General features: G+C 36.3%; 6 protein-coding genes across 6 annotated transcripts in view; 2 read left to right on the top strand and 4 right to left on the bottom strand.

Moving 5' to 3' along the window:
• The window catches only part of Smp_198190 (engulfment and cell motility, putative), a gene marked incomplete at its 5' end in the record, with an annotated part of 9370 nt that extends 8664 nt beyond the window's left edge, over positions 1 to 706 (bottom strand). Inside the window, one exon of the mRNA XM_018791143.1 lies at positions 678 to 706. Coding sequence (XP_018645659.1) covers positions 678 to 706 — 29 coding nt within the window. The remainder of the gene's footprint in view (positions 1 to 677) is intronic.
• A 23078-nt stretch (positions 707 to 23784) lies between these two features.
• On the top strand, positions 23785 to 35060 carry Smp_198210 (aminopeptidase P1 (M24 family); the record flags this gene model as incomplete). The annotated part of the gene is made up of 5 exons (XM_018791141.1): positions 23785 to 24459; positions 27345 to 27959; positions 30284 to 30770; positions 30935 to 31143; positions 34818 to 35060. The coding sequence occupies exons 1-5, from the start codon at positions 24457 to 24459 to the stop codon at positions 35058 to 35060; spliced, it is 1557 nt and encodes a 518-aa protein (XP_018645658.1). The 5' UTR covers positions 23785 to 24456.
• Positions 35061 to 41156: 6096 nt separating this feature from the next.
• Positions 41157 to 41474, bottom strand: Smp_202740 (unnamed protein product; the record flags this gene model as incomplete). The annotated part of the gene is made up of 1 exon (XM_018791140.1): positions 41157 to 41474. One exon carries the CDS (start codon positions 41472 to 41474, stop codon positions 41157 to 41159), a length of 318 nt encoding a protein of 105 aa, XP_018645657.1.
• A 7716-nt stretch (positions 41475 to 49190) lies between these two features.
• Smp_050080 (NAD dehydrogenase, putative) lies at positions 49191 to 50780 on the bottom strand (the record flags this gene model as incomplete). The annotated part of the gene is made up of 1 exon (XM_018791139.1): positions 49191 to 50780. One exon carries the CDS (start codon positions 50778 to 50780, stop codon positions 49425 to 49427), a length of 1356 nt encoding a protein of 451 aa, XP_018645656.1. The 3' UTR covers positions 49191 to 49424.
• An 11953-nt stretch (positions 50781 to 62733) lies between these two features.
• Positions 62734 to 71382, top strand: Smp_050110 (gamma-secretase subunit aph-1, putative). The gene is made up of 6 exons (XM_018791138.1): positions 62734 to 62853; positions 65208 to 65358; positions 67202 to 67345; positions 68132 to 68547; positions 70166 to 70293; positions 70984 to 71382. The coding sequence occupies exons 2-6, from the start codon at positions 65246 to 65248 to the stop codon at positions 71143 to 71145; spliced, it is 963 nt and encodes a 320-aa protein (XP_018645655.1). The 5' UTR covers positions 62734 to 62853; positions 65208 to 65245; the 3' UTR covers positions 71146 to 71382.
• Positions 71383 to 71930: 548 nt separating this feature from the next.
• The window catches only part of Smp_148970 (Rnf25 protein, putative), a 4297-nt gene continuing 4138 nt past the window's right edge, over positions 71931 to 72089 (bottom strand). The window contains exon 7 of the mRNA XM_018791137.1: positions 71931 to 72089. This exon is cut by the window's right edge and continues 104 nt beyond it. Within this exon, the coding sequence (XP_018645654.1) occupies positions 72083 to 72089 (7 nt within the window). The 3' untranslated portion in view covers positions 71931 to 72082.

Below are 72089 nucleotides of genomic sequence, written 5' to 3'. Positions count from 1 at the left end.
TAAACCAAATGAAGAGTCGGCAAGTTTATGACCAGAATTTACAAACTATAAATTTTAGAGTGCATTTAAGGAAGATTACATTAAGTTTTAATTGACTAATACAACGCCACCGTAGTATAACACTACAAACTTCAACCCGTATACGAAAAACAATTATTTTACCACACTTGTACAAATTTGGTTTTACCAATTGTTTACTTCTGTCCTTTTAAACCTTGTAGTACAGGTTAAACAAAGCACAACCACTTATTATGAGGAGGAACGGAGGAAAAAACTCATTTACCCCATAGATGGAGATTACGAATGCTAGTCCTATGTTAATTAAGAGCTTCAACCTTAATAAGAAGTAACTATAAAGATTTATTCCATTATTATCAGCGACAAACCTGCCATATATTTGAAAGTGACTTTCTAATGCTGAATGCTTATTACTAATTTGTTAAATCTAATGTAGTCTACATAAGTGTAGACAGCATATAAAAATGAGGGATTAATCATGCTGAACGAAAAGAATGAAAACCGTCATAAGTTGATCTCCTTCACATATATCAGTTTCACATGAACAAACCAGCTACTTTACCCCAAGAACCTATGAACGTCATTAGGATGAGTTTTGACAAAATATAATCATTACATTTATGATGACCATTTTTGACCAACTACTTAGTACGACTTACACAAGATTTTCAAGAGATAGTATACCCATTCCGCGGAAATCTGTCTCGGGGTTCTCTGTTTGAAATCCAAGAAGAGTCCACTTTTCTCCATTATGGGATGACAGTTCATTTTGAGAATCCAGACAGATCCATAACTACAAGACTTCAAGTTACTTGTGAGAAAAACTACCCTTGAAAGTAATTCGGAGTGGTAATGATCATCAGAATTGAACGCAGTACATCTCGAGGCATCCAATTTGTCTATTAGTTCCCAATAAGAGTTGATTTGATTGATGCAGTACAAATAATCGGTAGGAAAACTGGCATAAGTTCGTGTATATGATAATACTTTGGTTGATCATTTAGATCGATATGCTTAGCACTAATGACAAGTCGCACATGTGACTTGGCATCTGTACATTTCCCCAAAAGCAATCCATTTTGAATAGATTTATTTTTCGAATTCCTCAGCGAGTTTTCTTTTATATCCAATCAACACAATACGAAAGTTAAACCAACCTATTCTGAGAGTCCTGGGTGCTCCTTTAGGATAACTGGCAATTATGCGACTTAGTTCACATCTCCCTGTTACTAATCGAGAAATATACTTTATCATAGGACGGAAAATTGAGTATATCACCTGAAACAAGTAGCAAAATATGTATATACATATGTTAACATATGTTAAGAATTTCATTTGTAGTAGTGCGATGGTAGTGATCTGTCCAGTGTTGTTTATACGTATCTGGTCAGCAAGTAGATTGGACGAACGTTTGACTTGCACTAGTCAATGGATGCCAGCACATATGACGAGATCCAGGATAAAACAAACGACCTTGGGGAGTACGGACGATAACTCTCAAACAGCTTAAACGGAATGGCCAGTATATCTAATATCGTTATGACGAAGTCATATAAACCGACTGACTTGTTTTCTTTTTAATCTTAAGATTAGCAATTGCTAATTCGATACGTATACAGGTTCTTATTTTTTTCCAATGGGCGGTCATAAGTTCTTGTTAGTGTATAGATTGGCATAAAAAACTTATTTTATAAATAGTTTTTGATATTATTTGCATTCATTTTGTTACTTTTTACAGTCTGTACATTCACCACAAAATGACTGTACATGTTATTTGAGTTTTTGTAGTGACCTAGGTGAAAGAAGCTACTTTCACGACGAGAACGCGATTGGTGTAATGGAAACAGTTATTATTATAACCGATTGTACCGGTGATTGTTTTACTGTACTTGTTTGTTTAACTGTACCAAAAGTATTTTTCGTTCTGTTGCCCACGCATGTCTTATCAAGAAGCTTGGACGATTGGGTATAAAACCGCCTTTGATTGATTGGCTCTCTTCATATTCAGAAAACCGACACTTTAAGGTCAGGGTTAACTTCACTCTCTCTCAGGCTATGGAATGTCCAGGGCTCAATACTAGGACCTCTTCTCTTCTTGATTTATATTAACGATCTTCCTCAACAAGTTTCATCTGACTTATTGCTTTTTGCTGATGATGGGAAACTTTGGAGAGAGATACTCAATCATAATGATATACTAGTTCTTCAGGAGGATCTGACCCGCCTTCAAAGTTGGGCAGACGACAACGGACTTACCTTAAACACTTCAAAGTGCAAGGTAGTCCATCTGAGACATGTTGCAGACTATAGTTATAACTTAGGTAACTCCCCTCTAGAAGTTTCCCAAGTTGAAAAAGATTTAGGAGTGTTGGTACCCTATGACCTGAAATCGTATGCGAACTGTGACAAAAGCGCCTCTCAAGCAAACCTTGCACTGGTAACATTGAAGCGCATTTTTGGCCAGTTTGACGGTAGAACCTTCCATATAATCTTCAACAGTTTTATTCGTCCCCATTTAGAGTACGGAAACATAGTATTTCCTCCCTCCCTCCAAAAGGATAAGGACACTCTGGACCGTATACAACGTCGAGCCACGAAATCAGTTCGGGGACTCAAATTCAAACCTTACGAAGAGCGCCTCAAATCACTTAACCTTTACCCATTAGAGTACAGGCGTCTTAGAGGTGATCTTATGACTTATAGTATCCTTAATACTTCCGGTCATCCCCTTAAACATCTTCTTAAGCTTAGTCATAACACTAACCTGAGAGGTAACACCCAGAAATTGGAGACCCTACATAGCAGAACAGACTGTAGACACAACTTCTACTCCGTTAGAGTTGTCAAGTGCTGTAATTCGCTGTCGACTGAGCTAGTCCAAGCTACCTCCCAGGAGTCCTTTAAGAGGAAACTTGACTTATTCTTGAGGACTAAGGATAACATATTATTATGATTTACCAAATTCTTTTTTTCCTCTATTATCGTTCATATACCTAGGTTCTTGCCTGGAGGTATTGGTGATCCACTGCTACCAGACACGGAAGCCCGTTAAGCGAAAGCTTCTTCTATTCCATCCTCAACCATTTGAACCGTTTTGAACCATCTTGCTTGTACGAACAAGCTTACGCTCCACTGTTTTGCCTGTAATCTTTGGCACGTATCGATATTCTTTCGATACCACGAGATCGCCAACAAACATATCTTTTCTGGACCATTAACAGCCTTCTGGTTCTTGACCTACCTAGGGATCCAAGTCGATATCTGGCACGTAATCTCATTGTAATTGTGATCATAGTCATTCGTGACTCGACACCCATCTACATCTGGTGAGCCAAATTTTCGAACACATTTCAACCTCTGGAAAACCTTCCAAAGAACATTACGGTGAGTCTATTATTTATCTACGCACTTTTGTTGCACGTATTCGTATTGATACTTCTCAACATTTACCATAAGAGATTCAAGCCTGTTTTGAATAGAGTGACTTTGTGAACTTTGAGTTGAAGTCTTGAGCACGTTTTGTTCGGTATGGGAAACTATTTTGTGCTGACTGCACCAAGATGTCTTCTCATAAAGTTAAGAGTTACTTTTGCTCCAACTGGTTGCTGTACCCAAATCACGCTGTAGGGAGACCACTGAGAGCGAATTTTAATGGAGAACGTTGATTGTTAGTCCACCATGTGGTTGAATGTTGGTAATATGCCATCGTGATAAACTAAAATTAAACTCATAGTTCTTTTTAAGATAATATTACCTTCTTATAAACATTCATTACTTGGTATTGTCATTATGTATATGAATCGACGGGCTTAATATATCTGAGGGGTCATTTATGAAGATCAAGAAGAAAAATGAACTTAAAATGCCTTCTTTTGCGACACCTAAATTTGAGACTTTCAAGCTTGTTGAAACTCTATATAACTTGATGTGAGACACTCGGTTCACTGCGTAATTTGCAATCCCAAGAAGATTAACCTCAGTATAATTCATCTTTTCAGTCTTTCCTAAGTAGAGTACGAGCGCAACTGCGTCGAACGCTGAAACGAGGTAGTAGAACACTACGCGCAACGGTGTTTTTTGTGACCAAAAGCTTGTCCAGCTCTCTCATGCTCTGAAGTGATTTCGGACTCTCAAAAATACTTTTTCCTCTAATCAGTGTTGAGCTTACTAAAAGGGGACACATTTGTCAGTTTGTTGCCGCATTCTGTCATTGATACGTTCATCCATTACTTGCGAAGATATTGGTAGCTTGGTGACTCACCTGCACCAGTCCGAGTCCTATATTTCTCCTACTTTGAAGATAGGGAATAGTCTCCTGAATCCAATTTTTAGAAAGTTCCTGTGAATAATGAACATCTGTACTTGTTACATACCGGTGTTCTGATAACTTACGTGCATTTTCTCGGGATTACAAAAAGACTTTGTCCTATCTCATTAACTTTCGCATGCTCGGGAACTTTAGTATTCTCATTCTCAAACTAGGAGTTAGATGACCATTTCTCGCGTCATCAACTACAAACACAAAAGGTATTCCGCGTCAATATGCTTCTGGCTTAATTGGTCGGTGGAGTTGACGTGGAAGATTTCTGCCATCTATAGGTTGGTAAGTTCTGAACCTTTAAACCCTTTAGGGGCACAGATCACTTGTTGAGTCATAAATCGATAGAGGTATTTTGAGTAAGTTTATATTTTATCTGGTAGTTTAATTTGGAAATGTTTCTTGTCGCCACGACCTGTGGTGTTGCATCCGTTCCTTCGTGCCAAGTAAGAAATACGGTCAGAATCTCCATGGAAGCTTCCATTCTGTGCCAAACCATCTTTTTGCCTGTGACAATCGTTTTGTACCTTACTTAAGCCAGAACGCTCTATTTCCAGATGTGTGTTTTGCTCGAGGTATGTTGTCCAGGATGGCGTCCTTAATAATATTTCTCTCTATCTAGTAGTGATCGTCCACGATAAGCCTCCACAGAGTGAACTGGTGTCTAAATATCATCTTGTGAAACTTCTTTACAGCGAAGATAATTGACAATGTGTCCTCGATCTGACTTTAGTTTTGTTCTGCTGCAGTTAACGATTTAGTCACATGTGATGTGGCTTTCTCAGGTCAATATGGCATGATGTGAAAAAAATTGATCCAGTGCCGTAGTTTGAGGCATCTGATGCTACTACAATAGGTAATGATGGATCTATGAGTGAAAAACAGACCTGGGACTAGTATTTTCCCGATTTCTTCAAAAGCAGCTTGACAGTTCGTAGACCGTTTCCATTTTACATTCTCCGCCAGACGGTTATTTAAAGGGGCACGTAGGTGGTGAAGGTCAGGAATAAAAGCTTCATAATTACTGGATAGCCCCAAAAAAGATAGTAGTGTGGGGAAATCTGTCGGCCTAGGCATAGTTTACACTGCCTGGGCATTCTCTGGATCCGATCTTTTGCGTCCTCATCGATTATAAACTTGATGTAGGGTACATTTTGCATACAAAATTCACATTTCTCTGCACGGAGCCGAAGTCCATATTCGGCTATTCGCGACAGCGCCTGTTCGAGCTTCTTTTCTAAGTCTATTCTATCTACTCCCATAATTCTAATGTCATCCCGATAAGCTGCAGCACCTAGAACATCCTGTAGTATAGTATCCATATGGATGGAACCGTCTTGATTCCGAAAGGTATTTGATTACACGGGAATAGACCCTTGAGTGTGTAGATGGTGAGCAGGGTTTCACACTCATCAGTAACATGAATTTGTAAATAAGCTTTGGATAAATGCATCTTCTCAAAAAGCTTACCCCATACACCTTAGCAAAAAGATCTTCAGAAGAGTTTCTAGGGCTTCATTTAGCCCGGTCGAGCAATCAGCACATAAACGGACGCTACAATTAGTCTTCTTTACTATCACCATTGCTGCAGTCTTCTGAGAAGTTCACCGGCTCAATGACACCCAATTTATGAAGTCGTTCTGGCTCTAGTTCAGTCGCTGGGAAGGCAGAATATAGTACAGGTCTTTCAGGTTAGAACACTGATTTTGATGCCTGTCGAAAGGTGAGAGCAGCTTCATATTTTGCAAATTATCTCAGACCCTCACCAAATACCATTTTATGTCGTTTTAATAATGTTTCCATTGAGTTTTTTTCCTCCATTTTCATCGTACTGAAATTGTTACAGATTGCGTTAATGGGACATTCTGTTAACTCCAGCCTCTTTATACATTCAAGTCCCGGTAAGTCTATTGATGGACGTATTGCCAAAAATATTACTTTCTTCTCCGCTATTTCCTTGATCGTGATATCACAGTGTATCTCACTAACTCTCCTTAACATTCTCCTGGATACACAATTAAATGATCAGTGAGTTGAATAGACTCGCGGTCTCCAAATTTTCACTCACATTCTTCTGCTTATAAGTGTCATATAGGAAATCTAGGTAGTCATCCCCTTATTGTTCCATCGCCAATGACTAAAATTCTCTAGTCATGAACACTGTCCATCCTGTTTTTCGCCCTCCTCTTCTTTTCTCTCTTTCTCAAAACCGAAAATATTTGTGGAAAATACGACTTTGTCCTGTGTTATCACATATACCTCCAGAATTTTACTGGGATCACTATCGAGAAGCAAAAACGAATACGTTCTCGTTCTTGATCGACTGTTCCGGACTTTAGTCTCATTCGTTTTTGACCACCGATCGCTTGTCACAACACAATCCCCACAAAGTGCTCACAATGGACATTGGAGTCGTATCAACATTGTTATTTTGATGTATAAAAATACCTATCTCTTGTTCATATTGCTTGTGTGCCCTATATCATGGCAACATAATTAAGTAACCTAATAAAGTGAAGCCTATAGCATTTGTAACAACTAGATTATGCCTGTAGACTGGCGTGCCTCACATAACACATCGTTATATAATAATATATTATTATCATTATTTTTAAATGGACAAAACCCATTGATATGCCGACTGACGCACAACAAGAATGAGGATGTTGGTTTGCCGCTGTCATTACGATGATTTCGCTCAACGGAACCTTGTGAGTTTTTTCTCTCGACTGGGTTGACGTAACGAAACCGACCACTGTTCTCCACCATTGAGGTATCATGTTTCACATTCACCAGTCTCTGGTATTCGCTGGTTCTTCCTGTGGAGTAATGTTGGGGAAATGTTCAAGTTTCTTGAGAGTCTTGTTCTGATATCAGCATTCTTGGTGAATACAGGTTACAGACAAATATAAGGCATTCAAACTGGTCTTCTGTCATGGAGGACAACTTGAACCTCTCGCATTCTTGGTTCATGATTTTTGTATGTTTCACCTAGTCATCTTCTGGTTCTTTCCTTATCTTCAAGAATTGGCAATATTTGTTAAAGAGAGATGATTATTCTACAAAGATTAATGAGTGGGTTTTAATTATTTCACTGAAATCAAAGTCCTGTTGGTTTTTTGGAAGAATAAAGTAACTATAGTGTTCATATTCTTTCGTTTCACGTTTTCTCTAAAGTATTCTGACTTTTGAAGTGTCATCCAGTCTACAGAGATCAATATGGAACAGATGCTCATACTTCGTGAACCACGAGTCAAAAGCAACCCCAACGACACCATCAAAGTTCATGGATGGCATCAAAGACAGGATCGTTGTGTTACTTGAAACACCAGAAGCAAGGTTTTGTCGGGACAGACATTTTTGCATCAATACTTCGATTATTCTTATTTCGGACTGTTCAAACTGTTTTTCTTGAAGTGCCACATAGGTTTCTAATTAGTATAAAGAAATTTTCGTTGTGCTTTTATCCATCGTCGCCAATAAGTCTTATGATTGAACTGCTGATTCGGTTTCCTAAGCTCTTTTATTAAAACTAGGCTAAATCTAAATAGCAACTTTAACACGAGAAAAAAACGTTAAGTGTGGAAAAAGCGCTTTACCCCAAGGTTCGTTTGTGTACAGAAAATCTTGCGTACTTATAGCATTTCACGTAGACTTGGGCTTCTGGAAGGCTTTGGAATGCTAGTAAACATGGTAACAGAATATGTGTAAGATCCATTTTGAAAGTTTCGTGTGTGAAAATCCCTCCATGCATACATTTGCAACTTGTTCTTAAAAGTTTCTTTAGTAGTACATTTTGTTAGTCTTTTTGATGCCGTTTGAGATTGTAATGTTTCATTTCATAACAGTTATGGCATTCTCTCTTTCGCTTTCACCGAGTTTCTATGTTTCTTTCTGAATTGTATCTTTGTTGTTTTAGTTGATATTTAATCCTGGCGGCAGCCATATTGATTGTTTCCTCTTTGATTGCTCGGTTTGACTGGGATCGTGCACTTTGATTGTGAATTGAAGCCCTTTCCCAGAATTGGAAACAATTTGTGTTATAAAGCAATCAACTATTATCTTTTGAACGGATTTTTTACTTGATCTATCCAGAAAGGATAGAATAACACTAAATTTTTAGTACGTTCGGTAATTTTTTTATATTTATTGTCAATTTGTCTATTTATTGTAGTTTAGATCGATTATTGTGGGAACAATTATTAGTTGAATAACTGGGTGGTAATATTTGTTTAGGCTAAATTGTACATTTGAATTTATGATAAAATTTAGAACCTTTGTTACCCCAATCACCTTGTTCTAATTTCGATTGAAATGCACGCGTATGTTCTCTCACCAGACAGTTATTCTTCAGCCAAACTTAGTTTGCATCTTACCACTGATAATCAGCCAAAAGAAAATTTGACACGTGACTTTTCACTTTCTAGATGTTTCTGGTAAACTTTTACCAAATACTGATCGGATAAGCAGTTTCTCAGAGCTTTGTTGTTATATAGAGAGGAAAATACGTGTTGTGACATCCAATTTTACGATGTGGTTTATTTATTCGAACAATCTAGTAGTTGTTATTTGGTAGGCCTTTTGCCATTGTGCTTCACGATTCGCTCCAATACGACTGATGGAATTTTGTGGCCATACTGACTACATGAGGTCCGTGAGGATTTTTAACCAGGTTGCTGTAAACATTCAGGATTTGTGCGAATTTTGTGACAAAAGACAAGATATGAAATAGTTGGTTAATTAAAAAGTTGGTCACCTTGACTATCTTTCGAAATCTTATGCAACTGATTGGGTGTATCTCACCCTTATTTCTGTGGTAGGAATTTCTGCAATTTGCAAGAATATTTTGAAGCCATTTATTAGATGGGGAGTGGTTGTATTCATATTTCTGCCTATTGCAATTACAGGTCATTTCACTCGGGTGAACTTCTTGAATCATTTTAGTTGGGTTGCGGTGTACAATTTAGTTGTCATCATAGTGGCAACAGTTGTATCAATTGCCGTATGTCTCTTGGAGTGCAGGCATGAAGGTCATTGCATTGATGAAGAAGATTTGTAGCTCAGGTGGATAATTTTGGTGGGATTTTGTTCTCTGAGCTTGATGATTTGATCTTGTGGTATTTGCGGATCCTGCAGTATGCGTTCGTTATGATTAGGTTTACTATCTTTCTCCCACATTGCCCATCTAGTCTCCATCCCAGTGGGCAGTTGATTGGAGGTCTGTATCCTACACTTGTTGGTAGAACACGCTGATGACCAAACCATCCAGCTCAGAGAACAAAACTCCATCCAAAAGATCATTGTATTCGAAAATGTCTTTGTGTTTCTACCAACGTAATTTCAAAGGTTTATCCCTTTGGGTTAGTTCTGTTCAAGGGGTGCGTTGAAATGTCAGTGTTGATTGGTTTGCTATAAGCAATAGATACAAAACAGAAACTTACCCTTCCTTATTACGGGTACATGGGTCACATTATTAGCCCTTGCACTCAGAGTGCCTCATACACAGGTAACCGGTTAATGAGAAAATTCAATTTTGAGTTAAATTTAAGTAAAAATAAAAGTCGTTTTAGCTGAATTCTGACTACAAACTTTGATAGCTTCTCTGTAGGTGTCCAAAAGTATTGGTGAATGTGTCGGCACCTGATTATTCACGGCGAGCTTTGTATGTACTAAGCATATCATTTTACCGTTTTACTAAGTTTTGTAAGCAACACATGAAGAAACAGTGATTGATGTGCTTCATATTTCATGTTGTCGAAAGTAAAAGAATCACTGAATATTGATCGTCAAAACTTACGATTATTTATTTCATCTGTCATTATAACAACATGTGTGTTATGGTACCAATGAAATATTGTGCACTGAAACTCTCATAGAATAATAATGTAAAAATGAACTATATGGTTTAATAAAGATTGGAGAATCGATTGTGGCATTTTTAGTCACTGATTGAACAAATATTTGTGACCGAATTCGTTTCTTTCATTTTGATTCAGGTCACTATTTGCAAATGTACATCCTTGGTGAACTGTCATAAAGTCACAAGCAAATTTAGCAAAATAAGGTCGTCTACAACATTGGGATCAATATTGTGTATGATGTGAACCGCAAAGCAAGAAGCCTTAACAAATTACGGAAGCTATTTTTGGGGACGTTAATTCATTTAATTCAAAGCTTGTAAAACTGTAACATTTACTTTCGTCCCTAGCCTATTCTACAGGTCACAAGCTTTCGTTAGATGTATGACTCATTGCCATAGCATTTTCTGTTCTAAAGCTATTGTCATTTAGCCGTAATCTTTTGTACCCTATTTTCTACTATAATCCCCCAGTTTTTTGTATTCGTTATTTGTAATTGTATTTTTCTGATTATTGTACGTTGTGGTCGGCCTATTCATCTATTTATTCATGTAACTTTTCACCCTAATCTGAATTGGGAATTTGAGTGCTAGATCGGGGTTGGAATAAAGTGATTAGTGTTCCAGTTGTCTTTGTTCTCTCTCTCGCGTGCTTGCCAGCCAATCAGGGATAGAATAGTTTTCGTCTCTCTACCCCCACTTCGAACTCACGCATATTAGCCTCAAGGTTAAGCCAGTCAGCCTACCGGTCAAGGTCTTAATCTACATTAGACAAGTCATACTCGGCACTAAAGTGGGTAGAAAGATTCAAGGACGTAACAGTGTATATTGGAAAAACGTTTCCAGGTAGTGGTCATAACATTGTCGTATGTAGCCTTAATATAAAAAACACGACCGGTAGACTTAAAACTCTATCACTTCGTAGAAACTGTCGCAAGGTTGATTGAAATAATTTCCACAATTACCTAAGGAGCACTGGCTGGGGAACTTTTTTTGCTGCAAACAATACTAAACATATTAACCAATATATTTTGTCACAGCATCAGAAGTGTCATCAACAAAATCGTACCTTTAAAATACTGGAGACCTGAGTTTTCTAAAGATCTGTATATACCGGTCGGTACACGAAGACTTCTGCAGAGACATTGTACTCGCTTCCACAACTCTAATGACTTATCTTCTTTAGTAACGATGACAGAAATACTTGTCCAGACAGACGCAATAAGTACACAAAAAGCAATCGGACAGGAAAAACGTGCTGTCGAACTTAGTAATAACTCCTCAGCACTCACCATACTCTTTCGAAATAAACTTAAACGTTCTGAATCGAGAGGGAACATATTTGTTGAAGACAAACAAGTATACGAATATCTTAAACTTGTCACGGAACTATTCAGAGAACACTTTCGTTCCTTATTAACTGATGAAAAACCACTAAATGATTCAGAACTGATCCCAGCACCTCCCTGTGAAACTACTAATGTAAACCTCAATGTACAAAATATCATCAAGGCAACTAGTACATTGAAGCACTCCCACACTGATGGACCAGATGGTATTCCGGCTAGCATGCTAAAACGTGGAGGTGATGATATGTATGCTTTACTACTCAAACTATTTGCGATATCACTCTCTACAGCGTGCTACCCTACTGCCTGGAAAACTACACATATTTGAAAAATTAAAAAAGGACCTGAAGCAAATTTTAAAAATGACCGACCCATAAATATAAATTCAGTGGTATCTAAATTGATGGAAAAGGTAGTCAAGCGGAGATAGTTCAACATCTAATTACTAATAATCTCATCTCGGTCTCCCAGCATGGATTTCTTAGGTCTCGATCATGTGATACATGCCTAATAGACTACGTGAATAATATAACTCTGAAACGAGACAACGGACTCCTTGTATCAGTCATATTTTCAGACTTTTCTTTCATTTTCTCTAATATGAATGCAACAGATAAGATAAGAGTAGAAGATGTTCAAATACGCTTCACACGTCGACGACTGGGAAGTGACTCCACTCTCGATTACCCATATGGATGTAAGCACCTCTCTTTAGAACCGTTATAGCACCGTACAATATTCCTTGAACCACCGCCCACCAATGAGATACTTTCTTACGGACCGCCTTATATCTAGACGGAACAAGAATGTAAGGAACCTCATTGTTAATAATTTGAACATAATCAATTTACAGAACACATGGTTTATCCTCTCCCACCATTCACTGATTATTAACCATGGCCATCTGCCCCTAACCCACACTCTCAGATTCCGAATCTCTCTATAGGTTAAAGATACATTATTATTCCCGAGTGTCATGTCTTTTTATTTTTTTCTATTGCAAATAGACTGATGACTCACTAATATTATGGATGCTGATCAACTAAGGTCGATCAAAAGAAGCTCAAAATGTCCTTAATTCTTGTGAGTTGCCTTGAGGATTTTACAATCTTCTACTCTTTCATGTACTTTGATTTCCTATTAGTGCTCACCATCTCTTAACCATATATAATCTGACCAGTCTCTTATAGCTCATACCATTACTTATCTTCCTAGCAATATGATATATTAAATGTCTAATCTATAATACAAATGCTCTAGCTATCTGATGTGCTTGTAACATGGAACTAGAAGAGACAGTTTATTCCAACTATGGGCTGTGATTAAAGCAATATTTAAACTGACCACAAACGTGAAAGAGTCTAACACCATAAAAGGAGGGAAAGCGGCGTTACTGACCAGCATAGATGATGGTGGGAGAATAACTTCAATCCACCCGTGTTTGTGGAGCAGAATATTATGTTAAACTACGGATCCTTATGGTCTGATGGGATGTCAAGAATCAGCAGTATTGATGCTGATTTATCTATGCAAAATACCTTTTGAAATTGTGTTTAAAACAATGAATCGGTTTCACTTCCTACCGAGTAATCCTATTACAAACAAACTAGACAATTCGCTAAAAACGAAGCTTGCTCGATACCCTATAAATTCTAAAGTAAAATGGGCTCTAACAGCTTCGACAAGAAAGGGAGACAGCCATTTATGTTTCAGAACACTGTTTCCAGCACTATATTTTATAACTACACATAATCTCATACTTTCAAGCTTCTTTCTGAACCACCTTTATTTATATAGTTCCTTATCCACTCATACCTTGTTTACTCTTGTTTTCTTTAACACATTAGAATGCTCGTGCTTAATAATTACCTTAATAACAGAGTAGACTATTCCTCCATGAGCATTGTTTGCTCCGCTTCTCATCCCTTCTTTTTCTTACACCCCCTTCAGCCTCCTTGACATACCTCACCGAAAACAGATAAGGAACAAGTGACTTTGTCCTGCACCATTATTAAAGCTCCAGATATTACAGAGGTATATGGGGCTGAAGCTTCTTATGGCCCGAAACGTCGCATGGATCTATCTCCAACAATCAGTTGCATGTTGCGACGCAACCTTCATAAAGTGCGCCAATAATGATATTGACAATACGTTTCTTACTAAAACTATCTACGTTCATATCTTATAAAATATCAACCCAGCTGAGTAACTTACTGTGAGGAAAATTGTAACTTCTGTAAGAATTTGATCTTGCCTGTGAACTGGCATTCCTCATGTAACAAACTGTCATTTGAGAATAAATTATTATTATTAGGAAAGCACGTTTCGTCGGATTTGAGACTAGATGCACTCGCAAAAACAATTGCGAATTTGTCTTACTCAAAGCAAAAAAAATGACTATGGTTAAGTTTTGATCGTTTTAAAAAAAACAAATTGTCATCAGGATATATTAAAGATCGTCACTGTTAGTTCCATCTGTATTCAGAATATAATTATTTTCGAGATATAAGGTATATTACTGAACTTCTTCGGTTCATACGTTTTACTCAGTTAAAAAATTGCGTAAAATTAAATTGTCGGAAGGAATGAACTGGAAGTTTAATATAATCGTGCCATATTAAATATAATTGAAGTTATGTAACTTGTGAATTTTTCACAAATATTTTAACTGACATTCTTCAAAAACATGGCACTTAGGTTTTAAAACCCTTGCTTGAAACCTCTTAACGTAATCTTTGATATGATTATTGTGGATGCTGTTAGTCGCATCGCTGTATATTATCTAGATTTGTTCTGCTTACGATTTCATTTGACCCGGAACTTAATCCAATTATGTACTTCAAATGTATCATTTTAACGAGCAAAACATGGGAATAAACACCATCTTCACCAATCAACAAAATAATTAATTTACAAAATCTTTGAAATCATGTGACAAATAAGTTGATGTGATCTGAACAAAATATTTATATGGTTTTTATTCCTCTTAAAAGTTGCCTTTAATAATGGCAGACAGGATTGTGAGACATCAATTAATTGAGATTAACCTTTGAAACGACTGTTGTAGACTACGAATAGCTTATTTTCATTGACATCTAAGTTAGACCACCTTTGAATAGTTCAATCGAGACTGAGAAACGTACTTACATTATTAATTTCCGCCGATTTAATTGGATACATTTTGTTGGGTGTAATTGACCAGCCCAGAAATGAATATAAGGCTACCAAATACCCTAGACGTTTGAAACAAAACCCAATGTGCATTTAACTTGAATTCATAAACAAGCTAAGAAAGCGAAACCTGAAACAATAACCAATCAAAAACAGAGTCGCCATAACAAAATAATTTAACGCTTGTCGATTAACTGTGAAGCTCAGTTGTTCTCTGAGTAATCCCTAATGACATTGTCTAGAATAACAGTAAAAGCTTCACAATTAAATCATATACTTCAGAAAAATAAAACATCGTCTAAATGAAAAAAATACTACGGTGAATCTAAATGAGTATTGATTTTGCGTATCCAGCATTGAGTATCATAGATACCTAGCTGGCGGTAACGATTTTAAGTCAGATATGAGGCGATTAGCTCCGCTGATAAATGCACAACCTCCAAAAATACATAATTGACTATATGGAAGTTATTTTGTGAATTATGCATCAAACTTATTAATGTAGTTGTGTCCTGAAGGCTTATGAAGAAGGACATCCACCATGTAAGACAACTGCGAATAAAAACTAAACACTGCCCATGTCCAAATCATGGCACGATTTTATGTCACTTGAACTAATTTTCAGTGGATCTCAGTGAAACCGTGCCTGATCTCATTGACATCACTAACTATAGGTCCTCAGCTTGATTCTCGGTCTTAAAGTAGTGGATGTGCTCTATTGAGAAGTCTTATACTGTGTTAAAAAGGCCATCCTTCGCTTCAGAAATTTAGTGGTTGCTGAACCTAGGTTCACGAATACAGCGACTTCTACCATTGACTTACATCGATTACAGAACTGCTAGATGTATATTTTATTGTATAAAACATGTTTCACTTCAGTTTGCTACACATCACAGTTATGTGGCTCTAAATCTGGCTGTTTTTTTTGGATTGCATGAATGATTGTCATCAAAGTACACATTTCGGCTATACTCGAATATAATTATCGGCATAATACACGTTATTGTATAACGGAATTAAATAAACCAAATACGGGAATGGATTTTGAATCTGTATATTTTATGCACTTATCGATTTGAACAGGCAATCGGAGAGACGGAACGAAGAGAGAAGAGCGATACAGATTGAAGAAGGCAAGTGAGCCAACTCGATATAATCAAACGTGACTCAACATTTATAGCCAAACAAAAATAAGTTACAGACACGTAATGAATAGGGTAAGCAACTAACACACACACGATCACATGGAAGCTGTTGTGGTTAATAAGTCAATAAGTGACAAGGTCAAAATGTGGCATGAGAGGAATGAATAAATTGGTCTGTTTAGAAACTAGGATAGTCTATGTATGCAGTGGTGTATTTGTGAGCGATATTCAATGAGTAATGTTATGTATGTTCACAAACCGGATTGGAAGTTCAACGTTTATGTTTTTCGAACAACAACGTAATAGGCATTAATGGTGATTGTACAAATCCTAGGAGTTGATGAAAAATGCAAGTTTTATCTAGGCTTATTACAAAAAAATCTAGTTTAACTATCCACCACAGAGCTACTTAGACTAAATTTGTTGCTTTATCCCAGGAAATATTTAGTGTGTATATTTGAATAAGTTCGAAGAAAGACGAAATAGCTCTCTGCGCTTTTAAGCATCCACTGAGTGGTGTCAGTTTGTATTTACTGAAACCAAATAGATGTAAATTAAATTTAGTGATCGTAGGTGAATAAATGTGTTCAGCAGTACGACCTCTAAATAAAAATGGATGACTACTAAGTGATCAATCAATCGTAAACTTACGTAGTAAACAAATATATATGTCAATCCTAATCTTTTGAGGTGTTTTACACAGCTAACGAGTGGTTTTGTAGACCATAATAATTCTAAAAATGAGGTTCTTAAACATATTCACAAGTCCTAAAATACTTTATAAACTTGAAAAGAAATTGTAAACATGGAGTAATGAATTATTTTACATCTTGCAACAGATATGACTCATTCAACAATTCGCCAATCCTTTTCTTCATATTTCTATACTACTGAAAAGTAGCATGACGTGAAACAGATTATTAGGGGGAAGGAAAAATGCGGACGGTGAGAATTATTCTACATTCTTTATATATAGTCATAGCACAACCTTGTCTTTTTATATGTTATTTGAAATGAATCTCTAAACATTACCCTGCTTGGTTAATTAAAGACTGTAAAATTCGGTTTGGGGTTCAATCTTGAGACATCTAGTTGCTTTTGACCGCTTCGCCCGAATCCTTCCTCAAAATCACGTCGCGGCTAGGATAATCTGCTCAAAAAGGATGGAAATTAAAAACTTATGTATATCCAACAACTTGAGCTTAATCATTGTGTACAAATATAGCGTGTCGACAGCTTATTCTGCTATGTTCTCAACCTTACCTTTTATCTGCTGTAATCTTTTTTTCCGCTCATCCCTAATTATATTTTAAGATTAGCAACTAATTATTTCGTTCAACATTTAATTATGGAACTCTTGTTATGTTCGCTGTCTTTAGAATCGATGACTGAGGATAAAGGAATCAAGTAGGAACTAGAGTTCAAATGTTCTCATTGTGTGCTTCAATAACTGAATTCACCATCACATACACTATTAATAAACAACTGAATTATGATTACATTGAATGGACACAAACGGAATGAAATTGTGGGAGTATTGGATGAACACCAGAATCAGACTTCTTTGTAATCGAATTGGATAATGCAATTGATACTTAGGATCACCAGAAATTTTTCCGCTTCTATAAATATATCAAAAACTAGTGTGAGATATGAAAATTAATCAAAGTCAAGAATAATACAGTAATGAAGACAGGTCACAAATGTCTTGATGATATCCCTATCAATGCAGTATCCACGGATCATATTTCAAAACTTATGCATAATTTTATAACGTATGAATGTGTGCGTGCCCTGTTTGATATATGAATGCTCAATTGGAGAGGAGTGGATTTATAGATCGGATCAATAATACACAAAAGTCGTATGAGCAGTCTTGAGTACTTGTCAGTCCTGCTTTCTGCCTAGCCCAGCCAGTAAAGTCCAGAACACCAAAAACAGCCTCTGCAATATGAATCATTATTCACAAACATAGTGGATTCATATTACCAACACAAACTGACCATATCGTACCATAAAATAGAAAATAACATTTGTACAAGATTTGGCCAAATGCAGTTGTGAATAGGGGGAACAGTAATCAATAGACTGGGTATAACTCAGGAATGGTAAATCGTGAAGTAGTAGTCTATGGGTCAAAATAAAGCTCATAATGAAGGGAACATTAATATGAATAATTAAGTCACTTAACAATTATACAATAGGAAACATACATATCACATCGGTCCATAAAAAGCCCTCGGAGTTATCATTCATAATTCTCCACAGGATATAACATATAAAACTCGCCGATCATACGTCGTAGGTTTTTCCGGAGACTGAGATACCAGAAAAAACACATGTATCACTGGGGGCCACCAAGGAAGAAAAAAGTAACAATACGTAGGCTATATTTTAAATCCTCAATGACAATATTTCCACAGATGATAGTCTCACATATTATTCCACACATTCAGTCCGAGTAGAGTTCTTTTTTTTTAAGTATACACTTTCCGTTTCTTTGGAGTGAAAGGAGCATATTTGGATTAATATAATTAAATACAATATTTTTTGTATTACTGTCAACCACATGACTAGTCATCTTAAAAAGGAAAAGCTCACTAAATATTCACAAGGTATTAAATTGTCAAATAGAGGACGTAACTAAGAATGTCAGTATGAAACTATTAAGGGTTATGGAAAAAATTAGCAGATCTTTATTTGGTTGAGATGCTCTTTTGTATGAGGGATCGTGTTTGTGCTCAGGATTATAATACGCCTTTACAAATTAAATTGACTAATAGCGGAACTTGTGAAAAAGTCATTTTTATCAGTAGGTTCCTGCTATTTGTGTGAACTATTGATTCTTCTGTACTTGATGACTGCCTGATTCCGAATTCTAAATTGGATAAGTTCATTTGTGCTCATCGAGTTCTACTTGCTGCAAATTACACTATTTCGGGAATTCCTAGTTCGTAAAAATTCGAATAATTCTGATCATCCCAATTTCAATTGTTTTTGCCACGCTGGAACCAGGATCTAAGATCATATTTAACGCTTTTACGAGGTATTTGGACTTCTAAAGTTCCTTTTCACATGTTTTTGCACCAGCTTACACTAGTTGAAGCGTTTTATACTTGTGTGTATCTGTGCATTCATATTCACCGTTTTCTAGAGCTGAGTCCACTTATCTTTTTGACGTAAGGTTCCTATGATGATAAGATTTATTGAGCTAACTAAGAATATCCGAACTAGTTCGATTCACGACAAGTAGAGTTAGATGAGTACAAGTAAATGTATTATATTCGGAGTTCGTATTCAGAGGGCAGCCAAATACAAAGGGATCATTAGTTTGTACATTAACCACCACTAGTAAATATCGTTTTATCAAAAAGTTTGTAGTAACGTTTTTCTATTAGCGCAGCGTGATTGCTGTAAGAGATAGTTGCGTAAGATGGGTGACCTGTCACTGGTCACGAGTAAACATTGCTTCTGTAGGTTAGCGACATGTACTGTGATGAACTTTCGGGCGTTGCACACTTGAATTGCTTATATGCGTCAACGGCGACTGAGAACATTCTAATAATTTATTTAATTATTAGTTTCCTTGTGTGAGGCATTCAAATTCATTTGATTTAATTCCGAAACATAATTTCTAATGAAATCACGTTCCGGGCATTTATCATCGCCAACCGATACAATTCGTTTATTGCTATTTGACTGAATTAATATGTGACATTGATAATTATTTTATCACATTGTAAAATGGGAACGCATGAGGCTGAAACTTGATATTCCAATCCAGCTTCGCATTGATTTGTAGGGAATGATGTCTGGCTGAAGCGATCCTGATAGAAAGCATGTACACAATCTACTGATGATAAAATTCACTGTCAGGAATGCACAAGCATTAGAGACTTCAGGAGTACACAATACAAGGGCGATAGGTATCGGCAAGAGTGTTGAAGGAAGGACCAAACAGTGTTTCGAAGTTGGTATATAGAAGTAACGAGGAAAGAAGTGATATCGTAAATAACGCGTACGAAATCCGCAACTCCAGTGTTCGTGTCCGGCTAGATTGGCCACTCGAAGACCAAAATGAGTGGAAGAATGTTCCCACTATGTTGAAAACTCGGAAGAAAATTGGAGAAACAAAACTTAGCATTCAAGTTCTTAAAGAGCAGAGCTTGGAAGCCAATGCCTCCAAAACCTGTATGGTTAGAACAAATGATTCTCAAAACTTCATAAGCATGTGCTCTGCAAATACTCATAGTCTCGGAGACAAAGCGATTGTGATGAAGTTACATTCTCATATAATTATCGTCGCGGAAACAGGACTCATCGAAGATGTGAAATGTTCTCTAATTACTTCAGGATACATCTATATAAGATGCGATAGTTATAAACCGCAAGATAAAAGGAATAATATTGACCTCTCGAGATCAATTCCTGTACAACCAAGTAGATTGGAGGTGCACGATCGTCACATATATGGGGTGGCTTGTTGTATGATTGAACACAGAAACTAGTCAGCGACAAAAGGAAAAATATGCTGTTGTCCACATTCTTATGCTGACTACTTTGTACTAAGTCATCAGTGCATGTGTATTAACGCACATTGTTGTCTACAAGTGCAGGATTTTAACACCCTACACGACAGTTGAGTAGAGTTAAAAAATCAGGTGGGTGTTCTAATGTCAGCCTGTCGTCAACCATTATTCAGCGAACAACCGTAGAATGTATCGCAAAATCGACACTTGTTGACTCCTTCGAGCACCAGACGAAAACAAAACATTGTGAAAAATACAATATTTGAAAACACTAATTGGATTGTGGTACACGGATAACTCACTGTTATGTCGATCTGATTCAGTCTTAAAATGCCTTGCCATTGTTTTTTAGCAACGTCTCGAAAAAGCGACTGGGTGTGTGAAGGTCATTTTGAAGCCTGAAATATTCAAAAAGCAACGGTGTAACGGTTAAAAATCTTTACAGGCAACATTAATAATGTGAGTTTGTATTTCTCATTGCAGGGCAACAAAGAGTAAATGCACTGGAAGAAGAAGAACAAGCCCTACGCGGTCTGAACCTGCAGAATAACGAGTAAAACTATTTTGTAATAACTTTCCCCTTTTGTACTAAAAACCGCGTTTTTGAATTTCAAATATATCTGTTGCACCAGCACACCGTGTTCTCACTTCAGAAGCACTTGTCTGTCCTGACTGTTGTGTTGCTGTTTCAGGTCGCTCCTGCTCCTAAGTAAACGTCGAAATACAACGTGCTACAACGGTATATCTCATTTGAAAAATTGTCAACTTCAAATTATGGGTTAGTGAGTTGAGTTACGTTTATCATATCTCACAGTTTTGGCCAATATTATTTTCACCAACATGGCTTTTCAATTAAAATGTTCTTATCATTTTAGCTTATCAATTTGTTTGCTCTCTAACTCTACAAACGTTTGTAGAGTTAGTACTAAAACACCATGGATTATATTTTTGTATCAAAAAACTAATTCCTCATAGACAGTGGTTAAATATCTGATTTCCTGCATTTAGAAAGGATTAATGGACGGTCTTTATCTTCACCAACATATATATTTATTAGTTTGATGGAGTCTAACTGAGCAACTAGGTACAGGGTTAGTGTTCATGTACTTGTTTTTGAGCTGAACTGATTGTCAGAGCTATTGAATACAGCCCACCTATACTAAACAAAAATTAAACGAGCCTTGTGCTTCTATGTGACTTAGTACCTATTAGTTGTGGAGTTATACGGGCAAGTTATAGCTCTGCTATTTGTTGAAGTATCGAATGCATTTCAAGTGGTCTTTACCGGAGTATTTTAACACTAATTTATAATATAAAATCACTGGTTTCCTATTGAATTTTTCTGCTTTCGAAATTCACGATGCAATAGGTAAGATTCTTCCAAAGGATTCTGTTAATTTCAATGAAATCTACAACAATGATTTTTCAGGCTAACAGAAATACTTTACTGATATTCAAAAATGTGTGTCCTAACCAATTTTATGTTTTTTGTTTCTAGGTTAATAGTTATAACGGCTTCATGGATCAGTGTAAATCAAATGAAGTAGATTTACAGGAATTCCCCTTTTTCCATTCTTATATCAGTGACGAGGAATCAGCTGATACCGTCTCAAATCCTGAATCTCACATAAGTTTCAATATGTTTGGAACGTGTTCTTTAAAAAATGTTCGGCGTATTATACGCCAGAGTCGGCGTCTTAAACCATTAAGAGTTCACTTACTAAAATCTGTATTAGATTTATGCAGAGCTGCTGACTTGGAACCATTTGTTTATGGTGGTACAGCTTTGTCAGTATTCCGTGAACATGGAAAATTCATACCGCATGATACAGATATTGACTTGGGTATTTTAGAATTTGATTCTGAAGGAAACAGTTCATACACTAAACTGATTCACTGCTGTCTAAAAAATGGCATAAGTGTTTTCGGTGTGGAAAATATGGATGATTCTCTACTTACCAATGTCAATTCTGATCTATATATCGATTTTTCGGCCAGTATCCGTAAAAGCGTTTGGCTTAAAGCACAAAAATTCAATATGCCTGAAACCATTGAAGATTTACCATACAATGGATGTGATTGCAAACGCATTAAGTTCTTTTTCAGCACTAATGGCTTACTTAAGGCCTGCGAATTATATCATGTAAACTCAAAAATTGCAAGTCATATACTATCGGATCTATCATTAGTACATGTTGACTTGTTCACTCTATCTACCTATTCAGATTCCTCCGATGAGTTAAAACCTTTACTTGTAAATTGGAATTTACCTGGTGTATATGACCGCAGAAAGAAATTATTCCCATATAACTCTTTCTTTCCTTTAGTTCCATGTACCTTTGAAGGTATAAACTTGCTAGCTCCACATGACTTAAAAACTTATCTAACTATCGAATACGGTTACTTGGGACGAGATGCTGTTTATGACCGTAAAAAGCAATTGTATGTAAAAATTCCTTCAAAGTTTTCTGCACAATTACCATCGTACTTTAAATAATGCCTAATGTTCTAGTATATCATTGAATTACACTTTTACGCAAAGCAACGTATGGTGTAATAAACATTTGTTATTTCCAGAACCTTGGTATTGTCCTACCACCTCATTTTCCGTAACACTTTTTGTACATAGATTATCTTTTACGAGTAAAAATATATCGTTTTGAATAAATAAACCCATTTTTATGTGAGCTTATAAGGACTTATTAATCCTCGATAGTTTGAAAATAGTGTTTATTATTTCCGATATGTCCGTCTTTACGAGTTATTCGACGAGAAATACATCACTGGTTGGTATAAGTGGTTCTTACATTTGAATAGATGTCAACAGGATGTTGTTTCTATTTGGAGATAATACTTAGGTTATAAGTTTCCCTGCTATACTCTATAGTTTTCCAACTTTATAAAAAATATAAATGGTTAGGCTTATAAGTTATATCTTCTCTTTTAGCTTGATGGTCATCTTCGTTAGAGAATGCCGAATTTGATGTCCAAATCACCATTCGTATTAAAAACTAAGTACAAGACACCTTTTCCTTATACACAGGGACGAGACATTCTCAGTTTAGACCATGATTATAAATAGGGACAAAATGCATTTGTTGTTTTCAGTGAATAGTCTCTTGAACAAACCATTTGCTAAAAACTTTTTATCCTGAATATTGTGGGTCTGAATTTTTCGATATATATATATATATATATATATATATATATATACTCATTGTGGACATATTTGTAATTGGCTAAGCATTTATTCATAACCGTGGTCCAAAAGTAGTGATATATTCACATGGAACCTGAAGGTTTCTGACTCGTCTTAATTATTGTTTTATGGAAACAACTTTGGAGTTTAAAAGTTGAAACTTGTACTTGGTATTGACTGTTTTGCATTCACCTATCAGAAAAATTGTGCTGCCTAACTATTTATTCCGTATTAAATTACGGCTGTCAAATGTGGTGTTTTAATGTAAAGGACTTGGTTTGAGGTTTGGTTAAAGTGCTGTTAGCTTCGTGATTTAAACTGTGTTGATATTTGAAACGTATGCCTATATGTATCAGAAAAGTGTATTATTATTATTATTACTATTATTCCACACACTTTTCCACTTTTTTTCAGTTCCTAATCCAGTAAGATTGTATCTGAAAACGAGTAATAAAAATTCATCTTAACTTATGTAATATCTTGTAGGTATAAAATGAAGAAAGTATTTAGCTCGGGACGTCTGACACGTCTTCGCAATTTATTGAAAGATAGAAATTTACAAGGATATATACTACCAACAGAAGATGAACATTTTAATGAGTATGTGGGCACTTCAGATAGGCGTTGTGCATTCATTTCTGGATTTACAGGTTCTTCCTGCTCTATTGTTATCACTTTAGATCAAGCTGCTTTATGGATTGATGGTCGATATCAGCTACAGGTGGTTTTCTCCTAGAAAAACAAATATTTTAATCACAATTTCGAAACTGTGCAACTGCATCAACATTTTTGTAGTTATTTAGTAATTATCTTCAAGTAAGATCAGAATTCGTTAGGAAATCCAATGGCTGGCGGTGATTAATCTAAAAGATGGTAATCTTTCTTGATTTCCTCATATTTCAGTCCTAATTTTTAATAAAATGGCTTCAAAAGGTAGGATTATGGCTCTTATGCAAGAAGTTGAAAGCCTATAGCTTTTTTCTATTAACCATTGTTATCCGATTTCTTCACTTAGGTAGTTTATGATGTCATTATTTTTAGCATCTAGTAGTCTCCGGTCGTATCCTGAGTTGCAGAAATTCGTATTGAATAATCAGCTAGATATAGTTTGTTTCCAGATCTCATTGTACCGTATAAATACAGTTTGCTACTACGCAAACCGTTTCACAGTTAAAATTTCCAAACGAACAGAAGTTATTTGAATAGTTACTTCTGCTCCGACACTTGATGCTTTTAAAAACATTTACCTACGAGTCTTTCAAAAATATGTCTCATTAGCCATGCAAATGGTTTTAGGGATCAGTTTGCGTGCCCTCAAATTATTTTAGGTGATAACCACAATCACCAAATTTTGTTAGACTAGTATTTAATTCTTCGCGATGTACAAACATCAATTCTCAAGTAGAAAATATTGGTTTTGCCTCCGATGTTTTCCTTATCTTATTTTTGTCTCACTCATAACTCAAAGTTTCAAAACTTAGGTATGTGTCATTATTTCCCAGTTATCTTGATCATTTAGAGAATAACTTTTTTTCATCTGAAACTGGATATCCAATACTTCAGAAGGCTAATAACCCAATCAACACTGGAATCCTTAGGTATTTTATGTCAGTCAGTCAGTCAGTCTGTCTGTGAAAAGCAACATAGAACACACGTCGACTCTATTTACCATACCTACTCCTCATAGATTGATGAAATTTTCAAGACTTATACCAAAGTAGTAGTGGAATTTGCTGGGAAGAAGCCTAGGCATAGACAGTATGATCCCAGTAGGAAAAAATAATCCGTGAAATATGGTATAAAAAGTAATTTTGATCTAGGAGTAAACAAAGTGCGTTTGAGCTATTGTAACCGATTGTCAGCCACGTTACCTGACATCTTCAGCAATTGGTTACGATAACCGCACGGATTATATTTACGTAGCTTGCATCCACCAGTTAGGCTCACACCAAAATCGAATGACCAGTCAAACTGAGGTCTTTTTTTGGTTCAGTCGCATGTAGCTTTTCTTCAACATATGACACCAGCTGACATCGCGTCATAGTAGGTGGTTTCGAGTACATGTAATCCATTTCCCCACTGTTTCAGTTGATACAGATACTTTGACTCGCCAACCGCTTTATCGTCATTACTCCGTACACTGCAACTAACCTTAGCACTGCTCATTAGCTGCTCTTAACACACGACCGGTGACTCGACAACACCTTTGATCAACTCAGCCGTTGCGGCTACCTTAACGTGGTGGTCGGGCTATACTTGCTGGAGAAGTCGTCTCTCAAAGTCCTACCATGCCAGACAGGTCGTTTTAAGAGCAGTAAGACTAAAAGAAACAAACGCAAGGTCCGAGAGCGAATTTTTACTACGGAATGTACAGAAGTGTGACAGAAGTAAGATGTTTCCCTCAGACAATCTGCGTAGCAGCGATGCTGCCTTCTCAAAAGGGAAGAGTGTGGTTACAAAAGGTCTACCCTAAAAATAAACACCTGGCCTTATCTCACGGATTTCTGTCTCCTTCAAAAAGTACGGAGCTAACACAAAAATTGCCTACATAAAAGTCGTATATGACCGTTTTCAAGTAGTTGTCCCTTGGGCACTGTGGTCACGATCTCAGGTCACTAGGACCACCTCTAACGCGATTTGCTTTTCAGGTAGCACTAGAAGGACTCTTCTTTGGTGTGGGAAACCGGGGAGTTACAACCGCCCTCATACCTCTAACAGCACTCAAGACCACTGACCTACGATCAAATACTAGTAGTCGATGGATGTTCTCTGCCTTCAGAACCCAAGATACACAGCCATAGAGTAGAACAGAGTGGAGTGCTATTCAGTATACTCATCTTTTTGTCTGGTAGAGATTGATATCTTATTTACGCCGCCGGTGACGCAAATTAATAGAGTCAAGTGGGTCTTTTGAGTTGTTACTGAGATCTTATCAGGGGTTAACTCAACAAAATTCGATGAGACGTTTTAGATAAATGAGCTAGCGCTGCATACTCCCGTTAAAATGATACTATTCTCACGGAGATGTTGCAGGTAAAGTCATTAATAGGCTCACATGCATACTTATTTTGATCAAATTTCTATTAAATAAGGACTAAGTATACTAAAAATTAATTACCGATCTGAACTTGTGGTCACATGGTTGAAACGTCTATAGATTGCTGCAACTTGAACCGATGCATATATGTACCTGGTCCTACGTTGTAGCTGATTAACTGACTGAGATTGCTTCATTTCCGTCCGGATAATCTTTAAGACTATTCAGATTTACTTCGTGGATATTTAGTTATTGATGAATCTGATAATGTTCATATCTTTACAAATAAAGTTATTAATACAATTAGTACACTATTTTTCGGGTTGAAGTAATGACGTAACATGAGTTTTTATGTAAGCTCAAGAACACTAATAATTGTCAATTCTTTAATCACGAATTGATTTCCTTCACTATGAGTGTAACTGTTTACTAAGTAAGGTATTGGCTCAGTAGTTGGAGAATTTAACCTTCAATAACAGTGTTGCAAACTAGGACTGTCCTACCCATTGCGTTTTTGAGCAGCCGGGTAACATAATGAGTCCTCATACAAATGCAGATAAATTTACACTTAGTAAATTAATGCCCAAGTTATAAAATCAACTCAGCTCTCATGAAGTGAATTATTGGAGTATATATCCAATCCATAAGATACTATTGCTGGTAAGAAATAATATTATCTAACGTTGTCCAATAAATCTCAACTGCTTTTTCATTTATATAGGCTTCCAGTGAACTAGATGAAAATTGGTCATTATTTAGAAATGACTTAACTGAAGCTCCTACAAGAGTCCAATGGATTGTTTCGTCAACTTCACCTGGTTCTCTTATTGGATATGATGGCAGACAAATACCTTATACAGGAATTGAAACATTAAAAAAAGAATTAGCTGGTGTTGAAGCTGAATTAGGTATTCTACCAAATTGTAACGGGATTCAAAATCCTCTTAGTCGACAATTAGTTAATATACCAAACACAAATTTAATTGATCTGGTTTGGGATTCTATGTCTAAATTACAAATTGAAAATGTTTCTCGTCCTATTCGTTCATCAAATCCACTGCTATTTATCCCAGTCTCATTTTCTGGTTCAAGTTGGCAGCAAAAAATTGATCGTGTTAGAAATATGATGAAAGCAAAAGGGGCTGAATTACTGGTTTTATATGCATTAGATGAGATTGCTTGGTTATTCAATTTACGTGGAAATGATATACTTTACAATCCAGTGTTTTATGCATATGCTATTGTAAGCTTAAATAAAATAGACTTATTTTTGAATTCGAAAACTGTTGATCAAACATCTAGACTTGAAGATTACTTGAGCGACAAACAGTACTCAGTAAGTTACGATTATTATTATTGATTACTACTATTAGTTATTAAGTAATAACCACCTTAAGGGCTTGAAAAATGATTTTATTTGCAGATACTTATCATCATAAATCAATATCAACCGGAGCATCGGTATTACAATGCGGCTCACTCATCAGGTACTAGTTTGTGTACTTGGCTTTCAGTTACACTTTAGGTAAGAATAAAATAAATAGAGTGGGGGGTTGAACTTGTGACATATCAATTGATATCTCTCTTTATCTCCTAAACAGTTTCCAAAATATGAACTGAAAAAACCTATTTTGAAACTGGATTAGTTGTATAGACTGTAGACTTTCTGACTTGTCTCAGTTGTAATTTAAGAAAAATTTGGAACGGTAACCCAATATTTTTAAGGTCGACCAACGGTACAACACCTAAAATCTCAATAAAACCAGTATTTCATATATATATATATGTTCATCCTGTGCGAATCGCCTCGATTTTGCCAGTGGACAACAAGCATTTTAAGCATAGATGAAAAGTGGCTGGTGGGTACATCCTGCTGATGTGTGCCAGATAGGACGAAATTCCCCTTCTTAGATTCCGATCCTAGCCATTATCCATCTCTGTTCAAAATCAGTACTTATTTTTAATTCCTTATTTTGGTAAACGTAAAATCTGGTGAAGCGCCACTGAAAGTGTATGCGCAACACAAATAGAGCGATAACAGTGTGAATAACTAAAGAAGGGAAGAGGATTACTATTGTTAGAAAAATATTGAAAACATAAGTGGCTTTGATATAGAAATACCAGGGAGACTACTCTGAACTTGGTGGTCTCCGTATAATGCACTAAACTAGTTAAAAACTAGCTTCTGCCCCCAAATGCCCTGGTACGGCCGAGAGTGGCGAGAGTCCGCTCTCCCTCTCCAAATGCTCTCACATGGCCACGCGTATATAGCCTCTGCCAGGGAGGTCCTACTCACTGTCTTCTCGTGGCGAGGGTGTTGTTCACAAAATTGAGAGGACGAAAAGCGAATGTCCGGCGCCTTAACCGGGTTGGTGGACACGGCGAGTCCACCTAGGGGAGTTGGAAAACCCTGATTCCAAACCAATGGTGCACATAGGCTAGCTCCAGTATCCTAAGGGAACAAATAGCGTATGAATCAATTGTTGGTCACCGGCTATCATGCGATTGCATCTCCTCACGATGCTCCACTGCCTTGTGGATCAGACCTTCACGTCAAAGGCTCCGGGTGTGGGCCACTAAGAAAATTACCTGCTTCAGTTTGTGCACCTGGGCAGTATCATAGCCCTCACGCAAATCGAATGAGATTTGTGCGGCGCATATATATCTGGTGCTTCTTTGTACCAATATTTATATGTTTAAATAAATAATAATAAATAAAATAAACATCACATTATACAATGAAAAGTTACAATCATACATTAACAAGCCAAACGTGGCTGTGGATAGGGGAAACTGTAAGTAATGGACTGTCAACAAATTAAGATTGGTTCATCGTACAATATTAGTTAATTAGTCAACTGAAAGGTTATGACAAAACGAATACACAAATAATGGTAATTTGGAAAACTAGTTTCAACTTCTACAATATACGTTCCGTTTAAACAGGATTAATTTCTATAAATACATAATGTTATGAATTCAGTAAAATGATGTAAATCTCAGTATTATGTGTGTAGTATCCTTGGTCGATAAGAATATCAAATCAACCTCTCACGCTTTGAAGTAAGCATAAGAAATTATTTTAAAAGTAAAGAAAAGAGAACACAAACCTGGACTAAACAAGTAAATATAAAAAGAAAACAGAAAACATTATGAAGTGGCAAGTCACAAAGTGTTGAGGAAGCTACTGCCAAGGAAGTCCTACTCGCTGTCTTCTCGTGGCGAGGGTGTTGTTTGCGAAATTGAGAGGACGAAAAACGGATGTTCGGCGCTTTGACGGGGTTGGTAGATATGGAGTATCCATCTAGGGGAGTTGGAAAACACTGATTCTAAACCAATGGTGCACATAGGTTTCAGAATCCTGAAAGGTTATGACAAAACGAATACATAGACTATGGTAATCTAGTCACTCAGTAACTATACAACTAAATTATCAGTAAGAATAATTTAAACAACTAGTTCCAACTTCTGCAATTCTTGTTCGGTCACAGCAGACTTCCATAATTTTTGTTGTATTATACTACTTTAGTTATTAGTTTATATCAATTTCATTTTGGTATTTACTACTTCACGGAAAAAGTCTTGTTTGTTGGAAGAATTTACTCTTTAACAAACAAAGTGTTCCTACCCTTTCCTGCATATGTATATATTTATCATTAGGTAGAAATTCATTCATACTCTGAATTTTTCAACTATTTGGAAACGGCTGTTCATAATTCACCAGAAAAACATTCACCACAACAACCTTCACGTGTATGGCTCGATTTATCTGCTAGTTATGCAATTGTTTCAAAAATTCCAGAAAATCAACGTCTATTTCACATCTCACCTGTCGCTGAAATGAAATCAATCAAATCTCTATCAGAATTAAATGGAATCCGTGAAATTCACATCACTGATTCATTAGTACTATGTGATTTTTTGGCTTGGTTAGAAGGTGAAGCTAATCAAATTAATGACAACAGCTGTTGTAAGCAGTCGCATGACTACAAACCAATAAAACCAAATACAGAAAACGGTGCAGGCCTACCGGTAATCAAACCACCACTTGTTTTAACTGAAGCATCAACTGCTCAGTATTTGGATGCGTTACGGTCACAAGCTAAAGATTTTTTCAGCTTAAGCTTCAGCACGATATCTTGCGCTGGTAAGTTACGAAATATAAATATATATGGTTTATTTAAGGATGATTGATAAGTTGCTTGATATGTGAACGAAATTTGTTTTGTATTGGGTTACCATAGTTATTATGTACTTCATGTTATCATCTTATTTCTTCTCCTTATTGTTTCGATTGTGTAATTTTTCTAGATGCAAATGGAGCTATTATACACTATCATCCTGTTGAAGGTCAAGATGCACCTATTACTAATACAAGTATATACCTTGTTGATTCTGGTGGTCAATACATGACGGGCACAACGGATGTAACGCGTACAATCCATTTAGGTGAATCAACATTAGAACAAAAGAATTGTTATACATCTGTTTTAAAAGCCCATATTGCACTTGCTATGCAAGTAAGGAGAAATCTTTAAATATTTCTTTCTTAAATTTAAAAATTGAATCATATTTCTTAAGGTCTTCAAGCTAAGCTGTTATGATTTACCAAGGTATATTTGCAGTGGAAATTCTTTTAATAGTATTCCCTAATTTATCAAGTGGTAACTTCCTGAAGTTTATCAGATTAAATTTGTCTTTCAAAAAAGATCCATATAATCAGTCCTTTATTCCATTTCAGACTTAAATGGCCAGTAAATTGAGAATAATCCAAGATCGATTGAATCAAGATATGTATAAAAAATCTTTGAAAATAACTGTTACCTCGACTAATAATAGTAGTTGATGTGTGGGTGAGAATGATGATGATTGGTTGTTTTGCTGAGTCAGACATGTGGATAGTGTGACAGGTGTTAAATGTTTTATATATCTCCCTATCCTGACTGTCATTGATTGACTGTTTCCTGTTGTTGGATTGTGTCAGATTTTAAAGTGGAAATATATTGACGTTATAGTCAGGCTAATCTCGTGTTCTTGATCTGAGTTGCGTTGATGTCCTGTAGAATAGACACTAGATGGGAATCTAGTGTCTATTCGTCTAAGGTAAATTAACGTCCCACATACGTGTAAAAAGTGAAAGGACTATTATAACAAGAAACCCCAACATTATAACAAATATCCTACCTTTATAGCAAAAATAATAATAATAAAGGTCATAATCTTTGTAATATGTTCGTTCATTGAGCTAATTATTCTCTACTTCTATCCTCTTCTTCCCTGCTTACTACCAATTAGAGTAAAAAGTTCACAATTGTATAAATGCTTTCCTTGATAATGACCCCAGAAGAATTAAATTACATTCAAGTTTATTCTATTATATATCAATTAGTTCAATAATTATGAATTACATAATTTTATCAAACTACGCCCTTATCACTCAATGCAAAATCACAGTGAATAATCAATCAATAATTACAAGGAGAAATACATTGCAGACTACCTGGTTGGGGTCCGCGTGACTATCGTAACCAATTGTTGGAGACTCTAGGTGACATGGCTCAGAATCGATCACAATGGCGTAGGTGTATACACTCTTTATCTTCCCTTAAACCTTGAGATTAAAATTGCTTCATAACGTTCTTCATTCCTATACTATATCCTTATATACAACTTATCTTTTATATACTACCACCACTAAATTAACTACTTCTATGAATCCAGTGTTGATCTTGTTGTGCTAACGAGGTATGGCAACTTGGACCGATGCGTAAATGTGCCTGGTCCTACGTTGTAGCTGACTGACTGACATTGAAGATCACATAACTTACAGGATACTAAATAAGTTATTACAATGGAAAATTCAGTAAGAGTCAATGAACGAAATTCCTTCGTAATTAATGAATACAACAAAAATGAATTAAAAGTTCACTGAATAAAGAATCACTGAGAACTCGATATGCAAATTTTAGATTTGATTTTCTTTCTCTTCAGTTTTTATTTTGAGATTTATTTATTTGAACATAAACATTGGTACGAGGGGGCACCAAATATATATGTGCCACACAATAAAAATGAAGCCATTAGTACCTATCATTGATTTGTGTGAGGGCTGTGATACTGCCCGGGTGCCCAAACCGAAGCAGGTGGTTTTCTTATGGGACCAAACCTAGAGGCTTTGACACGAAGTTTTAATCCACAAGGCAGTGGAGCAACGCTAGGAGATACAGTCCTATTATGGTAGCCGGTGACCAATAATTGGTTCATACGCCCATTTGTTTCTTCAGGATTCTGAAACCTATGTGCACCATTGGTTTTGAATCAGGGTTTCCCAACTCCCCTATATGGATACTCCGTATCCACCAATCCAGTCTAAGCGCCGGACATCCTTTTTCCGTCCTCCCAAATCTCGCAAACAACACCCCTACCACGAAAAGGCGGATTTCCCTGACAATAACTTCCTCAACACTTTGTGACTTGCGACTTCATAATGTTTTCTGTTTTCTTTTTATATTTACTTGTTTATTCCAGGTTTGTGTCCTCTTTTCTGTTTTAAAAATAATTTCTTATGCTTACTTCAAAGTGTGAGAGGTTGATTTGATATTTTTGTTGATCAAGGATACTACACACATAATACTGAGATTTACATCATTTTACTGAATTCATAACATTATGTATTTATAGAAATTAATCCTGTTTAAACGGAACGTATATTGTAGAAGTTGAAACTAGTTTTCCAAATTACCATTATTTGTGTATTCGTTTTGTCATAACCTTTCAGTTGACTAATTAACTAATATTGTACGATGAACCAATCTTAATTTGTTGACAGTCCATTACTTACAGTTTCCCCTATCCACAGGCACTTTTGGCTTGTTAATGTATGATTGTAACTTTTCATTGTATGATGTGATGTGGTTTGGTATTTCTATATGAAAACCACGTCTATTTTAAATATAGATATAGTAGAGACTGGTTGCTGACTTTTAGGTTTAAGACAGGGCATAGAGGCGCGCTCGTGTATAATGTACGAACGGGATTTTAGCTTTCAGCGTTAGGTAGATGGTGCTCGTCATGCATGTTATTGGTCAATTTTGGGACACTAGGCTGTTATAGAAATAGGCAAAGCTAGAGTCAGGGTTCTGAATGGAGGCTTGGCATATGATATTGATCCTCAGGGTTTCGATTCATAAAAAATATCCACACAGGCAATTGGTTACTCTTGTTTGGTTTTACATAATATATCAATAAATACACACTCCCAATGACCGCAGTAATGTTTTAAACGATCTCAAGATATTGAAACGAATTAGAGCACAGGTGATATTAGCAAAAATAATTTACTACGTTGAAAGCATAAGTAGTGGATTGTGGATAGCAGTGGAATCCAGGACGCACGTTTCGTCCCATTTGGGACTCGGCAGCTGGATGTACCGGTATCTCGGAGTTGATGTTCGCTCTGGGACTCGAACCTAGTACCGTTCGCCCCAAACACCTCGTTATCCACTTAATTACTGAATCCTGATACAAGTAAACAACACCAAATGAATATAAATACTTTATGATTAGAATTAGGAGTTTGGGCTAGGTTTTAGTGTTAGTGTTAGAAGTGTGTAATTGATAGTTTGGTATAGGAATGAAGTTGGAGGATGCTTTACAACCATATAGATGAGTACTTAGGCATTATCGTGACCCTTCTATCTACGTCTAGAAATTCACAAATTCTGCCAAAGTTTTACCTGTTTATTATTTTCTGCATGAAAAATTGGTCACTCATCGTCATTTTAAAAACCGTTCAACTTCATCAATATTCTTTTTTCTTTCTATGTTTTCCAATTTTAAGTATCGTAGTTGGCAGATATTGTTAAGTCTCACTTGTTTCTCACTTCACTCTTACCAAGATACAAGCCCTTTGTCATTGAGTTTTTGATTTCGTACGAGAACAATCATGGATTTGATTGGTTCATCAATATAGTATACTCTTTCAAAAGTTTTATTATTGAGATGCGAATAGATACCGTATTGAAGGGTCAATTAAAAAAGCCTATATACTAACCTAGTGTTATAAATTAACACTGGAGTGCAAAAGGGCATGCAATATTACAACACAGATAATTGATTAGTTTCTACCCAAACTTTTTGTTTAACTAATGTTGTGAAATCGAAATATTTTCTGATTATTTATTCATTTAAACAGATTTTTCCATCGAATACTCCGGGTTCACGACTTGATGTTATATCTCGTCGAATAATGTGGCAATTTCATGGTAATTATGCTCATGGAACAGGACATGGTGTTGGTGCATTTCTTAATGTACATGAAGGTCCTATTGGGTTATCTGGTAGTCGAATTAACGCATACACTCGTATGGGTATAGTAGAACCAGGCTTACAAGAGAATATGGTAATAAAAAAATGTGTTTCTTCCTTTTTTTGGTAAATTTTCAACTGTTTTTTGACATTTTCGTTTGACAGTTTAATGCCAGAATTCTATTTATTTGGTTTCGTTTTAAGTGACAATTGCAGTGATTTTATTTATTATTGGTACAAGAAAGCACCAGATACATATGCGCCGCACAAATCTTATTTGATTTGTGTGAAGGCTGTGATACTGCCCGGCTGCCCAAACTGATGCAGGTGGTTTTCTTAGGGGACCACACCCGGAGCCTTTGATGTGAAGGTCTGATCCACAAGGCAGTGGAGCATCGTGAGGAGATGCAATCGCATGATAGCCGGTGACCAACAATTGATTCATACGCTATTTGTTCCCTTAGGATACTAGAGCTAGCCCATGTGTACCATTGGTTTGGATTCAGGGTTTTCCAACTCCCCTAGGTGGACTCACAGTGTCCACCAACTCGGTTAAAGTGCCGGACATTCGCTTTTCGTCCTCTCAATTTTGTGAACAACAGCCCTGCCACGAGAAGGCAGTGAGTAGGACTTCCTTGTCAGAGGCTATATACGCGTGGCCATGTGAGAGTATTTCGAGAGGGAGAGCGGACTCTTCTCACTATCGGCCGTACCAGGGCATTTGGGTTTTTTTATAGTTTTGAAAAATATTAGAAATTTGTATTAATCGGGAGATCATTTAAAAACACATTTCTGATTATACCACTTAATCTGCACTCATGTTAGGTAGTTGGAATAAGTCGACTGGGAACCTTGTACATGAGCCAATAATTTTATCAGTAAGGTTATAATTTACGAATAACCTTTGAACAACGTTAATGTGACCTTGAGAACGTTTACCTGATTCTTAGTACCAAAAGTGTGTTATAAATTATTGTGAGGAATTAAGATTAGGATTTGGAGTTATAAGTTAGGGTTAAGAATTAGAATGATGAGGGTATTGATTAAGAACTAATATCAGCTTTAATGTCAACATTCTGTTTAACTCTACGGATAAATAAATTTCGTGTCAAAATCCAAGACTTCCTATCTTTAATATCATTGGTTCGTCCATAAATTATAGTTCGATCATACGCCTTGCTGTATGAAATCTAGATCAAACATGATTTCTTGTCAATCATCTTCAACCATCTAATAAATTTATATACTGCGCACGAGAATATTAAGTCACTTAGACTAGTAGTTACATTGCAATTTTACTATAAATACGAATACTGTGCTTACTATTTATTCACTTTGAGTTTCATTTACCGAATTTTCAATAAGTAGCTATAACCTAATAAACGAATTAAATTTTCAAATTCATTTAGTATTGTTTGTTTGAATCTTCCCATCGATGTGTTAGGACTACCACTAGTCAGTCTCTAATTGGCATATGTGCATACTGTGCGTATTGCCTCGATATAGCCTTAATTCACAAGCATGGTAAGCAAAGATGGATAGTGGCTAGCAGTGGAATCCAGTTTGACGCACGTTTCGTTCTATTTGGGACTCGTCAGCTGGATGTACCTGTATCTCAGAGTTGATGTTCACTCTAGGATTCGAACCGAGTACCTTTCGTTTCAAACTCCATCGCGTTAAATTTTCTGTTAGGTAAATAATTCATTCACGATATTGAGTGCTTTTATGATTCTGTATCTTGAGTTTACTGATGTCAAGTATGTGAGGCACTGAATTTTAATGCGATAGTTTATATGTGTCACTTTCAACCTTAGATCTAAACGGATTCAGTTTTGTGTGAAAATTCTTGGCTAGGTGTCTCAAAATCAGACAAAACAGCTTTCCAAATTGTCCTTGTTTTTTGTTTTTGTAAAATTATTTAGTTGATGCTATTTCATAGTGAAAACCTTGCAGTTTATTTGAATACTGAATGTTCTCTTTAGTTGCTATTTTATTTCACCGGTTTAAAGTGCTATTAACGACTCGAAATGCATCCTACGACGGCGCACAAATTATCACAACCTTCAATCAGAAGAATGAAATCAATTCTTCGCTGTAACAGCTCATGCTTTGCTTATTGGTATTTGAAAGGAAAGAAGGAAGTTCAGTGGCGATTTAAGTTACTTGTATTTTCTTTGCTGAATTGCATTTTTTCCTTGTCAATGAAACAATGGGTCTCCTTCGTTATTGATATTTCATGAATTGCCAGGATATAAGACTCTGTGGGTAGCGCTCATATTTGCTATTGACGAATACAGTCTTGATGTTGTAAGCCTAAAGTTGACAAGTGAGGAATTTTTTACCTTAGCTGCTTGCTAATTGATACTCATCAGCTTTTGTAACTCAATTCACTCATTTCAAACTACGTATTTTCATATTTGATGGGTTCCGTGTAAAAGAAAGACTTACTTTTTTCCCTTTCTTTTCAAATACAGGTTGTTACCATTGAACCTGGTTACTATTGGAGTGATCACTTTGGAATACGATTAGAAAATGTAGTATTTGTTGTACCTGTGGAAACAAAAAATTTTCTCAATAGTGACAGTAATAGTTGTACTACATCAACTTCCACTAGTCACCGATCTTTTCAATTTTCACCAGACACTGATAATACTAAATGGCTTAGTTTTGAACCAGTCACTTTAGTTCCATTTCAACGTAAATTTATCAACTCTGATATGTTAACTGCAGATGAATTGAATTGGTTAGATAATTATCATAAAACAATTCGTCAAGTTTTATGCAATCGTATTTATCAAGAAGTGAATATTCAATTGTCAATTAATGATGATAGTGATGACCAGGAAATCATGTTATCAAATATGTCAATGTTATCGTCTAGTCGTAAACGTTGTTTACAATGGATATTAAGGCAAACAGAATCATTTTTGTAATTTTATGATTTAGACTCTTCAAATCTTTGGTGTATTATCGGTCAAATTTTTTAGTTTAAAAATGTAATCTGTTTCTTTACTTTGTTTAAGTTGTTGTTTTGTGGATATCTGTTGTGTTAAACATGCGTTTTTCGTTTCATAATGACACTTGATGCATAATATAACACTGAAACATTTGTGTATCAGGTTTAGCAAGGAGTGTAAAAGGTGATAGTTTGTGTAACATATATTCGATTTATTGATCAAATGTATAATGTCAGCTGAAATAGTTGTATTAGTAAATAATGACGAAGGTAAATCGCCAATTATTTTTGTGGAAACATTCTTTTTCTTTTGAATCTCCTTAACAAAACTGTAAATTAACAGCAATTGGCTGAACTATTTAATTATCAGTATAGGGTTGTGGAGATTATTGAGTTCTTGATTGAGATCATGAATCGATTGATGTTAGACCACCATTGAAAACCTGGAAGCACTGGACAGCCCTTTCGACCCATTGTGGGACTCCCCAGCAGTGCTCATCCCCGATCCCGTTTCGTGAGGGAATTCTTGGAGTTCTAGTGAGAATTCGTGACCAGTATAGCTAATCCATGTCACGTAGAGACTGGTATCTACTTCATTACAATGGAAGATGGTCGCGCAGTTTCGTAGATTGGTTTAGGTTAGTTATTAACACCATTGGATACCGGTCCAGTGGTCCATATGTTAATCGTTCGGGCACGAGATCGAAGGTCCTGGGTTCGAGTTCAGCAAGCGGTATCATGGATGCGCACCGCTTAAGAGTCTCACAATGGGTCGAAAGGGCTTTCCGGTGCTTCCAGATTTTCAATGGTGGTCTAACACCAATCGATTCATGATCTCAATCATGAACAATTTTATGTTGTTTTAATAATCACTCAATTTATCAAAATTTATTTGTCGTTTGAGTAAATTCCTTATCAATGACTTTTAATAGATTGAAATCAATATATTTTATTTGTGTTTTCAAGTAGTTTTTCTCTGTCTCTGAATGTCCCATTGAGTTATTGTCCATTACTCATTAATCTGTAGCACTAAGTTGTTTTGCTAAAAATGGGGTGGTAATGAAATACGTAATTATCCATCGTCGAGTTTCTCATCGGTTACTTGTCTGTACATAGTTTGTACTCATCTAACAGTAGTCTTTTAGAGCTTATTTCGATATGAATTTACTTTAGTTGCCAACATTGTGCTCTAGAACAGCCTATAACCTGCATAAACCGACTTTTCAATGAATAATATCTATACACTCATCAAAATGAGATATAAGCAAAATAATTACAAATAGATCCTCCCCAACTCTTTATATCTATCCATGGAAAATCCTGTTACTTTAAGTAGACTTAAAGATTCTTGTTTCCAATACTTTTAGCAAGCTACTTCTCGTCTCCCGGTTGCTTTCATTAATTATCAGTTAACTGCATAGTAATTTATTGAGGATAATCAATATGAATAAATTTTTTTCATTGAAGTTAGTTCTATGTTAATTTACATTGATCAATAGTAAAGTTTCTCAGTATAGGGGCTTTATGCAGCTCACTAATTATTATGACGAATCGACTTAAGTTTTCCTACTGCTGTAAACCAGGAAACACTCGGCAAACGTCTCTTCTTCTAGTGGGGCTCTTCCGAAAAACGTGACCACATCGCTACCGGGACTTGAACTTTAGACCATTAGTAAGTATCATTACCAAGTTTTGATTTGATAATTTTGAATAAATTGAGCACTGGGTAGATTGTTATAAATAAATAATATATTTGTAATTTCCCAATGAGTAGAAAAATTAGATTTTGTAACGTTTCGTGACTCAGTGTAAGCCACTTCGTCAGAAAATAAATAACCGAATTAACATTGATCCAAGTTTAAATAGTACAACGGAACAACACGAATATTAGGTGCGATCAATCAAAAAACAGGTCTGAATAAATCAATGTCATACCATTACGGTCATGGTGATTCATAAGCGACATATATGTAAATTTGTGTGTGTGCGGTGTTAAGGACGAAAATGTGTGACCTCTGATGTGTTTGCTATCTAAGTTTACAGATCACAGTGATATTCTTATTATATGCTTTATAGTGATATAAATCTCGAGCATTGCAATGTTCGAGATGTATATACATACGCATGTGTTTGGAATTATTAACTACAAACGATTGTAGATTGCTAGACAAAAAAACTCAAACACGTCAATTCCTGACAATTTAGGTAATGTTATTTGAGTTTTTGTTGTGTGTAGATTATAATCTATCTATCTTCCTATCTATCTATTTAAGTATAGTGGAAAAACAAAGAAAACATTTAGAGATAACCCAATCTCCCTATTTCGGGTAAATGGCACAAAACCTCTCAAAATTTCGGAGATTTTCTTCATATTTCTGCAGAATCTCATAAAGTTGGGGAAATCTATCTATATTTATAGAAGAAATCCTTAAAGTTTCTTCAGTTTTGTGGAGAATTCTCCAAAATGTCGCGTTTTTCCCCAATATTCCCCAGAATTTTCGACAACTTTGAGGAAACCCATTTACTTTCTGTGATCCAACTCCATTACTATATCTCTTTTTGGGGATACTCGGCACGTTTTACGGCTATTCCAAATACTGCATTCGGAAAACCCCAAAATTATCGATAGCACAGATAATCCTGGTGATTTAATAATACATACCCAAAAGTTTCTGCGCACATTTACCATTTTTTTCAGTCAAATTCGCAAAGTGAACGCAGTTCCAAATCAATTGAACCATAGTTGGTGGCGAGAACTGGTCTGTCGCGATAGATCAGAATTGCCGTAATTAAAAGACTGGTGTTATAAATGAAAATGTTCATTGAAGTTTAATAATGCACAAATTATCCATTGATGCATAACTTCCTCCGATTCCCAACAATTGCTAACGCGTTTTAGATAAGTACACCAGATTGATATTGAACTTTCACAATGTTCTACAAACAAGTTACTCTTCAGCATTACAAACACTGTCTTAAAATAGCCAAACTGCTTATAGTCAACAAACAAATGTCATAGCACTCATCCAACGTATGAATCCATAATGCCATGTGAAATGCTGATTACGTACCAATGGTATAACAATAATGTTTTCTGAATAAAAAAACTTATAGTTAGATCTGTTAACACTTGCGAAACCAGCTGAAAATAAGATAGATAAGAAATAATTATTTTAGTATAAATGTTTATCATAAACTAACAGAAATCAGTATTTAATTACTGATCTAAAGTGCATCTAACTCACCCTTTGTTTAGATTGCCATCCACGCTTATTTACTATATCTCTTGTATCGTGTAAGAAAGTCTGGCTCGCAACATTCATGCCATGTGTTATTTGGTTCTCTCGTCACGTTGCACTTAGGAGCCGTAAACACAGAACACCTATAAACATATTTAGTCTGTGATACGAACTTACGTTGAATCGTCTTGTAGAATCTGTAATTAATGATACCCATTTTACTTTTAGTCGCTCGTAAGGTATGTGTAATTGCCAGTTCCGGCATTAGCACGTAAGCTAGACATGCTTTGGTTGGTTTCCGAAGATCATTACATACGATCTCAAACAATCTAGTCACCTGAAATTTCATAGACAACTTGTTAAGAAGGAAACTTGAACTATAACGTTTGCTGCACTCGGTGCATAATGGACGTAACTACATGAGGCAGTTATTTATTTATTTAAACACATAAATATTGGTACAAGGATGCACCAGATACATATGCACCATACAAATCTCATTCGATTTGCTTGAGGGCTGTGATACTGCCCAGGTGCCCGAACTGAAGCAGGTGGTTTTCTTAGGGGCCCACACTCGGAGCCTTTGACCGAAAGATCTGATCCACAAGGCAGTGGAGCATCGTGAGGAGATGTAGTCCCATGGTAGCCGGTGATCAACGATTGATTCGTACTCCATTTGTTCCCTCAGGATACTGGAGCCCATGTGCACCATTGGTTTGGAATCAGGGTTTTCCAACTCCCCTAGGTGGACTCGCCTTGTCCACCAACCCGGTTAAAGCGCCGGACATTCGCTTTTCGTCCTCTCAATTTCGTAAACAACAGTAATGTCGCGAGAAGGCAGTGAGTAGGACTTCCCTGGCAGAGGCTATATATTCGCGTGGTCATGTGAGAGCATTTCGAGAGGGAGAGCGGACTCTCCCCACTCTCGGCCGTACCAGGGCATTTGGGGGCACATGAGGCAGTAGCCGATTCTGGGACAATACTGCCGCACTGCTCTGTAGCTACAGTGTGACCTACTTCCTTTATAACTGAACTTTAGTTTTTATTGTCAGTGCCCATGAAAGCCGTGGTAAAGCCGAAGGAGGTGAGAGCCAGCTCTCCTTCTCGAAATGCTCCCACATAACCACGCGTTTACAGCCACTAACAGGGAGGTCCTACTCACTGCATTCTCATGAAGGGGGTGTTGTTTGCCAAATTGAGAGGACGAAAAGCATGTATCTGGAGCTTTGACCGGGTTGATGAACTCGAAAAGTTCATCTACGGGAGATGAAAAACCCTGACTCTAAACCAATGGTGCACATGGGCTCCAGTATTTTGAGGGAACAAATGGCGTATGAACCAATCGTTAGTCACCGGCTACTATGGGACTGCATCTCCTAACGTTGTTCCACTGCCTTATGAATCAGACCTTTAGGTGGAGGGCTGAGGGTGTGACCCCCTGAAAAACCACCTGCTTTGGTTCTTGTACCCGGGCAGTATCATAGCCCGCACACAAATCAAGTGAATTATGGCGCATATGTATTCAGTGTCTCTTTGTGCCTATAATTATGTGTTTAAATAAAAAAACAAAATTTCACTGTCTGTTAACGAGTACTTTTTTTCTCAAAATGGGATCTTAACTTCCTCAACCTCTTGCAAAAGATCGATCGAGGGTAGCCCATCAAGTTTGAAACTGTTGTCTGTAACCCGTCTTTTATCCCTCCCATTACGTTGTACATTATTAGTTCAAAAGAAACAACTAGCTTTAGTCAGGTTGAACAGAAGCACTAATCGAAGTTGTGGACAGTACAAACAATTCACCTGCATAGCACCAGATTTTTTAAATAGTGGCTCGAAACCGACGCTTCTTTGTCTCATGTCTACTTGACATACTAAAACAAAGCCTAAACGTCAGTAGTGTAGTTCTAACTGAAGTTCGTGACCATACTAAAATTTATTAACACTAATTGTAATTTTGTTTTAAAAGGTTTTAAAAATGTACTGGTTATCAACTGTTTGTCCGGAAAACTGCTCAACATGGATTTTGGGGTTTGTCCTCAAGCTTTGGGGAAGACCATTGAACTCTTGGAATTTCCAAAACATAGGGAGATTTGGAAAATATTAGGAAATGATTGTATCCTTCCAAACTATTTCTTTCGCACACTCTTTACTATTATGGATTAATATCAAGTGAGAAACTGATAAACACCAAAGATTATCAAATAGAAAATTTTCTCATAATGGAGCATACTTCTGAGGTGACACTGTACTCCAAAATGTACATAAAATACAAATCTAAAAGTCAACACTGATTGTAATTCTAAAAAAGAACAGTAATCGTTCAGCTAGTATTGATATACCAGTTTATTATTTATTTATTTAAACACATAAATATTGGTACAAGGAAGAACCAGATACATATGCACCACACAAATCTCATTTGATTTGTGTGAGGGCTGTGATACTGCCCAGGTGCCCAAACTGAAACAGGTGGTTTCCTTAGGGGACCACACCTGGAGCCTTTGACCTGAAAGGCTAATCCACATGGCAGTGGAGCATCGTAAGGAGATGTAGTCCCATGGTAGCCGGTGACCAACGATTGGTTTTTTGTCCTCTCAATTTCGTAAACAACAGTAATGTCGCGAGAAGGCAGTGAGTAGGACTTCCCTGGCAGAGGCTATATATTCGCGTGGTCATGTGAGAGCATTTCGAGGGGGGAAGCGGAATCTCCCCACTTTTGGCTGTACCAGGGCATTTAGGGGCTGATATACTAGTTAGTGGATGTCTTATTTCGAAAACTTTATTATTTTTAAAAATAAGTGATAGATTTGGTAGTTAACTGTTTGCAAATAGTTACTTTTTCAAGAGTACAAAATAAACAAGGAATCCAAATAACGTTTAAAAAAATAGCCAATAACTGAAACTAGATATTGAAATAAATGAATTACTACTAACAGTGGAAGTCATAACTCGTCAGCTGAACTTACTTGAATCTCAGTGTTGATGTTCACATTAGAACGAGTACTAGATAGGACTAAACAAGCGCCCTAAATACTACTGACAACCACAAACGAACTATTATGTTAAACATATGACAAATTGGCTGCATCTTAACAATCTACATAGGAAGAAGACAAATCGACAAAGATTAGTCAAAATTTAGTGCTGAATAGTTTAAACCTCTATTAATAATTATATAAAAGTGAATATTAATTTCTGTGCTAATCAATAACCATTTTAAGTTATTTCCAAGGATAGTTATGAGTAACCTATGAAATCAAATCATGTCGGTTAAGAGGATGTGATCAACCGGTGACACCGAAGTTCGCCACTTGAAATATTGGATTCCAATGGTATTGTCCTCGCAATAAGGTCCTATTGTGGTGTGTGCTACTGATGTCCACAGATATAAATGGTGTCGTCAATCGGAAGTGAAATGTCTGACGGCAGAAGGTTAAAAAGACTGAAGGAAATACTACAACAGAAAATGACTGGTGTGGAGACGAAAGAACAATGTAGTCTGAAACGACTAACTGATATTTGCAAAAGGAACAGTCAAGTTTGAGACAAATGATTGATATTTTGCAAATGAATTTTCAACGTATGGTTCTCTTATTTTACTAAGATGTTCTGTAATTTTGTGTTCAAGTACATGTGGTTGTCCCCACTGGTGTTCTCGTTCACTAAACTATAAGTGAAATTGTGAATGTGGTTTTTTGGGAATTCTAAACTAGAACAAAAGAGCTGTTCATGAGTTCCAGAGTTGTAATGATTTTCCAAGGGACACCACCTCTGTGTATATAAGAAAATCACGTTTGCATTATTGGATACGTTAACACAATTCAACGGTAAATAACATAGTCCGACAAAATTAATATAGATAACACAATGTTAAAAGTTATTTCATTCACCAGACCAACACATGTAGGCGACATAGTATTGTCTGACATTTAACTGAAAAACATATTGTTCGCTTATATGCGTTGTCCCAATGTTAACCTCAATTTTCTATAGCATTGGTGCATGAATTCCCTGACTTTCAACTTGAAATGCGAAAATGTACACTCCAGAAACAGTTATGGGATGAAGTGTAGTATATAAAACTAGATGTTTTCTAGGAAATCAAGAAGTTCTTATGCTATATGGACACAGCGTAATCTGAATAAGGATAAAACGAAGAAAGTGCATCATTATGCGGATCACATATTTAATAACCAAAATATGGTGCCATTGAGTTTACTTCTTGTTCACCATACCGCATCTGGACTAGGTGTAACTGTATCAAATGGTATTTATTAGTTTTTTCACACCAAAAGTTGCTTTATTTTGTCATCTAGGACAACTGATTATCGATTAGCTGTTATTTTGATTTTGTGCTGAATAACATCTCCATTGCACAAATACTACATCACACGAAAACCCATGACATAATTAATCAAAGAATACACATTATAAACAGTATGTTAAGTACATATCAGAAGTAAATGAGTCATAAAGTAGAAAAAACAAGTCTACAACAATAACTAACTGATAAACTTTCAGTCATTGTTACAAATAAATCTAAGTTCATATTAACTTTAGGATATACATGTAACATCTACTGTTTGAGATGTCCTATCCAACCCCTATGAATGTATTGTACCATATAAACTATATTAGATTTTCACTAAGACTGTATAATTTGCTAGCACTCTAGTGTATACTACTTATATTGACAGATGTAAGCAATATGTAATACCAATCAGAAAAAGGAATGCTTGTCAAAAGGAAATTGAGTAGAGTGAACTGAAGAGAACATAAATGAATGATAGTAAAAAAAAAACAGAATTAGAGGAATTGTGAAGGATGTAAATGACAAGTGAAAGTTGTGCAAATGATGTATTTGACATATGATGTTAATAATTTACTAAACTACTGCATAATTGTGCATGAAAAAATAAATTCATCTTTACGACCTGAATGTCCGTTCACTACATTACGTTTTTTTTCCAGACAGATATTTCCAACAGCTTAAATGCTTTTCACAAAATACAATCGCCTTAAGCTCTGTATATATATTACAAATTGATGCCAAGTTACTACAGACTTTAAAAGTTACATTTGGCACTAGCCTATCGGATACATAGAGAACGAAAAATAAGATTAACAGAAACAATACTTGAAAGGAATTACAAATAACAATGCAAAAGTCGAAAGTATATTTCATTAGAAAACATCAAAGGAGGAGAGATGTCAATGATTTGAATAACTGAAAAACCCATTACAATAAATGTAAAGATAGTACTAGACGTATACCAATGTACTTGAATTTTCAAATTTAGTTTGATGAAGTACTATAAAGCATGGGGTGTTGCATTACTGGTTAATGCAATTTTTCTGTTATTCTCCGACAAGGATTATGAATGGTAACTTTGGGTTCTATGTATGAACCAATACTATGCATATATTTATCGTATAATTGCCAAATAACTAAACTAGTCATGGTGCTTATGGGCGTATATAGCCTCTGCCATGGGAGTCCTACTAATTGCCTTCTCGTGACATTACTGTTGTTTACGAAATTGAGAGGACGAAAAGCGAATGTCCGGCGCTTTAAACGGGTTGGTGGACACGAAAAGTCCATCTAGGGGAGTTGGGACACCCTCACTCCAAACCAATGGTGCACATGGGCTGCCTCCAGTATCCTGAGGGAAAAAATGGCGTATGAATCAATCGTTGGTCACCGGCTACCATGGGACTACATCTCCTCATGATGCTCCACTGCCTTGTGGATCAGACCTTTAGGTCAAAGGCTCCAGGTGTGGTCCCCTAAGAAAGTCACCTGCTTCGGTCTGGACAGCCGGACAGTATCTCCGCCCTCACACAAATTAAATGAGATTTGTGCGGCGCATATGTATCTGGTGCCCTTTTGCGCCAATATTTATGTGGTTAAATAAATAAACTATTCATATTCATGTCTCCCTTATTATGAGCTTTATTTTGACTTATGAACTATTGTCATCGAATTCGCCGTTCTTGAATTATGCCCTGTCTACCACCTACTATCTCCCCTATTCACAGCCACATTCAGCCGAATCTTGTACAAATGTTATTTTCTATTTTATGGTACGATTTGGTCTGTCTGTTTGGTATATAAACCCAGTATGTTCGAAATAAACAATTTATACCGCGGAGGCTGAGATTGGTGTTCTGGACTTAATTGGATGGGTTAGGCAGAAAACAGGACCGACAAGTACTTTAGACTGTTTGTACGGGTTTCTTGTGTCATTGGTCCGATCGATAATTCGCTGCTCTCTAATTGGCGGTATTATCACGTTATAGATTAACAGGGAATCCACTCGGTTACGAGTTATAACATTTTCCCAAGCAGAAATTTAGTTCGGTTCATTATTTATGCCTAAAAAGATATGTTAACTGATTATGTATTTCTTTTCGATGAAATGTGGTGGTCTTTGTTTCATATTCATCGTATGAGTTTATCTCCTGAAATTTATCCGATCCCGATATAAATAACTGACAAAGAAATGTCTCATTTTCTAAAGTGGCCTGTTCGTAGTGGTCCACTTCTCTCCATATCACAGGTGTGTGATACAAGAAGCCAAACAAACAATGAGGAGATTGCTTCTCATGACGACAAGAGAAAAGTGTTTACAAATTTTTATCGATATAGCCTTTTACCTTTTCAAAGTGTAATTCATCTACACCTAAGTGATCGGGGTGTCTAACAGATTCTAGTTCGAATTATTGTTTCTGTTTTCAACGTACTTCTATTTCTACATTGTTATTAGAGTTAGACCGTTTGGAAAGTACTACTTTTATAGGGCTGGCTTCTGGAATCAGAACATTGAGAGTAATGAAAAACTAACAAATCTAGTCCACCTTTTTATTTATTAGCCGAACAACTTTTTGTAGTGCATCTGAATAAAAAGAACGGCAAATATTAGGTCCATAGCGGGGCTTGGATAATATGGAAATCTGAGTTACATCTCATGAGTTTTGTTTCATTATTGAAACAAATTAACTGAAGTGTATGGAAAGGTAAACATTGACTAACATGAAACACGATACAACAAGGGTACGACGGAACTATGGCTCAGAAAACAACAAAGAATATGTGTGCTTTGATCATATTGTTTTATTGTTGACTCAAAACGTCAGCTTGTTATAGATGGACTTTTAATAAACTCTATGCTAACGTGTACGTGACAAGTTATGCTACTGATCATACCAACTTTACAAATCTAGAAACTGTCTTTTACATTGCGAAAAGCTAAATATTACTAACTCACTATGTAGTGACTTACGTCATTTCTGTCTGGCTTTGATTGCTGACTGAATTTTTTTCGATCAACTTGCAGTATGACCAGTAGACTAAATGGGTTAGTGATGTTATTAATATAGTAGATTGAGAGAGAAAACCAATAGCTATGCTTCTTACTGGTTGGTATTATTCAGTACGGTATATCTGCAAACTTAATATGTGAATTACGATTCTAATGGGATTTAAATCTAAAATATGGAGTAGCGGTACTGAATCTTGATAGATAGAAATTTAACAGTACTAAATTATGTTGGTTACTACCTAGTAACCAGTGTGTGTAGTTATTTTGGATTCATTTCTTCTGTTTTAAAAATACAGTAGCCAAAATTAGATTGGGAAGGTTATAAACTGCTATCTGCATAAACAAGTACAATTCTTCATATCATTATTTGGTTGAAATACCATACGAATACTTCGGAATTATCACAAGAAAGGCGTAAAACCACACTATGTAGCTAATATTCAATACATAAGTGATTGTAAATATGCATACTTTTCATCATAACACTCAGTTTGTAAACGAGTGTGATATGTTGGGTTGATCGGTTACATTCTACGTATAAAAAAATAGAGTCGCAAACAAACTGTTGATTCATAGAAATAGTTCTATATTATAATTAGTTAACGACTACAAGAGTACCTATAATCGTTTACGATACAGTATCATATGTTTAGTATTTACAAGAAAATAACACAGTTCGATACAACTTCGAACCATCAGATCGATTGAGCGATAGCTAATCAGGCAAATGAAAATTATTACTTCGGAATGTGAATTATCGTAATTTTTGGTCATTTGCAATAATACAAACCAGATACTTTAAGGGAGTGAGAATTATTATTACAGTAACCACGAACAACTCAGTAATGTTCAATTTCCCTGAGATGATAGACGCAAAATCAAAGTGAATGAACAAGAAACAAGAGGTCGTGTCTTTTTAGGTGAAAGAATTTAAAACAGAAGAGGTAAAAGTTGCATCAAGGAACGTGCAAAGAGTACTAAACAAAACTTCTTGATTCACCAAGAGATAAATCAAAGTACTCTTGTGCTTTATCGGCCAGAACACAACCAATAGCCAGAGAAGCTGTCGCGGCTGGTGATGGTGCATTACGTACATGCATGATTCTTTTACCAATCTCACCATCACCAAAATGAATTACAAAATCATCCACTAACGTACCATCTGAATCAATTGCTTGGGCTCTTATTCCAGATGGGCCCCTGACGACATCTTTAACATTTAAGCTAGGTACATATTTTTTAAGCCGTTTGACCTGGCGATGAATAAATAAACCATCAATTATTTCATTTATACCAAAACGTAAATAACGGAAAATGAGTTTCCGAAGTCCAGGGCTAGATGCGAGATCAAAGTAGTCTTTGAAGTTAAAGTCGAAACGTCCATAACCTTCCCGATCTAATGAAAGGATAGCATTCGGTCCCAGCAAAACGGATCCATCTAAACGTGGAGTGAAGTGGACACCCAAGAACGGGAAACGAGAATCAGGAACAGGATATATATTTCCATTTATTAAAGAAGAATTTTCAGGTTTCAAAACTAGATAATCACCTCGAAATGGTACTATGACAGGATTTGGAGAACAGCCAGACATCTTAGCAACACGATCAGACTGCAAACCTGTACAAGTAATCACATACTTACATGTGACCTGTGAAATATGAGTTGAATTGTTTGATCCACTATTAACGTTCTTGATCAAAATAGGGTAATCCACATTTTCACTCGTTTCTGATATTTCGCCCACCTTAAAGGACTTATAAATAATCCCACCAGACGCAACGAAATTTTTGGCATATGATAAAGTTACTGTTCTCCAATCAACTATACCTGTTTCAGGAGAATGAATTGCTTTCAAGCCAACACAGTTAGGCTCGATTTCTCTTATCTTGTCACCTGAAATGTAAGATACATTGGGTACACCGTTTTGCTGGGCAAAACTGTACAGCTTTTCTAGTTGAGGAAGCTCTAGTTCATCAACTGCAACGATTAATTTTCCACATTTCTTGTAAGGTACATTGTTTGCTTCAAAGTATTCATATGACTTCTTCAAACCTTCAACGCATAGCTTAGCTTTTAGAGAGCCAGGAGTGTAGTAAACACCTGCATGAATAACACCACTGTTATGACCAGATTGATGCATCCCTAATTCTTCTTCTTTTTCCAGAAGTGCAAACTGAAATTTCGGAAACCGAAGTGCTAGTTCACGAGCCGTTGCTAAACCCACAATTCCACCTCCAACAATCGCTATGTCGAAAGTATGTGCTTTGGTAGAGCTTCTCCGAAACGCTTGGGATATCAAAACATGGTTTAAACTTTTAAGTTTGGTGAACATGTTGACTTGGTATTAAGTGAAGTTGTAACGCTCAGTCTTTGATAGATTTGCGTCTAACCAGAAAGTACGTCGTATGCTGAGGAATTATGAAGAGCAATATGTCCAAGAGAATCTGGAATAGAAAAGAATAATGGAAAAAGTCACCCGACAGTTCAGTAAAAACGTAGAATACAACTGCGTTTAATGATAACTGTCAACGATTACTGATAACAAAACATATGATTAAGACATCCTGACTATCGAAACTAGGATTTGGCTGAATAAGGTTTATAGTAGAAACTTAATTTACGGACGAGCTTAAGATAACAGCAGTGAGTTTCCAAACACTTTTTATTCGCTTAGAAAATAGCTTTTGTATATGGATAGCATACGGGAAAGTAAGTAACAATATTTCAAACTGTGAGCCGAAGTCATGTAATTAGTAAATCTATTGATGCCTTCTTCATGTTACTCGTTGAAAATCAGGAAAACGACATACCCGTCTTAATGGATAAAGATTGTCCATCTCGAACTCGTATACTGACCCAAACAGATTTATAAGAGTTCCTATACTATTCCTAGGGTTAGGCATACAGAGTTGGGACTTTGATCCATGGATCGACGCCAACTACAATATAAGTACTGTCTAGACATATGGGTGAATGAATTTCACACAAAAGAAAATAAGGAGGGCGCCAGAAGTAAAGTAAATGAACTAACCAGATTCCTATGTAAAATTTGTCCTTGAATTATAGTTGATGTAATTTCGTGATGAAAACCCTAAAGTTCATAAATAGATTTTCACTATGTTAAATTTGTGTCAGTTACGAAAGCATTATATTTTTATCGTGAAATATTGGCCATCCAGTAGTAAACTGCAACAACTGACTAGTCAGTAAGTACTAGCTCATTAATTGAGGCATGGACATATTTAAATATACCCTTAGCTTAGTAATGCCCCTTTTATTATTTATTTATTTATTTGAATATATATATATATATTGGTACAGGGGGGCACCAGATATATATGTACCACACAAAACAATGAGAATGGAAAGAGGAAAGGGAGGTAATGTTAGTATAAGGAACAAAAACAATAACAACCACAGATTAGTGTATGTTAGTGTAATAATAAAGGGGTAAACAGAAAGGTACAACTAGAAGAATTCTTTCAGTCAAGAAAGCTACAACCACTTTCTATCAAGAAAGTAAAAGAAGATTACAGCAGGATCGCCACTAGCATCTGTTCTGAGACATATCTGATTACGTCTCTAACCACTGTATTGCACCATCTCTCGGATACCAGTCAGGGAGTCGGGGAGGACCGACAGAAGTCAGCACTTTGCAGCTTTCTTTCATACCATGAAGCCATGTCATACACTGACCACCTTTTCGCTTTTTCCAAACAGTCTCAGAGTCGGCAAATAATGCACGACGTGAAATTCTCTGGGACGACATTCGTAGAACATTTCCAAGCCACCGAAGTCGATGTTTCATGACAGTGACACCAATTGGATTATCGTCTCTGCGCCCGAACACACGATACCGAACCTCTGCATTACTAACATGTTGTTGCCACTGGATGACAGCAGTCCTTCGGAGACAACGATGATAGAACACAGAGAGTCGTCTAACATCCTCAACTCTAAGAGGCTAGGTTTCACAAGCATAGAGCAAAACTGCTCTCACCGACGCGTTGTAGATCCGACCTTTTACAGCCTGACTAACATCACGAAGGCGCCAAAGATGGCTCAGATTGTCATAGGCCGCTCTGGCTTTCATTATACGTGCATCAATCTCATCACTTACACCACCACCAGCACTTATGCAGCTACCTAGATACACGAACTTCTCAACTACTTCAATCTGCTCACTACCCACGTTGAGCACACGATCAGGGTCCTGCTAGTCTTGTATGAGTACTTTGCATTTCGAATGTGCAAAGCACATGCCGTACCTGTGGACACTGATTGCGAACTGATTAAGTGCCGATAGCATGGCTTGGGCATTATCTTACAGAAAGACGATATATTCCTTATACTCAAGGTCGAGAAGTCTTTCATTAGGCAGCAGATTTACACTGCCATTACTTACATCCATCAGAATTGTTTTCAGAAGGTATCGATGGCAAAGTTAAAGAGGAATGGTGAGATTGGGCAACCCTGTCTAACCTCACTTCATGAATGGAACAATAGAGAGAGGTGGTTGTATGCCCTCACTCTACCAGAGATATCAGCAAATAGGGGCTTCAAGGCGTTAATAAACTTCTCAGGCACACTCCTCTTCAAAAGACAATCCCAGAGAACAGTCCTGTCCAACGAATCGAAGGCAGCCCTGATATCAAGAAACACTACGATTGTTGACCTGTGATAAGTATGACGGTGTTGTTACAGGAACGACGTGAACCCTTTTTAAAGATACGGACAGTTATCGACTCATTCTACGATGTCGGAGCACTCTCTAAATCCCAAACCATTGTAAACAACGCAGTCAGTTCCTTAAGACCACCATCTTTAAAAATGGACCAAAGGTAAGTCATCTGGGCCCGGTAATAGTAGCGCCTTAACAGCCGGAGTTCCTTGCGGACTTCCGCCTCGTTTGATGGAGCAATCGTCACTGGCCATGGAGGACAGGGCAATCTGATCGACGTTGCCGGAGCAACAGGCCAGTTAACTGCTCTTCGAAGAATTCCGCCCATCGCCCAAGTCGTCGATAGATGTTAGTGATTGGCATCTCGTTATCCTCACATATTGTTTCGCTCACACCAGACTTCTAGCTGCCAGAGGCTCGGATGAGTTGGAAGAGCTTCGGGTAGTTAGCAGATGCAGCTGCTGCTTCCACCTCATTAGCACGCTCCGACCACCAGGCTTCTCGGTTCATACGCAAGCTTTGCCCAATTTCATTACGTAACAGCCTTCGTTTGTGATCAAACTCACGGTTGCCCGCGGTAGACCGACGAGTTTCTATGAGTCGTAAGGAGCCAGAAGAAACCCAGTGCTAATAAACGGGACGTTTCTTGATGCCGCAAGTGAATTTAATCGCCATTTTCATGGCGTCATGCAGTTGCAACCAATGCCCATCTATACTTTTCGGTGGGATGGTAGCTAGTCTAGAAGCTTGCTCGGTTCGATACTTACTTACAACAGAAGTAACAACCATTTAGCTAACATCGATCCGCTGATGACGGTCAATTCGTCGGCCACTGAATAATAATAATAATAATAATAATATATATCTGCAATAGCAGGTACACGCCATTTTTACAGGCATGATCTACAATTTACAACATATACTGGTTCACAGTATGCATCCCAAGCAAGGTTGTTTAGTAATTATAATCTATAAAAGTTGATAGCAGTTCATTCGTTCAGATATAATGTGTTTTCACAAGAATAGTTTCCAAAGGGGCATGGCGTCCACGTTACATACCAGATCCAATCTCGACAAAAAGTGTATTAGGGTTTCGGTCGTGCTAAGTATTTATGTAATGCAGCTTTTTAAGTTTATAGTTGTTATAAAGTAGGCTTGTGGAGCGCCTGGTTCGAGCTATGACCTTGGGAAAGCGCGTTCATCGAGCTTGTTCCAGATGTTAGAAGTTACATAGCCACACCCTCAGAGCAAGATTCTGAAGAGAAAAAAAAGAAAAAGAAACCGAGGAGCAGCAAGGCATTTGGATATGAACGATAACCAATGCTTAACATTTATTAGTGGAACAGATGGAGGTATGATAAATTATTAGATTAAATTGATACTATCTCATGTTGCAAGAGTGAACTGTGATTAGGGGCTCCAGAGGAGAGAATGCAGTAATAACGAACAATGAGTTGTGATATTTATCAAGGTGGAGTAGGTTCCAATGAAGGAGGGAAGTCAAGGTTGGAATGAGGAATAACAGAGAGTGCATATAGAGAGTAGAGTGTTGAGTAAGATAGCAACCATATCCTTTACAGTCAGTTTTTTTTCATCATCCGATGCCTGCCACACAGTTTTCATGTAAAAGTCTGAGTTAGCATGTTATAGGTTGTCTTAGTAGAATAGTTAATCCAGCACAAAAATAGTGAGGTTGGATTGACCAGGGCATGATTAGAGTTCAGATAGGTACTCCAAAAGCAGCGGTAGTCTTGTGCGCAACCACGCCAGCGGTAGTTGATCGCAATGTGATCAATCTGAGTCCAGTCTTGAGATGCAGAGGAAGGACGCCAGGTGGCACATCGGCGATGACTATGCCGGAAGTTATCGCTAGACAGATACATGTTGTAGTATGTGCACAGTTGCAGTGGACGGTCCCATTTTTCTGTCCTGCGAAAAACAAATCCCCATCGGGCAGCTAAACGACTCTCTTCTGTGCCTAATAAAAATGAGTGTTATCAAGTGAATGTGAATTGCCTGAATTCTAACTGAGGCAAGAATAGCATTTCGTGAAGTAATTGTCACCTCATTAGATTTGCGTGAGGGCCGTGATACTGCCGAGGTGCCCAGACTGAACCAAATGGTTATCCTAGAGAGCCCCTTCCCCAGCCTTTAACCTAAAGGTCTGACCTACAAGGCAGTAGAGATATAGTCCCAAAGTAGCTGGTGACCAATATTAGGTTCATATGGCATTTGTCCCCCCGGGATACTGAAGACCATGTGCACCATTGGTTAGGAATCACGGTTTTCCATTTCCCCTAGGTGTACCTTCCTCGTATACCGACCTGTTCAAAGCACCAGGCATTCACCTTTCGTCCTCTAAATTTCGTAAACAACACCCCCACTACGAGAATGCAGTGAGCAGGACTTCCCTGTTTGTGGCGATATACGCGAGGTAGTGTGAGAGCATTTCAAGAGAGAGGGCGGCCCTCCCCCACTCTCGTCCTCATCAGGGCATTTGGGGGCATAAGAACAATAACGGGGCGAATTTGCATGCACGTAGCAAACAATTATCTTTGAACCTATCACACAACAATAACGTCATGCACTGTCTTATCGCCCTTAGAAGATTAGGCAGCTTGAGATTCACGAGAACACTGTCGGGGCGTAGGACAAGCAAGGTACCCCGGCCTCTTATACCATGCTTAGTACCATGGAGACTAAGTAGCTATTCACTATAGATAACCAAAAAGGTCAAGAAAATCCGTAGACGTAGGAAAAGACATAGAAGTATGTTTATTTTCGCAGGATCTGAACAGTACAGATTCACTTACTGTGAGACTACGAACCCCTGCAAAGTGTCGATAAAGCTAGACATCTATATGAGAAACAACTGGTTAGGGTTCGTGAAAATAGTCCGGGAAGGTTGTTTTTGTACATAAACAAGCGAGATCACAGAAGTGCTGGGATTCTAATGCTTTAAGTTTAAAAAAATCCGTTGAAATCGGCAGAAAATGATACTGCAAAAGCTGAAGCTTCATCAAAATATTTTAGTATTTTTTCCTGATGAAAATGGTAGGAGAGGAATAATCATTTATGATGGCAGCCTGACGGTGGAGACTGAGGTTATTGTGGAAGAAACTATCTTGTGATTACTTTAACATCTCAAACCAGATAACTCCAGTGGCTCTGACGACATTCGTTCTACGATTATGAGAACCCTGTTGAATTTATTTGATAAACTTCTGGCGATCCTGTTTAATATTTCATTATGGCAGCCCAAACTTCCAGGAGACCGAAAGAACGTAATAATCAGTCCGGTTCATAAAGCGTGAAGAAGGTAACTATCGATCCGTCAGTTTATCCAGTGTAGTTGTCAAGCTAGTAAGGGACTTTTCGGATGACTATTTTAGAATTATGTGGGAGGGAACAATCTTTTATCTAGAGAATAACATGATTTTAGGAATGGCCTATCTTGTTTGACAAACCCGCTCATTACAAAAAGGAATATTCCACTAGATGTAATTTTCATTGATTTAAGTAAGGCATTTGACAAGGTCTCTCACGTGGGTGTAAAGTTATAATTAAGAAGTTTTGATATCCCTTATGAAGTCATAAACAGGATAAGTGACTGACATGGGTCTGCTTAGTGTTAAGTTCAACAAATACCTAGCTATTAAGTTAACCGCTGCAATATGTGATGCACCTGCTCGTTCGGATGTTAAATACACGGTTAATCACAACGGAAAGGGAGGTTGCGACAGATGTGTTGTAGTTGGTAGACGGCTTGATGGTAAGATGAATTTCTTAGCTAGTGAATATACGTCAAGAACAGACGACAGCTTCCTACATCAGACACAATCTGTTCACCATCAAGAACATTCCATTTTCGAAAGCCTTTCAATTAACATGATCTCAAATTTCCCACTAGATCCAATGCACATGGCGTACTTAGGTGCCACCGAAAAACTTGTGACTCTCTGGACAAAATGAGCACATAAAAGACTGATGAACGTAGAATCATGTGTAATTAGGAGTATAAATCAGTAAAGACCTTGTTGCGTGGAAAGTACTCCGTCCGACTTTCAGCGTTAATGCCGTACACTAGACTCCGTATCGGTATGGAAAGCGTCGGAGTGTAGGTTGCTTCTTATATATTTGGGCCCAGTAATACTGCAAACTACTCTGCCCAAACCTTTGTATCTAAATTCCAAACGTCTAGCTCTATCACTTCATTTGCTTGCGCATCTTAAATTACACAATGGGGTTATAGAATCTTCCAGGATGGATTTAAGGAATTTCCTGAGAGAATATGAATGGTATTATGGGTGTGAAAACTTAGTTTATAATGTGCATTTGTTAAAACATCCTCCTGACGATGTTCTTGCACATGGACCTTTAGGCACTTATTCAGCATTCCCATTCGAGTCTTATATCAGACAAATTGAGAAATCCATACATAGTGGGTATTCAATTGATAAGCAAGCACCTCAGCGTGACGCGGAAAGAATGTCATTCCGCGATAGGCTTCAAGTTGCATATCGACTAACAGTACACAGGTAGCCAGTGAAGCTCAGTTCAATAATATTACTAAAGTTTCGTAGAGGTACGTTGAAGCTTAGAGAAGGGTTTCTTTATAATTCGGTTGACATGGATGTCACAGAGATGCAGGCAGGAAATAGCCGCGTCCGATATCCCAAGTTTCGGTTGTTTGACAGTGTTGTCTCTCCGATTGCCAAGTGCGTTTTTTTGCCTTGTAGATGTACATTAGTGGTTCGACTCAATTAAACATCTGGCCCTCAACGTCCGATTATAGCCGTGTAGACAGTACGTTAGCGGCTGAGTAAGTCGCCCGCACGATGAAGTTCAATTTTTCAGATTTGATAGACTGCATACGGTGCTGCTGAATATATCGTCAAGTATTAGTGAGTTGAGTACAAAAATAAAACAGCTGCTTTCGAAGTTCGCTGAGCGCGAACATCCTCGTCAATTTGACTGTGGACTATCAAGTCAACAGTTCCCTAAGTCATCTGAAGAGGAACTGGGAACATTGGACGCTTGTCTAGAGCAGAAAATGTAAGGGACAGATTTGTAAACACACAACAATAATTTGATCATTTGTTCGTATTATAGATGACCATGTTGACGCGTTTAATGGGTGATGATCCTAAAACGTCAATGCGGCACTTCTGAAGTGCCGGTTTTATGGCTACGTACGAAGTAAGATACATAAAGTTTTCAAACATCAGATGCATTACCTATTGATTCCTTTCATCATCTGTCAACGAAAAAGACCTTTCAAAACTGTATGACATCGCTACTCAAGGTTATACTCACGACATGAGAGACAAGGTACAAAAGCGTTATCGAAGGAAGAAAGAACACGTACATGCGACCTTAAGGTGACTGCCGTTTTTGACTTATTTACAGGTAAAGTTTTCGGTGTTAAAGAATACGACTGTAAATTCAGCTTGAAGTAGCTAGTTGTGTAAAAACAAGTTTTTCAGATATAGTAACGTATTTTTCCTTTACATTTTAGAACTCACAAGAATTTTTTGATTCTCAATAGTCCAACAAGCGTTATGAAAAGAAATAACATATGGAATGCTATTCCTGTTAAACTCTGTTTTCAATATATATATTTGTAATGTGCATACTTTGTTATTTGAAGAAGCCTGTTTGATTTCAAATGCATTTGCAATTAGGCACATGTACCTTATAATTAAAATATCACCTATCGTTCTTTTGTAGCTCTTTTCAGACGACACATTCACATTACAATTGCAATTAAATTATGACGATTGATGCTGTAGCATCTGTAGACTACTCATAACGTTATACAACAATACGCCTTTGTTTTCAATAAAAATGTTTGAACATATACCATATTTTACTTACATTACACTTTTCGTGTGCTGTGTTGTGGAAATGAAGGCGGACACAGGAGATATTTGGGGTATTGACGAAAGCGTTTTAAAAGTGGGTGCGAAATTACATCGGTGTGTATATAGTCGAAAAGTAAACAATTTGGCGTATATTTAGGCGAAAAGTGGATAATTCAGTGGATATTTAGGCGAAAAGTAGACAATTTAGCGACAGTTGAAACAGAGCGATATGAGGGAGAAATTCCGCTGTATTTCCCCAAGACAGGCGAAAAAGTGGACATTTCCGCTTTATTTACTCCTTATTTTCCAATGCATTTTCCCTTTTGTTCGCCTTTATTTCCCCTTTATTGGTTGTTTGGGTTGGTGATCTACCTATGATCAACTCACAAAATCAACTGTTAAAATAATTTCCAATTTTTTTTTATCGCTTTTGGAGATCATTAAAATAGCTGATCTCTGTGGAATATTGGTGTCCATTCGAGTTGAATGAGGATGGTCTGACCTTCAAACTTACGACGAAGTCACGCCTAACTGTTAGCAATTAACCTATTTATGGCTGTTATAACAACCGGGCGATTCAATTTCTCAATTAACTGGCTAGACTAAATATTGTCAGATGGCAAGTGCACGTACTGATACCACATTTTACGGCAGTATGAAGCCGAAACTTCGTCATGTGCCTTTGTTCATGGTATTAAGTTTATTGATGGCGTGGAATCTTAGACAAGGATGATTATATCCTCGACGACTGTATCCACAGTAAACCTTTAAGACCGCAAGTATTTCGTGTTCCGTGAAGCGACTGCATGTCACGTGATACGAACTAGTATATGACTGATTCCCGATGTCAGCCAGAAGCACGGAGCACATTGGAACGAGTTTCGGATTGAATGAGACTCGGAGGTGTATAATTTACACAAAACTACGGCCCTCAGTAGGCAAACTGTTGATTATGGCATATCGTCAAGTTAACGATTGGAAAACTATGATATCCATCACTGTCAATGCATGCAACTCATTGTACTTTAAGTTTAGTATTTATGTACATGACTGTACAGAGTGAACTAAATCTAAGGAACTGCCATACTTTTTTTACAATGGATCGTTTCCGGATCCAACGTCAGTTTGCAAATTCTTGTCATTTTAAATTTATACATATTCGATGACAAAATTGACGTCAATAAAGATTCAACTATAAAATCAATCGTTTCGCTTCTTGTTCGAAAAGGGAAAAAAATAATTTGAAAAACCAAAGTCTGGTTTGTTAAATTTTCCACATAGTACAAGACTATCGTAATGCTTATAATAAGAGCGGGCCACTTTCAACTCAACATTGTCTAGTTTTAGCTTCGTAAGTGGGGATTGTCCCATATTACATCAATAAAAGGTATCCAATGTCTGTTTCACACCGTCGATTGACTATTTCTTTGTCCACACAGACAGTAACGGACGACAACGATCGCAATTACCGATAATAACTAATCGGAACAATCAATATCTACGAGTAATATTAATGAAATAACTTTCTAAGCTGTCCATATTTATATTATATAATATATATAGTATTATATATCGTATTTCAAGTCATTACATACCACTTCAAGACACTTGACACACAGGTCAGTCTGACAATGAGTCGCGAAACAAAACCGCGTCATGAAACCGTCCTGTGAACAGAAATGTCTAAATCATTAATTCGGATGCAATAAGGTGAGCACATCACATTGAGAATAGCTAGGTGACTAAAATTTAATTAGGAACTTATCGTTAGTGATTTTGGACTTCGTATTGAGAACATCACTGATGGTGATTTCTCTTCGAAAACTATTCTTCACACATTTGAGTACATAATTGAATGTCGACTTTAGTCGTACTGAGAGAACTATGTTTCTCTTATCATCATCTGAAAATTTTATGATCAACAGATCACATACCACAAATTTTGCTGAACATATATGGTTTTGCACCATCTCGAAAGCCTTTCGTAAACTCGCCGCCACGTAAAGAAACTAGGGGCATGGATTCATGGTCAAAGTAACTTGATTTACATGTTTACACAATAAATACACATTCTTGCGGTTTTTCAACAAGTCCAGTGGCTAGAAAAGGTCTCCCAACATAGAACGCACTCTTGAAAACAACATATAGATACTTCCGACATTCGCTAAGACTATTTTTACTTCCCTGATGAATGTGATGAGTCTACATTATCTGCATTTACGAGATTTCAGCTTCACTTACCGGTTGGAAATAGTCACTGTAGTGGTAAGCAAATCCCCAAAACAAATTGTTTTGTAAGTACTCAACATTTTATGCTTACGTGTTTAGTTTTAATGGACACACCTATCTGAAGGCTTTCGATCACGCAACCGCACCAGATAACGAGTGTGTACGTCTTGTTTTACAACTGTTTTCCAGTTTAGATAAGACGCTTCCCACTATATCTACCGCCTTTCAAATATATCTTCATTTCTGACTTGAATTAACTGGGTAGGTATGCTTCGATTATAAAGGTGTTACGTGCAATGGTGTTGTCGAATTTTGAGTACCTGTGGCATCTACACCACGTTTGAATTTTGTCTAACTTAAGAGTCTTTGATCAAGTAATTTCTATCAAAAGATAACGTTCAGGTCTACAGAAGCCATAATATAACTTGTTGTTGCTATACTCTTACCATAAGTCCTAGGTAGGAGACACCAATTAAAGCAAATTTCAGCTGCAAAATATAAAACTACATGCCACAAGTGGATCAATCCATTGTTAAGAATGCCTTGGGATTAGGCAGCAATTACATCGTATAATCCAGTTGATATGTTCAGTGTCTAAAGTCAATTGATTAGCATGTACACTGAATAACTCGAATGTGACATTGACCATATTTTGGGAAAATCGTTCTTGCTAAGCCGCTTGTGAAACTTCCAAGAAACCAGATGTCGAATGTAGGCGTTGGCGTAATACTCAATAAAAACGGCCATAGAAATACACCCTTGTATACAAGGATGGTTGTGTACGGTTTGTAATAGAGGTAACATTTAGCTCACTAATTACCATAATTCATCATAATTCAGATTGACAATGGCAATCTTGAAACCTAAAGAGAAAATTCATTTGTAATGAAGTATGCATAAATGACCGATGTCTCCTTCTTTGTCTAGGTTGTGATGGTGAGTTAGGAGGTGAATGCTCATCGGGAGAATTTCGATCACTGGTGATCAATTTTTGAGGTGACGCACCAGTCATTTTACGACAGTTTTACCTTCAAGTGTTCAGTAATCTCCCATAATGTACAGTGCCACTGTATTGTTCCTCTGAGAGTCCTAAAACGACGTAACGAAAATCTTATGCACGGATTTTATGAGTTTTTAAGGGTTTAACATTTGGTTTTTTATAACCCTATATTAAACAATTTCTTTATGTTGATACTTTTATTGAAAATAAGTTCAATTCATGCTTCGATCTCTTAACGAGTCCTAAGTAGCTTTATGAATTTCCCAATAGTTCTCACGACATTTATGGACAAAGACTCAGAGGGACAAATAAATGACTTGGAGATAATGAATATATTTTATCCAGACCAACAGCGGCAATATGTACTGCAGTTTGTAGCTCATTTAAAAATAACTTGGTTTAATACAAGTTTTAACCCGTAAAAGAACAGAATGCTGGATGACATGTGTTGATCTTCTTTGATCTAACTTTAGAATGTGTCAACAGATGTAGTCTTGATCACGTGTTGAGAATCGGCGTTCGTTTTGAAACTCTATCGTCAGCTGGCAACTGATTTGTTCTGGGTTTGTAAGGTTTTTCGAAGCTCATTTGTAAACGAGGACAATGAAAGCGTGTCAAATGCAAAGTTGTGGTTAAGTAATTCAAGAACTCTTAATCATTTCATATGACAATGTAATAGGTTTATTTTAGACTGACTTTCGTCATACGGCAGTTTTGTGATTGAGGGATCAACTTAGTTACGCTCCCCTAAACTTTTTCCAACAACTCATCATCTTTTTTTATAAGCTTCATTTCGAATTCGAGAGAATGAACCAAATTTATGTTCCAGATCAAACTGATTCGAAAACAACAATCGTCTCGTGTTATTATGCTTTAGGGTAGCAGTAGCGAATTCATTTTTGAAATCAAATGCTTTTGGACAAAACTATCATGATTTTCTCACATCTAGGTTGTTTATGGTATTCCAATTGTATGTTCCCCACAGTAACATTCGGGCTAAGTTGATTCACTAGGTAAATTTGATCTAAAGTAGCACTTACGGAATCAAGGAAACAGTAATTGACTTGCACATCCAATCGTATCCTAATCAGAAATACTGAACATCTTATAGTTTTTAAACTTGACATTTCATTCTCCCACTAAAGCCATTGCTGAGTATAAAAGAGAATAAGCAAAATCCTGGCTAGCGAGTTAATTGAACTGTTTAGAAAAATGTAGATATTTGGAAATACGGATCCCCGTTGTACGTAAAATGTAGTAAACCTTGGAAGCATATTGGCAAGATTTAGTCTGTTTTTGTTCGAATTATCCACTTTATCATGTGCTCAACTCCCTTCAACTGAGTGGAAAATACTACTCTCTGTATATCCGTCGTTGTGCTGGATGTTAAGACTGCAATAAAAGGAAACTAAAATGGGGATTTCGGTCTTATAACTGAGAATCTGAGTGACCACGCTATGAGTTTACTTTAAAACTGTTCGAAAACCGATTTGTTCCTGTTATTCTATCCCTGACTCCTATACATACCATTGTTGCTAGCTTCACTTACTAAAACGTATGAAAATGTAGTAAAGCTATAACGTGGACTTTCAAAATAAACAATTATATTCCAGAAGCATTTGGTTTTCTCTCTAAATCAGGTCCTAGATATTGTCGGACTGGACGGTTTGAGACTTGACATTACGTCTGTTGAAAATATGTTTAATTTAATTCCACAAAAGGTACATTTGGTAACCAAAAATATTCCACTGACCACAAAATGACATTATTGTGAAGAAATGAAAAAAAACACCTGAACTAGAGGAATAGGAACTTAAGAAGTTTTAGTCCATGGAAGGACTCAACCGCAGATGGTTTTATTTAACAAGTCATGATGATCCAGTTGAAGACGACCTGTAATGACTACTCTTTATACCATATTGCCACAGCCAAAACTGAGAACTTCTCTATTGTCTACACAGTGTTAACCGAAAAGGCTATCATCCTCAAACTTCCTTACTTTTTTTATCAGTTCATCTCGTTCTTGCTATTAATTCCTAGTTAGTTTCCTTGTGAACTTTAAGAGTAATTTGTTATCATATGAACTTTGATTTTGGGTTTTTTTAACAAGTCCGGTATCTTTGCAGGTATATGATCGACATTGGTTCGTCATTAACCTTCTGGACCGCAATAATTTATTTACGTAGTGGTTGGAGATTAGTCAACTGTTTCTCTCTAGTATGACAAATATATTGGTTGTATTTTAAATAACTTAGCGTTAAATCACTTTTATTTAGGTGTAACTTCGTAAACTGATTTTCTCTAAGCTTTCTTTAATCACTGCTACTGGTTGTTGAAATAACTGACTGTCAATGCGCGCTTCGATTCCCTCCGGTCCTTACTGTATTTTTAAGTGGTAAAAACAAACCTTCTTGCATATCTGTTAACATCTAGTCTCTTGGTAAATTATGGTCATACGTCCGATAATTTCTACTTCTGTTCCTGCTAACTGAAAATACTGTAGCTCACTGACTTTATACTTTATCTGTAAGCAAACGTGATATTTGGTTAGTAAAGCCATTTTTGATCATGCAAACTTTATTTCCTAACTCGATGACCGAAAATCAAACACAAGCTAGTAAGCCACAACTCAACCTCTTTTTCTGTGGGATTAGAGATGCAACTTCTGTTTGAATCAGTTTAAGAATTACTACCATTGTTCGGTGGCCTCGTGAGTATTACAAGTCGAATAAAGAAATACTTTCCAATTTTATTTCGTCCATTCATTCCAGTTCAGATATCTACTACAAAAGGAAGTTTTTGTAGTATTCCTTTTCGATAGTGACTATTCTGTACATAATTTGTGCTTAATATTAGAGGCATTCACTTTCGTATTCCAAAGAACCACCAAAGGATTCGTGATTCCGTTGGATGTAACGTTAAAGTCATTCACAATTTCCTGTTATAATTTTGGTCCTTTGCTTTGTACTTCTTTTATACCTCTAGATATCAGTTCAATTTTCTATGCTTTTTGAATATAACTAATGACTTGTTTGGGGGGAGTTGGCTGTACTCTTATTGGAGTGGGTCCTTGTTTAATTCTTTTCCTATGTACAGTCGCCAATTGTCCAATAAAAGTCATTTTACTCACAGCCAGGTATTCATTGCAATTTCATTAAGGTTATTTTTAACTATTTCCTTTTTACTCAGGCAACTCTCAATTTTCTTGTATACGTTTGCTCGTATTGCTAAAAAGTATTTTGAGAAGTTTTAACATGTTATTTTAAATTTATTTCTTGCAATTTTCATCATTGATGAGCAAGACTTACAACCTTCAAGAGATTATTAAACTATTTCGGAATTTTAATTCAAAAGTTTTAATAGTGTCTCAAGTCACAGTCGATCATCTCAGACAACTAAGTACACAACGATTATATAGAATTCACTTTTAAGAAACAATTGTCAAATTTTGTCCTGTCCAGTTCATACATATTAAACAACTGGCCCTATAATCCTTCAGTGCAGGTATTCAAAAGCCATAATGTAATATCTTAGAGTCTCTGACTTTTGGCAATTTAACGGGACACTTAAGTCTTCGCAGGTACTTCCCTCTAGGCTTATTTATTTCACTTCCGGCTCAGGAAAGTTAAGAGTTTCAACACAAACTCGTTCTTGGATAATAAAGATAAAACATGAGTGTAAAATCTAAACCAAAAATTAATTCCTATTTTGGCCTGTCATTCTAAACAATATAAATCATAATCTGGTTCTGCGACAGAGTGGTTTGTATTGATATACTTAGCTCATATACCTTAAATTTACTGTGTCATCCCTCCGAATTTAGACTAGTTTATTACTAGTGAAAAAATACTTCAAAAGTATAGGGTGTATTTTTACTATGTTTTACGGACTATATGATAGCTATTGGTGTTTCTTTGTAACAGCAATAAATAATAATTCATCTATAGAGATGGTCTACATCCTCCAGTTTATGTTGATGATTGCAGTTGAATGATCTCTTTTGGCATACGTACATCCTAAGGGTATTACCTATATATTGCCATTAATTGAGTGACTATCTGAACTCAGTAGCTAAGTGGATAACGCTTTGGGTATTTGAAGCAAATATACTGGGTCTGAATCCCAACGTCAGTATCAGCACAGGTGCAGGCATTTCAAGTTGACGAGTCCCAAATACTAGGAAACACACATTCTGGATTCCACTTCTCGTCGCTGTTCAACTGCCTAAAGTAAATATTAGTTTATAGTTATTTTCTATATAATGGTCGATAATAAAAATGCAATATTATTGCGTCATTAACAGAGGTACTAAAAGTCAATCAGTATTTACAGTTACGTAGTCACCAAAAGATAAAAATGAAATCTTATAAAAATAAGCTAATAAAGAGTGTTCACTTGATGGTTATAAGGAAGACAAAAATATGGATGAACTTGTGTCAAAACAAAATAAGATATAGAACAGATATCTGAAAGAGAATAATTCTTCATCTAAATGGCTACTGCAACTTTACCAATAAAAAGTGTTAACTTAATATTGAATTTAGATCCTCATCGTATTTAAAATCTAATGATACATGAATATATGAACTTAATTTTTAGTAACATGTTTATGGTCACATGAATTAGGAAATACTGCTAAATAGGGCCCAATTGTTTACGATTTCCAAGGATATGGTGGAATAAATTTACACGGAGAGTTTTTCTATTTATCAATGACACAGTTATGGAAATGGATTTTTATTATATATGGGTTCCTATACATATATTTCATTTTTGACTATATGTGCCTGATGCACCGATAATAATAAATTATTCTTGCTGATAGTTCCCTAAAGGAAAAACGACTTAAATCCATCAATCCATATACCATCGTTATTAAAATCTATCAGCCACTAATGTAATTCAATGTTAATCCATTTTTGTGAATAATTGTTATATCTACTATTTTTCAATTCTTTCTTTTTTCCAACTTAATTTAGTGGATTTTTCTGGTTGGTGTCATTACTTATCACATCTGTAATGTGGTTTATAGTTACCCCACTACGAGCTTACCTTGCATTTGGGATTCTTATTGGCGTGTTAATTCAAGAGATTCTACGATTTCTATTCTTTTTATTGATTTTGTACGTCCTTTTTTGTCGTTTGTCATACTTTTTTTTACTATCAAAGCCATTAACTTTTAGTGAGTGGGGCTGTTCATCTTAAGATAATCACTTTCTATGTATATTCTGCCATGATAGTCAGAAATCAAATTACAACTGTACGAGACATTTGACACGTACTTAGCTTTAAGTAATTTTTATGCATGTGTTGCGATGCTTTCAAACCGTAGCTACCGCTTTGACGTAGTGGTAGGGCGCACGAACCGCGATAAATAAGTCAGGTTAAATTGACTGGGGAAATTATTCCTTTAGGTTCAAGGGCGAAGTTGTACTGTTAACTGTACTTGCGTGTAACGGTAGTTAGGCATTTCCTTCAAACCTCAAGTCTAATACTGCTCACTAACAGGCTGTATGATTGGCTTTGAGCAGTTGTTCCTTGTGCTTTTTTGTTGCACTCCCGGGCTGTCAGTAGCATCCTTAATTCAGTTGTATTCTTGAACTACCTCAAGGAAAAGTATTCATCTACGACATGAATAACTAGGAAGTATCAACCGCCATCATATCTTTAAAAACACTCGAGATCACTTTAACATTAAATGGGAGATAAAATCGTACAGATTGACTATTCGCTATCAACAGAGTTATTATTCATGTACAACTGTATCATACTTAAGATGTGATTGAAGTCCAAATTGTTTAGATAAGAAAGTTGTTGATCGTCTTTAGGTAATAAATAATATATATACTGTGTAAAAGTGCTTTTTCTCATGTTTTTTTATTCACTTTTACTTCCTTTTTCGTCTATAGCAAAGCTGAATCCGGCCTTCAGCTGATTGTAAGTAGTTCAACTACTCCCGTTTCAAGACCACAGCTGGTTGATGGAATTAATAACGACAACATTATTGATAATCATAGTCATGGGAGAGAAGCTGAAAGAAATGAAGTTTCAAATTTAACAAGAAATAGAAAAATATCTAGTAGTAATATTATAATAACAAACGACTATGATCATAATATTTTGAACGATAATAATAGTGGCGATATTAACAATAATAATAATCATGCTATACAACTTGATCATCTTACAGTCGCTTATGTCTCTGGATTAGGGTATGGTTTGATGAGTTGTATTATACAATCGTTACGTATACTTATTGATTCCTATGGCCCTGGAATAACTATATATTCAACATGGAATTCGAGAACATTCTTTTTGTTTTCGTGTAAGAGTATTATTATTATTACATTGTTTTACTGTGTATTCGTATTTTGTAGGAATACTTGAATTGTATTATAATGTGATTCATTTAGTAAGTACCGTAATTAGCTGTGAATTACATTTTTGCTGTGTGTTAATACCGACGGGCATCAAAACTTGGTAATCTAGAATAATTGTGTGCCACTCCACCATCTTACCATCCAAACATAGTCATACATAGCTCCTCCAAAGGCGCCTTGGCATTTTTAACTCAAATTAATATATTATGCAAGTTGTAGGAGTGTGGTTCACTAGTCAGTCTCCGACTTTCAACACTTATGTCGTAAGCTTTTGGCCTTACCTTTGCCTGCCGAGGTCTTGGAAACTAAATACTATCACTAAGCGTTATCAAATAAATGTGTTACAGAGTCTTTTAGTCTATGGATTTGTACTTAATTAATGATATATACACTGTAACTCAATCTACCCTTTGTTAATTCTCTCGTTACTGTATCATTACTCAATAATCTGGGGTGCATTTATCTAAAATGCCTTCACGTTTTCTAATGATATTCTAGTTGACACATTAACGTAGATTAACGGACTACATTCATTAATTTCTTATTTGTTAGCCTATTTTTTAATTGTTACTATTATACAGAATGAATTTAATCACACTCTCTACTAGATGCTAGTGATATTAACGTAGTCTATAAACCAAAGTAGATAAAGCATTGTTCGAACCTGAAACAAAGTATTTAAAATTATAATGCGTTAACCACTTAGTCACCGCTTGATAAGACTAAGGTCATCTAAAAAAAGCACAGGCCCACTTAATTTATTAGTCTGTGAAATGATAAGAAATAAAATATTGACTTGATGCGATTTCATGTATGTTATGCATTATATTATAGTAAGCAATGAGTTTTATCAATAATAAATGTCTCAAGACGATAAAAATTGATTTACTCACTAGGTGTTCAAATAGGTTGTCTATTTGTCAGGTCTCTGACTGCATGCTCCAAATTTAAATAAACTAATCTCTAAACCACAGAGGTTCAGAAAGTCAATAGATCCATAATATCAGAAGGAGTTTTGTGGATATTATAGTAATTTCACTAGTTGAGATCATGAGTCAATTGATGACGGGCTGCTGCATCAAAATAAACTAATGTAGAGTGCAATATCACTTGATAGTGACCAAAGGGATACAACAGACGGTAGTGGGAGCAGATTTTCTTAGAGAAATAGGGGTTTTTGGTTGACACAAGGAGGTAATCACCAATCATGGACAGTCAATATACGAAAGGAATGGGATAGGGTAGGTACAAGCAGCAACCATAAGTGAAAACGATGTGACCAATCATACTTCCGAAACCGCAAAATGCGCTGTGATTATTCCCTTCCGGGGATCTTCCACTGATATTACCTATTGCAGTGGCTTATGATCAGTCTCAACGCTGAATCGTTGATCGAGTAGATACGGTCTCCATCTGTTTACCGCCCAAACGATAGCTCTGCTAAGCAAACCAGTAACTTAATGCGTTTACTTCAGTCATTAATTAATTATATGTAACCTATATATTACACTTTTACCCATATATATTACTCAGCTAATTGAAATCACCTTGTTTTTTTGTTAGCGTGTCAGTGTATGTGTATATCAATGCTTCAAGTGTTTTGGTCTCTTATTCTGTTTTCTGCGTTTGTACAACGTGCATATGGTCAAATTATCCTTGTATACTTTATGCATTTTGGATTAGCTGGCATGGTTGGTGAAATTTTTCTTATTGCATTTATGATACATTTTCAATGATAAGTAATATTTACGTAGTTTTGTTTAGAGCACATCCTTAAAATAAGAGATATGTTAGATTGATCTAAGGTCTATAAAAATCAAATACTGTTGGATTCTTGGCAAATTTATTTCTCAATAATATGCAAGTAACAAATGATTCTATATTAAATAATAATTGTGCTAGGTTAAAAGTAATCACAATCAAGGTGATAAACACATTAGTAACAAGAAACAACAGTGACCCATTCCTAACTTAAAAAATTTCACCATATACAACGACGATGTTGTGAATACGTGGTGGGGATTTTCAAAAAAATAGAACTTCCTAAACCTACTTGTAAAATAATAACTGTGTGACTTGTTTGTTAAGACTACAGTTAAAGGATACGATCTATGAAATCAACCAAACAATCGATCACATTGTAGGCGAATACTAAATAACTGAAGTTGGTTATGTTAACCAATGTCTTCTAACACAATAAAAGAACGTATCATGGTTACCACGAGACATAATGAAAGTAATACACTGACTTAGAAATTCCGACAAAACAATTGCTTAGTGTGCTTTATATATCTCAATAGGTCTTGATGAAAATTATTCTAAAATTAATTAATCCACTTCAAATTACCTACATTGTATTTGTATTTCTTATGATTTTACAGTCGTTAATCAATACCTATTCATCACCTTGCTCAGAAATTGTATGTGCAATATACATGATTTGTCTCATAGGAATGATCATATTCGCCTATTGTCGATTTCATTCACAATTAATCACTAATCCTAAAAAAAATAGTGCTGTCAATTTTATTAATCAACAGTAATGGAGATTTTTTATACAAGCACCAAACTTCTTTTTGTAGTTTAAAATCCAGTATCCGGTACAATTAAAAACGGAGATCTACCTTTTTTTTAAAGAAAATAATGGTAACATGAAGAATTTTTATTTTGTGCATCTCTTTTTGTAACCATATATATATATATATATATGAGTTATGTAACACTGTTTATAACTGTAAACATTATTAATATCAAGTAATAAAGTAAACTTTTACTCTTCTATTTGTATTTCCATGACCCTGAAATTGAGTGAATCGATTTTAAGCAAACAAGTTAGAGACGTCATGGTTAATTATAATCTTGGACATAAAAGGTACTAAATTTAAAAGATGGAAAGAATCACTATCATACTAATATAACAGAAGAACTATATATGATTAGTGATTGAACTACATCTAATATGCATGCTGATTTAGTCAAGCAGTTATCGAATAAATAATGTGTTTTTAAAATTTGCTACTGTTACTTTTTGTGTCTAGATCTCATAACAACCAATAGATAAAATCGACACATTGCCGAAATTCTCCATTTTTTGTTTAATTAAAGCAGTATTGTTGTTCTGTTAAGCAGAGCTCTTATCCAATACCATAAATATTAATAAACAAAGGTTGGTGATTGTGATTAGCGGTGTAAATTACTGAACAATTAGAGGATTCAAGATTACACCGAAAGAATTAGGTGGTAACAATGAAATACGCTGCCGTAAGATGATAATTTGAAACTGTCGGACACGGAAACCTGACGATAATCACAATAAGTATAAAAGTTTACTGTACTGTACTTAATATTTACCACGAAATTCTGCACATTTCAAACTATTTGAAGACGTTTCACTAGTATTTAAGTAAACATTATAAAAAAAGAAATAATGGATTTACAGATAATTCACAGTAGTTATAAAATCAACATTTCGAAACAAATCTATCCC

The sequence above is a fragment of the Schistosoma mansoni genome (genome assembly GCF_000237925.1).
Source record: "Schistosoma mansoni, WGS project CABG00000000 data, chromosome 4 unplaced supercontig 0032, strain Puerto Rico, whole genome shotgun sequence".
Taxonomy (NCBI): domain Eukaryota; kingdom Metazoa; phylum Platyhelminthes; class Trematoda; order Strigeidida; family Schistosomatidae; genus Schistosoma; species Schistosoma mansoni.
This window is presented reverse-complemented; position numbering and strand designations above follow the sequence as displayed.

Excerpts from the sequence above, each read along its gene's own strand:
- Smp_050110 (XM_018791138.1), top strand. The coding sequence starts at position 65,246 with ATGACTTGTTTGGGGGGAGTTGGCTGTACTCTTATTGGAGTGGGTCCT. Across the intron at positions 65,359-67,201 it reads GTCATTTTACTCACAGCCAG|TGGATTTTTCTGGTTGGTGT; the intron begins GTATTCATTGCA and ends AACTTAATTTAG. Across the intron at positions 67,346-68,131 it reads CTATTCTTTTTATTGATTTT|CAAAGCTGAATCCGGCCTTC; the intron begins GTACGTCCTTTT and ends TTTCGTCTATAG.